Source organism: Monodelphis domestica, chromosome 3 (genome assembly GCF_027887165.1).
Source record: "Monodelphis domestica isolate mMonDom1 chromosome 3, mMonDom1.pri, whole genome shotgun sequence".
Lineage (NCBI taxonomy): Eukaryota > Metazoa > Chordata > Mammalia > Didelphimorphia > Didelphidae > Monodelphis > Monodelphis domestica.
The window spans coordinates 457250655-457322743 of NC_077229.1; the positions used below are offsets into that span (position 1 = coordinate 457250655).

The 72089-nt window shown below is 38.9% G+C and overlaps 1 protein-coding gene across 1 annotated transcript; it reads left to right on the forward strand.

The window, feature by feature from the left end:
* The first annotated feature begins 8451 nt into the window (after positions 1-8451).
* Positions 8452-43362, forward strand: LOC100015251 (V-type proton ATPase subunit S1). The gene is made up of 6 exons (XM_001369334.5): positions 8452-9249; positions 20834-20912; positions 23542-23783; positions 34895-34945; positions 36748-36988; positions 38622-43362. Exons 1-6 carry the CDS (start codon positions 8921-8923, stop codon positions 38925-38927), a joined length of 1248 nt encoding a protein of 415 aa, XP_001369371.4. The 5' UTR covers positions 8452-8920; the 3' UTR covers positions 38928-43362.
* The last annotated feature ends 28727 nt before the right edge of the window (positions 43363-72089 follow it).

Here is a 72089-nt window from a genome sequence, read left to right on the forward strand (position 1 = left end):
AAGGTCTCTTCCAGTTCTATAGTTCCTTTATTTTGATTCTAAATTTGAGAATAAAATTATGTTAAACTGATTAAATTAGTAAGAATCAGAGAGAATGTATTAAAATGGTCTTGTTTTAAAATTTTAATCTTTATATACTTACTCTTAACAATATGTGTGTTTATAAAATCTATATCAGATTGCTCACCATCACAGTGGGGGGAGGGGAGAAAGGGAGGAATAGAAGGGGACAATTTGGTTCAAATTTTAAAAACTCAGAGGTTAAAATTGTTTTTACATGTAATTGAAGGAAAAATAAAAATTTAAAAACATGTTGCTAAATGTTAAATTAAATCTTTTGAATACTTCTATTATTGATTTTTTTAAAAACAGAAAGGCAATAGTAACAAAACTAGAAAATATAGAACTTTAAAGGATGCAAAGCATCATACCTGTATTATCTTATTTGATCCTCTCAATAGCTCTTGCCCTTAATTACAATAGGTAAGTGCTATTTTCTCTATTTTGTATTTGAGGAAACTGAGTCAGACAGGTTAAGTGACTTGCTCAGGGTCGCACAGCTGGTAAGTGGGTCTGAGGTAGATATTGAACTCGGGTCTTCATAACTATGAGCCAAGAACTTTCTTCTCCATACCACTGTGATCTGTCCACTCTTCTATCAGCAAAGATGGATTTTTTTTGTACCTAAATGTAAAACTTGATGGTTTTTCCCTACTGAATTTTACTGTTCACTGTTAGATCCAGCCCAATGTTCTAGCTTGTCAAATCTAGACAGTCTCAACTCTTTTTATCCAATATGTTAACTCATTATCCTAGCTCTTTGACATATTCAAATTTGATAAGCCCTCCACTTAAACCTATATCCAAGTAGTGATGAAAAAAACTGTTCACTAGCACAGATCTCTGAGTTTTACTGGAGACCTGTTGTCACACTGACATTAAGAACTGAACCATTTCTCAATCCATCTAATTACTTTTAATCAAAAGTCTTGCTGAAAACTAGGCAAACTATGTATATAGCATTTCCCCCCATCAATTTATTAAACTTATTAAAAAGTTATCATCAGTTGCTGATAATGCCATGAGGACTTTTTGTTAATAACTATTTCTCTTTCTTGATGTTAACTAACAATCTCTGTAGTGATCAGTCCTAGAAGGTTCCCAGGAATCAAAATAAAATTCATTGGCTTATAGTTTGAAGATTCTGCCCTTATCCCCTTTTGGAAAATAGGACATTTATCCTCTTCCAATCTTGTGGTACCCTCTCTTTTTTTTCTGTGACATTTCAGAAATTATCAACTCAGCAATCATATCTGCCAATCTTTTAGAGGATGACAATTCATCTGGATTGGGTGACTAGAATTCATAACCACATCCTTACTTATCTTGTGTATCAACTCCCTTTTAGTTTTTTCTGCCCTTTCTAATGCAAAGATCATTCTCTTTGGTTGAGAAACCAAACTAAGAATTGAGCAGGACTGATTTTCTATGGTTAGCTCTCTTTGTTCCACAGTCCTTCTTTGTTCCTGCTTTTCCAATCAATATTTTATTGCCCTTAGCTTCCCTTACCAGCCCCAGCTTATTCTAAAATTTAGCATTCTTGAGATCATTTTTACAAGACAAGACTGTGCCATACTCTTATATTTATCCTCTATCCCACTTCAGCTATTAAATTCTTTTTTTTTAAACCCTTACTTTCCATCATAGAACCATGTATTGGTTCTAAGGCAGAAGAGAGGTAAGGGCCAGGCAATGCGGGGTGGGTTAAGTGATTTGCCCAGGGTCATACAGCTCAGAAGTGTCTGAGGCCAGATTTGAACCTAGAACCTCTTGTCTCTGGGCCTGGCTCTAATCCACTGAGCCACTGTAAAAATTAAATTCTATCTCTAATAATAAAAATACTGTATTTTATGAGCCTTATTAAGGATCATTAGAAAATCAAGGAATAAAGAAGATACAAAATAAAAACCATGTGCTCATGGCTGATTAGCCCATTTAAAATCCCCACACTTAGCTTACCATTATACTTGCTACATCATTGCAAAGGAAGAGAGCGTGGGAGGCATTACTGCCAGTTAAATACCAATTGTGATCTCGCCATCATGGAGACTTGGGAGAGATTATAGGGAATTCTGGGAAACACCAAGGACTTCTGGAGATTGAAGCCTAGGGTTCAAAATCTCCATTTATACACCACCCAGCTGTCCCTTAGCTATTACATTCTTGATACTGCTATCACCACCAATATTACACTTTCATTTTTATGAATTCTGAAATTCCCTTCTCTGGTTACAATTATTGTTATTGCATTTTTCCATCTGCCTTGCAACTCCCTATTCCCTTTCTTTATTCTCACTGTGATCTCTAATCCCTACCTATATCAATTCTTTTCAAGGCTTTCACCCCTATACTGGTTACACTCTCTTCTGTTTCCTATCTTGACCCCTTGGCAAATCAGTTCAACTCAATACCATCCTCTCCTCTAAATCCTTTTTTCCTCTGACTTACTACAGATCCTGCTCTTCCAAGGTCCAACCCGTTTTACTCTCACCAATCACTGAATTTGCTCCAATTTATACATGGTTGAAGGAAGCTGGAGAAAATCATGAAACCATGCTAACTGTATCCACTATAAATTTTTACATAATCTCAACTGGACCTTAACTTTAGCAAGGCAATCCCTTTAAAGCTCTAATAATATTCCACAAACCACAGTAACTTTACTAAACATTTTTATCCCTCCTCCAACTTCCCAGGGCTCTTCCTACTCTTATCCCTCAGCTGAAAACTTGACTCATATTTCATTTTTTAAAAATGAGGCCTTTTGTCAAGAAATCTTTTTTCTCCCTTCCTCAACTCGTATCACTCAAGGGCCATCCCTAACTTTCCTTATGTTCACTTCTGACTCAAGTGCAAAGCTGACCCTTCTCCCTGCCAGGGTAACCTCCTCCACATGTATAAGTGATCCCATTTAATAAGATTACCCCTTTTATTATCCCTACTCTCTCATTAGTCTTCAATATCTCGGTCTACTTGTTGTTTCCCTACTGCCAACAACTATGCCCCAAGTATCTCCATTCTCAAAAAAATAATAACTCTTATTTTATCCTATCATCATTAACTAGCTATTGTCCTATATCTTTCCTCCTCTTCTTGGCTGGTCTTTTAAAAGATTGTCATCAAGGGGGCAGCTGGGTAGCTCAGTGGATTGAGAGCCAGGCTTAGAGACAAGAGCTCCTAGGTTCAAATCTGGCCTCAGATACTTCCTAACTAGGTGACCCCCATTGCCAAGCGCTTCTGCTTTGGAACCAATACACAGTATTGATTCTTCAAGTGGAAGGTTGAAATAGAATAAGTAAGCTGAAAGGAAATTATTGCTTCTTGAAATAGAGAATGTAAACTGAGGGAAACTGTTTCTTGTTGCAATGACTACTCTACTCTCTGACTGTGACTATAGAGAGAGCTGCTACAGGAACCTGACTGCTACTTATTTGTAATGGAGATAGAAATGAGAAATGTTGAGGGATGCTACCACACAGGGATTCTGCCACACAGAGATGCTGGTACACAAGAGAACTCTGGGGTTGACTCTGGGGTTTTGCCTATTGATCCCTACTGATGGCTGATGGATCAATCTATTTCCTAACCTCCTTCTTCCCTTACTCCCTCCCTTAACCAACCCTCTTTGCCCAGTTCTTCTTGAAACCTTTGGCTCCTTCCCTCCTCACTTGAGTAAACTATAAAGATTATCTTTTCTTTTCCTTTTTCAAGTCAAGGGGTTTATTGGGATAACAGGATGGGAAACTGAAGTAAGAGGGATGAGGATTTCCCTAATCTACAATGATAATTTAGGGGGGTTTGAGGAAGTATTCCAGTCACAAACTGTGACTCTAAGACAGGGAGATGGAGGACAACTGTCTGAATCTTCTTTCTTCTTCACCAAGAAAAGTCTCTTCTTTAGCCTGGCTTGTCTCTTTTCTCAGCTTCAACCCCAGAGAAAAACAAAGTTCAAAGTCTCTAAGTTTCTCCTGGCCAGCTCAATTCTCAAATAGACCACCAACTCAAAAGCCAAGTTTCTTCTTCTTATCAGCTTCAACTACCCAGTGTCAGAGAGACAGAGACAAAGTCAAAAAGCCAAGTTTCTCTTCTCAGTGTGGCCAGCAAAACCCCCAACTGCCACTCCTGGGAACATTCTATTGGAATCTTCTCTTGATTGACAGCTAGAACTAGGTCTCCAGCCTTGCATCTTCAGCCCCGGTTCCTGCATCTTGGCTTATAAGTTCTCTCTGTTCCCATGCCTCTATTACAAGGTAAGGGTTTTAAAAAATCATCATCAATTGATGCCTCCATTTCCTTTCCTCTCTTCTCCTTTTTAACTCTATGCAGTCTAGCTTCCAGCTTTATCATTCAATTGAAACTTTTTCTCTCCAAAGGTACCAATGATTTCTTACTTTCAAAATCTAACAGCCTTTTCTCAACATCTTTCTTGAACTCTCTGTAGCCTTTAACACAGTTGATCACCATCTTCCCTTCATACTCTCTTTGTCCTAGCTTTTTTTGAGTGACAATGTCCTCTCCTGGTTCTCCTCCTACTTAATTGCTTCTTCTTAGTCTACTTTGATGGATTTTTATTCAAGTAATGCCTACTAACTATGGGTATCCCCTGGAGGCTATATCCTAAATCCTCTTCTACTATTCTCTTTTGCTTGGTGATCCCATATACTCTCATGGATTCAATGACCATTTTTGCAGATGGTTCTCAGATCTATTTATCCCTCCTAAATTCTCTCCTGATCTCCAGTCCTATAGAACATCTCAAACAGGACCTCTTAAACTCAATTTGTCAAAAACTAAGCTCATCTTTTCCTGTAAACCCTTGGGTCTTCCTAATTTCCCTACAACTGTTAAGGATGCCATTATCCTTCCAGATACCAATCCTAGGTGCCATCCTCAACTCTGTAAAATTAAATTAGTTTCTAGTAATAAAAGTATTATATTTTATGAGGTTTATTAAGATTATTAGAAATCAAGGATACAAAATAATAAACCACGTTCCTAGGGCTGATTAGCCCATTCACATTTTTACTCACTACATCTTGCAATCGCTGAGTAGAGGAAGAGAGAGACCAAAGTAGGCGTTACAGCCAGCTTAAATACAAATTGTGATCTCACCCAGGTGGGGACTCAGGTGAGATTATAGGGAATTCTGGGAAGTACCAAGGACTTCTGGGGACTGAAGTCTGGGGTTCAAATCTCCATTTTACAACTCCTCACTTTCTTCCCCTCTTCTTCCTATATCCATTCTGTTGCCAAGTCCTGTTGAATCTACCTTTATATTTCTTGTATATGCCCATTTCTCTTCTTTGGCATCACCACCACCATCTTCTAGGTCCTCACCTCACATATGGACTATTGTAGTAGCCTTCTAGTTGTTCTCTCTACCTCATCTCTCCCCATTCCAGTTCATTCTCCACTTAGCTGTAAAAGTGATCTTGTTAAAGCACAAGTGTAGCAGTCCACACCTATCTATGGTCAAGGGAAATAGTTAAAATGTAAAGATTGTCTTAGGAGAGAGGCACATAATCCTTTGACCCTTGATCCCAGTCTGCCAGGTTTAGGCAGGAAATTAGGTTTCTTTGTGCTCACCTGGCTGAGACAAACCACACCTATACCTTGTGTAATTTACAATTGACCAATGGCAATACACTATGTATTCATCCATATGTATTGTGTACATTTGCATCTCAATAATAATAAATAGGAGTGTCCACAGAGAGCCAGCTCTCTTTACCTTATCACCCCTAACCTATCTCTGTCTTTCCTGGAGCTTGGCTTCTGGCCAAGCTCAACTTTAACTTCCTCTCTCTCTCTCTCTATCTCTTCCTGAAAGACCTTATTTCCTTAATCTCCTATCCTCAAAAGGTCTGTGCTTAGAGTACCAGCTCTAAGGGACTGGTGATTTCTTTCTTGATCTCCTCTCCTCAAGCCGGACTGATCTGTACCTGCAGCCCAGGCTGTAAGGGATCGTGGCTTTTCTTTCAGCTAATCTCCATGTTCACTGCTTACTCCCGTATGTTGATTCGAAGCTACTTAACTGGTTCAGGTCCTAGTGAAAGTTAAGTAGCTGAGCTTATTCTGTGGAGCTTGATTATTATAAATATTGCGTGTGTGTCTGCCTTCCTCACCCATCTCCTTGGCTCCAATCCTTCCTCCAAGGTCAACCTTCTATCTTTCCTTTTGTGGGAGGGCTGTGGGCCAGCCCCCCACTACAACAAGTCTGGTCATATCCATCCCCTAGTCAATGAATTCTAGTATGGGAAATCTAATATAGGATCTCCAAGCAAAAGAGAATAGTAGAAGAGGTTCCCTGTTACCTCCAAATATAATATCCTCTGTTTAGCTTTCAAAGTCCCTCATAAGTTGGCCCCTTTCTATCTTTCCAGTCTTCTTACACCTTACTCTTCTTGACATACTTTATGACTTAGTAACACTAGTCTTACTGTTCCTCACAAAAGATTCTCCCCTCTCTTGACTTGATCCCTTTTCAATGACTGTCTCTCATGCTTGCAGTTCTATCCTGCCTCCTGGCTTCCCTAAAGTCCTAGCTAAAAATTTACCTTCTACAAGAAGTCTTTCTTGATCCCTCTAAATTCTAGGACCTTCCCTCTGGTGATTATCTCCAATTTACCTCTTAATGATAGCTGTCTTGAAGGATATAGACAGGCAGCCCTCTCCTTTTTTTGATTAGACTTGCAGGACATGAGGCAAATATAGTCAGTTTTCCACTTCATTTGTAAATTTATCTCTGGGGAGAAACCCATTATCCTGGAATTTGAAGCTTTTTTATAGAAATACATATCCCATTCAGAGACACCACCTCCTTATTAGCTAGTCATTCATTTCCCAAATCAATTCTACTGTTGTAGATCCCTTACCTGCAGCATGTGACAGGGAAGAAGACAACTTGTATGCCTGTGGTCTTCATTTTCTTGCCCAAGACTTCTTGATATATAAGAAGATATTATCCTCCCTTATTATCACTGGGGTAGTCATTCTCACCCTTCCAGTACTTTCTTATATTTCTAGAACCTTGAGAAAGAGAATCCCTCTCTTTAACTGACCGATTTTCTGTCTTCCTCATTCCTCTTTGGCAATTGGAAAGGATTATTTAAGTTGCTAGAGGCTGCTTCATGTAAACTCTAGGAGAAGAAGAGAGGGCAAGTCATATTCTCTCCCTGGTTTTACTTTATACATAGGAGAGGAAGATTGGTGATCTCCAATATTTATTTATTGAAGTACCTAAACTACAATAATCTTCCTGGTGGGCAGTTTATTTTCACTGTGAATACTGAAAGGTCAAATGAATGATTAACTAAACTGAAATTTACAGAGAAAAAATCACTGGGTTCAGAATCAGAAGACCCAGGCTTATTAGTGGAAGTAACTTCACAGTTCTGTCTCACTTTCCTCATTGGTAAAAAGAAGAGGTTTGACTGTACAGAGGTTCTCAGAAGAATGATCTAGGGACCCCAGGGGTTTTACAGGGAATCCATAAGGTCAAAACTATTTTCAAAATAATACTAATAAGTTTTATTTTCTAATAGGGTAAATATGAAAAGATATATTCAGTGATCTACTAGTAAATGTTTAACACCTGACTTTCCAAAGATAACATGTACATAAAATACACTTTAAAGCTTAATCTGTAGTATTAACTTTTTCTCCTCCACTTCCTTAAGTCTATAGACAGTTAACAAAACAATCATAATTCCTGAATCGTAGATGTTCATGCTGAAAATGTAACAATCTAGCTTTCCAGGGCCCTTTTCAGCAGACCACTGAATATAATCTATATAAACAAAGACTCTTTAGGGCATCTTCAATAATTTTTAAAGGGTAAAAGTGCCTTGAGATAAAAAATTTGGAGAACTATAAGATTAGGTGATTTCTAAAGTCTCAACTCAAAAATCCTCTATTTTATAAATTATAGGATTTTAGTTTGAGATTTAAACATTTATGGTGTTGGAAGCGAGGTTCTTTGTTAAGGGGAGCCAGTCATGTGAAAATATTGATGAGGAGGAGCCAACGAGGTAGAAAAGTGTAATAAATATTGGTGTACATATATTTTTGTTGCTTTAAGCACTTAAATCACCTTTCTGTATATTGACCTTTTCAATTTCTCCTTTAAAATTTCTTTAAAAGTATTCTCTCTACATTCTTAAGTAATTTGGAAACAAGCCCTTTATATTTATTTCCCTTTGGTTATATTTGTAGCCTTTGACTTTTTTAAAGTAAAAATTAAAATCCCATGATCAATTTTATTATGTCTTACAAATCTGTAAAAACTGTTGCAGTCTGTCCTTGCTCCTTGCATTAATATACAGCAAAGATCTCCTCAAGCTTTTTCTGTCAGTTAGCAAATCCTCACAGGGAATTCATTTTCCCCTAACCCATATCTACCTCAAGTACTTTAGCACTTGAGTTAATTAAAGATCAAGGCTTGCCAGTTTCACAGCTGTTGACTTAACATCTTTTCTTTTTTTGAACGTAAAGTTATCCAGGCATTTCCATCCTAAACATTATGTAATGCAGCTCTTGGAGGCTTCTGGGCTCCGAGACGCTTCCCCCAGTCTTTGTTTAGGAAGGAAATAGAGTGTAATGAATTAAGCAAAGAACTGAGAGCCAGGATGCTAGTGTGACCTTGGGCTAGCCACAGTCTATTGCTTATTTAGTTACCATAAAGTGCACCCAGGAACATGGAGGGTAGTTTGTAGGTCGGCCACTATTTCCAGACTGTGAAAATGAATAGTTTCCGCCAAAGCACTTTGAGATCTTTATTTGAAAGCCATTAAGCAATGTCAAAACAGGGATTTTTCCCAAAAGCAGTTCCGGTCACGTTCCTCTCCCACGTCCTCAGGTAATGCATTTCCCAGTCCTTTTTCATTTGACTGAAGCATTTGAAAGAGAACTGGTTGGTCTCCCCTGGGTGCCTGGTCTTCCCTGTTTGCACGGTGCATTCCAGCTCAGAGGCTGCTTGTCATTGGTGGAATGGGCTCTCAATCACATGGCACTAGGGAGCGCTCCCAGGTTCTCCTCTGTTTGTTTTCACGGATTAACAGATGTGTTTGGGTTGAAGAAACGGATTCATTTCTTGATGGAAAGAAAAACCTCTTTCCGCCTTTCACTCATTTTTTTATCTGTAGGATTTTCCCTGACGGCAGATCAAATGTTTGCAAGCATGAACATCAGGTAAGTGCCTTTCCATCTCTTCATGTCCTGCCCACCCGGTCTGAGGGGGACTGCCTGTGTGAAATTAGAGTTCTGCAATTACTTTGTATCTCTGCACAGCATAGATTCCATTTTAATTACAGTTCAAAACAGTCATCCTAAGAAGTGTTGAACTCGGGACATTTCTGAATCTTGAGACAAAGTCTAACCCTAACCATGCCTGGAGTAAGATCTTGTTCTGCGATTAGAAATATTCCTGCAACACAAAATGTGTGTGCGTTTGTTTATATGTTTTTTAAAAATGACAACACCTAAGTCCACACATATTCTCTATATTTCTTTTATACATAAATTCTTTTTAAACTGCTCCCCTTAGAGTATATTAGAAGAGACAGATGAAAATGCTATCTTATATTTTCATTGTCTTTTTGGGAGTTTTCTTTTTCTTTTGTATCATATGGGAAAATGGAGACAGAAACCATGGAATGGACCCATAAAGAGAGATTCACTGTTAGAGCACCGGTTCCCAAAAACTAAATAGCAAAATTAGGTTACTTAATTTATGTCTCCCAATTGCCAATAACATTTCAGCTTTCCAGAATTTATATCATCTGAGCATTCCAGGCAATAAGAGGCATATGGCAAGCTGTCTAAACTTGTATCAAAAGAACTCTGAATCAATAAATGACAGGAAGAAAAAAACTACAACAGATTTTAATTCAGGTTTTTTTAGTACTGCATTATGTCCAAATCAACTAGTACTCTGCTTCAGGTTAATATCAGGCACTCCTTGAAGGTGCAGTTATATGTTATTGACTGTGAATTGTGCTAAAAAAATTAAGACTAAGCAACTAACCAAATCCTAAATCTATTTTTTAAAAGATAGATTCATAGAAGTTTGCAGCCAAAAGAAATCTAAACAGTCATAGCATTCTAGAGCATGAAAGATCTTAGAGATTGGTTATTCCAATCCCCTTCTTTTACAGATCAAGGAATTAAGACCTAGAAAATGATGAATGCTTATATGTGAATTTATACAGCTAAGTGAAATTTATGTGGATTTAGTTTGAATAAAAGTAGTTAATACTGGGTTTGTCTATCTGTGTGCATATATGTGTAGGTATGTATATGTATACTCTCTGTATTTATCTTAAAGATCTTGACCAAATATGTGTACAGCATACTTGATCTCTTTATATATTTGTTCTGTATGGGTCTAGACCCATGACATACACAAGTCTGCACAATAGAAATACATCCATGCCATCATTGTATGTATTTGTGAATGTATCTGGTCCAGATTTATGATTTAAACCTTAGGAAGAGTTCCCAGATGTGGAAACTCCCTCTATAGATGCAGTTGGCAGCTCATTTTTATCTTCTAGTTTTAGAGACTTTCTTGGAGCCTTAAGAGGTTAGGCGACTTTCACATGGCTACCATTTGTCAGAGGAGAGAGTTGATCTGAAAGTCTTCCTGATTCTAACTTTGCCCTTCTGTTTGTAGCACCAGGCTGCTTCGCATTATGTAAATATTCTATAAAAATTTGTGTCTGAAAGCAAAGATATTTTTCAGTTCTATTTGTGTGATGATTGCCATTTTAATTCCTTAGAGAAGGATGATAGGGTTGAAAGAAAGTTGAAGGCAGATTAAAGTTTTGAGATTTAAAAGGCTCAGATCTTCTTTATAAATCAGGAAGAGTGCTAAATTATTAGAGGACATTTTTCAAATTCAAAATGTTTATTTATTTGTTGGTTTAAAAACCATTACCTTGCATCTTGGAATCAATACTGTGTATTGGTTCTAAAGCAGAAGAGTGGTAAGGGCTAGGAAATGGAGGTTAAGTGACTTACCCAGGATCAGTCACTAGGAAGTGTCTGAAGCTGGATTTGAACCTGGGATCTCCCTTCTTGAGGGCTGGTTCTCAATCCACAGAGCCACCTAGCTGCCCCCTCAGAGAGCTAATTTAGATGTTTTTAGGGCCTACAGAGTGAATAGCAATGAACCAAATAAAAATCAATTTGGCCTTTGCACATGGATTTTATGATCTACCTGTTTCAAACTGATTATTTAGATGCTGGTCACAGCTGTACTCTAATCATCTTTCTGAGGAAATTCTGGAAACCTGGCCCTAGATTCTTGGTCTGGATAATGCCCAGGAATGCATACTCCCCAAGTAAAGTGACCTTGGTAGCTAAGAACTCTGTGGTCCCTTAGAAGCGATGGAGTCTGATCCTAACATAATTTCTACGCATTTCTGGTTCAGGTTTAGTCATCCTACCTTAGGTTTCTCCTCCCAGTTCTGTAACTGGTTACCTTTCCGTAAGCTGAGTGCTCTCTTAACCTGAAATCAATGAGCTCTTTTAAAAAAAATATTGAAAAATACAAGAAGCGAGACAGATACAGTATGTTTAAACACTCTAATAACTTACCCTGCCACTTACTACCAAAGTCCAATCATCACCTAATTTAATTTAAGGATTTTCCTACTTTGATTTTTTTGTTGCCATTTCATTAAGAAACATAAATGGCTATTACATTTAATTCAAATTGTGAATTTTTAGAAAATGTAGCAGTCCACACCTAGCTATGGACAAGGGAGACAGTTAGAATGCACAGAATGGCTTAGAAGAGAGCATGCTCAGTCTTGCACATGGCTAGTAAAGCCTCTGACCCTTGATCCCAGCTTCCCCCAGGTTAGGCACAAAATCAGGTTTCTTTGTGTTCACCTGGCTAAGATAAACCACACCTATATCTTGTCGTAATTTATAATTACCCAATGGCAATACACTATGTAATTCATCAATATGTATTGGGTACATTTGCATGTCAAAGACATTAAAAGCAGCCACAGCAGTCACCTCTCTCTCTTGGATCCTACCTCTCACCTATGTCTGTCTTTGCTGGAGCTTGGCCTCTGGCCAAGCTCCATCTTTAATTCCTTTCCTTCTCTATCTCTTTCACCTGGGACCTGGCCTTTGGCCAGGCGCCTTTCTTTTCCAATGCTAATACCTAGCTCTTTCTAATTCATTCCATTACTTGCACCCTATTCTCTCAGCCGTAAGGTTGCACACTGCTAGATGTTTGGCAACTGGCTTAAAGAACCTAGGCTAATTCTCTCAGCTAAGTTCTCTGTCATGTCTCCGACCTGTATGGTATTAATTTTGGATAACTGGATGGTTCATGCCTTTGTGTGGTCCAGAGATCAGAGTTCTGCTGTGGCTCCATTGTAATCAATACGGCCTGGTTTCTGACTCATTTCTGCCATCTCCTACCTGGCTCCGTCATGCCCCCCACAGAATCCAATCTACTATCCTTTCTTTCTCTCTCTCTCTCCTTGAGGCATTCGGAGAGACTGCCTCAGAAAAGAATTTATAAACCTTCAGGCTTTTTTGCAATTAAAATAATACACTTGAAACTGATTTTGAGAAGCAAAACCTAGATTAAGGCACTAAGTTGATGGAACATGATCTGGAGTTAGGAAACCAAGTCATTTTGGCCATGAGTCCTTGCAGGGATTGTAGAGATAGTGCTGGGCTATGGCTGGGATCTCTCTTGTCCTTCTTTGTCCCTATCCTGATCTATTCTAGATATTCCTTTGAATGGGCCTGAGATGTTATAAATAGATAATTTAGATTGTCTACAGAATGTTAGTTCCAGCTGTACAACATCCCTATAGAATGGAGGACTTTCTAGTATTGGGGAGAGTATCCACCATTGTTAGTTATCAGAGAATAACATTATTGGGGATAAATATCTGACTGTTAATATTTTTTATTAAATATAATGATTATGATAATCAATTTTTCTTAAAATTTTTATTTATTTGGGTTTATATTGTTATGGCTTTATTTTGTAGGTTTTAGATTACACTTTGCATTTATAGTTTTAAAAGTCTGTCTTTTTTTTTTCATCCCTTACCTTCTGCCTTAGAACCAATATTGGTTCTAAGGCAGAAGAGCAGTAAGGACTAAGCAATGGGGGTTAAGTGACTTGCCCAGGGTCACACAGTGTGGAAGTGTCTGAGGTCAAATTTGAACCCAGGACCTCCTGTCTCTGAACCTGGCTCTCAATCCACTGAACCACATGACTGCCCCACAAAAATCTGTCGTTTTAAAATTAAGAGTATAATATTTTATATTTCATAATTAAGATAAAATGTAACTATTATCTTGTAAATAGAATCACAGAATACTCCTTTTTAAAAAAAGGATAACATTTGAAAAGGGTTTTCATATGATTCTGTAGTATGTTTAAATATGCATGCATTTTTCATTCATTCATTCATACATGTATTCATCTCTACAAACAACTAGGAAAAATTCCCAGAGCCTTTGTGTTGAGTGGGCCTAAAATTGTCTTAACTTGCCTCCGGTTGGAAATCATAAGTTTCCCTAAGCCAGGAGAGAATTCTTTTGCTCCCCTTTTAAAACCTCTCTATGGGGGAAAACCATCCTTGGCTCAAAAATAGGAAAGCAGCCCTGACGGCCTTCAAAGGTAACCCATAACCTTCAGAGCCACTTTAGAAACCTGTCAGAATGGAAATTATTGTGCGTGGGAGAAGCCCCAGGTAGGCCAGCCTGCGCTCGGAGTGATGGCTTGTCCAGCAATATCTTATTCTAGTCCAGGAGAGGGAGATAATCTTCCTTGAGCATATCTTCTTGAAAAGCTCTCTTTTATATGAAGAACTCCTGGTTTTTATGACTACTTTCTAACTAGAGAGTCAGACTGAGGAAATGGCAAAGCAATTTTTTTTTTTGCATACTATACTCCATTTTTGCTTTTTCTGGCTTACTCAAATTCTTCTCTCTCAAATTTAGATGTCATTGTCTCGCACAAACCTATGACTTGTGCCATCTATTATCAGATGGACATATTTAATAGATATCTCTGACAATTTTTTCTAGCTGTTAACAATATTTTTGTGATCAAAATAACCTCAAAATGACAAACTGACAAAATAAAAATTACAATTGTATTAATTTAATCCCAAATTGGCCTCTGCTATGAACGTGTATGTTTAAATGTTGACAGTTGTTCTCCATATTAATAAGGATTATTCTGGGTGAACACATTGCCCCGTATTAAATTCAATCAACCAAGCATTCATTTAAGGGCCTACTACGTTCTTTGCACACTGCTAGATGTTGCAGAAAAAAAGGACAAAAGATGAAAACATTCCCTGGCCACTAAGAGCTTTCAATCTCCTGGGGGGGGGGGGGGAGGGGAGGCAGAAAAATGTGCACATGAATGAATAAGTAAATTAATACAAAATAAATACAAGGTAATTTTTGTTGGGGAGAGGGGAATGAGGTGACACTACACCTGGTGAGGATCCAGCCCAATAACCAATCCACTTGCTGAAAGGAAAAACCTTTGAGCTTTAGTCTGGATTATTGAGTCAAAACTCAGGAATAGAAAATTGAAAGGAGTTTTTTATTTTAAATGCCAAGATTGAAAATATCTTAACAGGAGCCAGAAAGATTTAAAAAAGGGGTGGGCTCTAAGATTCTAGAAAGTAAGGGAAAGGAATATATTTCTGTAGCATCTACCATGTGCCAGGAATTGTGCTAAGTGCTTTATAAATATTATTTCAGTTGATCTTCACAAAGCCCTTCCAGATCTTATTCCCATTTCACAGTTGAGGAAGATGAGAGAGGCAGAAGTTAAGTGACTTGCACAGGGTTATGCAGCTAGTATGTATCTGAGGTTGGATTTGAAATTGGGTCTTCCTGAATCTAAACCCAGAGCTCTCTCTAATCACAGTGCCACCTTGCTGCCAAGGGGAGAGGAAGCTGATGGGCTGAGATGGCCAGGAACAAGGCTGTCACATCAAAGAAAAAGGAAACGATAGTACTTTTGTTCTCTGCTGTGATCAGAATAAATCTGGAGTTTGGTGTTTCATTTCAGGCACCAAGTGAATAAAGCTGGAGAACATCCAAAGGAGAAATTGAATGGCGAAGGGCCTCCCGTCCAGAATCCTTAAGGATGGTTAGTTTGGAGAAGAGGTGACTCAGGAGAGAGTCTTATCTTGTGGAAGACGTAAGCCATCCAGCTTTAAGAGCAATGGTTAAAAGTTGCAAAGAAGCAAGTTTAGGCTCCATCAGGAAAAATTTTCTAACACTGAAGATTATCCAAAAGTGGAGTGACCAGCTGTGGGAGGTCATGGGTGTCTTTTCCCCAGAGACCTATGAGCAGGTAGAAGGGATTCTTATTTCAGGAATGGGTTGAACTAGATGGCCACCAAGTTCCCTTCCAACTCTGGAATTCTGTGAGTTTGTGATTTCATCATGAGTTAAATCAGTCAACAAGTACTCTTTAATCACTTTGTATTTCAAGTCAAGATTCTCTTCCTTCCTTCCTTCCTTCCTTCCTTCCTTCCTTCCTTCCTTCCTTCCTTCCTTCCTTCCTTCCTTCCTTCCTTCCTTCCTTCCTTCCTTCCTTCCTTCCTTCCTTCCTTCCTTCCTTCCTTCCTTCCTTCCTTCCTTCCTTCCTTCCTTCCTTCCTTCCTTCCTTCCTTCCTTCCTTCCTCCCTCCCTCCCTCCCTCCCTCCCTCCCTCCCTCCCTCCCTCCCTCCCTCCCTTCCTTCCTTCCTTCCTTCCTTCCTTCCTTCCTTCCTTCCTTCCTTCCTTCCTTCCTTCCTTCCTTCCTGACTTCCTTCCTTCCTTCCTTCTTTCTCTCCCTCCCTTCCTATTTTCTTTCTTGATCATCTACTTCATGGCTAATAATTTTGGAGCAACTTTTGTGCTCATTCTCTTTGGTTATTTTCTAAGGTCTACTCATATCTACCATACATCTTATTGTCTCCCTTTGAGTCACTCCTAATTTTGAGTCTTCAGAGATCCTGGTGTTTCTTGAAGTCATAAGGATGGTATTGATATCTAAAAGACATCACTGAAAGCCTTGCACAGTTTCCTCAGTGCAATCCAACCCACTCTCTTCTCATTCAAGGCTGGGCTCAGTTTAGCATTTTAACTTTTATTTGTTTATTTTTTTAAGATGGGATCTTCCTGTCCTGCACAATCTGGAAGTATGGAGATCACCCATGGGTCCGATACCAGTACCTATCAGTTCAGAAGCTTTAACATGCACTGTTTTTCTTTTCTGAGTTGCTTTGTCCCTCCTCGTGGCGACCGGATCACCCTCTGCTCTTGGGGTTTACCATATTGATGCCAAACTTTTGCATATACCTCATTGGCTTTAGCCCTACTGCAGCTCAGAATTCCCCAATTTAAGTGATTTATCAGTATAGCCCAGTACCAGGTACAGCAGGTGTATGCCACCATGCCTGGCTCTGCTTTAGTTATCTATATACCATTTCTGGCTAAGCTCTTGAGTATATTCATTCAACTGCCTAGAATAGTCTGAAAAATAGACATTCTTCATCCCTTTGGTTTTCCCTATGGTTTAATATACTAATAAAAAATCATATGTATTTACTAAAGTAGGACTTATACTAAATAACCCATGCTTTGCCTAGTTACAGCTGGGCATCATAGGAGAGAATGCTGGGCCTGGAGTTAGGAAGACTCATCTTCAGTTCATATATGGCCTCAGATACTTATTGGCTTCATGACCCTGGGCAAGTCACTTATCCCTATTTGCCTCAGCTTCCTCATCTGTAGAATGAACTGGAGAAGGAAATGACAGGCCACTCCAGTTCCTTTGCCAAGAAAACCCCAAGATAGAGTCATAAAGAGTTGGACATGACTGAACAACAACAATTACATATATTCAAATATAATATTCCTTTGAAATATTAAAACAAATATTTTAATTAAAATAAAGTATGTGCAAGAGAAACAGTATGGCATGGTGGATAAAGTAGGTAGAAGTCAGAAAGATTTGCATTCAAATGTTATATCTAATTTATGATAGCTGTTATCCTCATAACCAAAAAATATTTATTTATCAGTATTAGCTACTCAGATTGCTAATGGGAAATTGTCAGTGGTTTTACTGATACAAAGCTACTCCTTCACATTCATCATTTATACTAATATTTTTCATTAGATGTACACTTGGAACCTTGGAGAGAGCCTCAAGTACACAGACATTCCTTATGTGGTGTTGCTTTAGAAATCACTTACTTAGCAGTCTGTCTTTATTTTTTTAACTACTGATGATGCTTAAAGTTTCACTCAGCCTCTATTCCAATTGTTGCAGATCCTGAATTAAATATAAAATAATGGAGTTTTTTTTTTAAGGTACGTATATGTGTGATGATGGAGGAGGAAATCTTTTCCCTGAGAGCACTCTTTCTTGTCTTCAATTTTCTTCCCCTTCCCTTCTCTTAGATACTTACTCCTTATTCTTTTATCTCTCTCATTCAAATGTCTGTTTCTCCCTCTCTTTTCCTGCCTATTTCCTGCCTTTTCTTCCTTCTCTGATTCCCCTATCTTCCCCCCCCCCTTTCTCAGTAAAGTTCTATCTTCATCAGAAGGGAAAGAGGCAATGAGGCAATGATAGTTAGAGTGAGAAAAGCAATGGACTTGGAATCTAAAGATATAGGTTCAAGCTCCAGCTATGCCATTTACTTGTCATGGGAACTTGGTTAAATCTTTTTTTTTGTCTCTTTGGACCTCAGTATATTTAGCTATAAAATGAGGGTGAGGGGAGGACAAATTGGATTACATAATATTTTTGTTTCAAGAGAATTTTAAGAGAAAAAAATGTTTTTATTTGAAAACTTTAACAATTTAAAAAGTTTTTAGAGAAAAAGATGAGGATAGAAATGAGCAGAACCAATTAATTCATTGAAAAATATCTTTTGACATATTCAGTATTCCATGCTCATGGACAGCCTCATTTCCTGGCCTCTGCAAATGAATAAGGGGAGTTATCTTCTCCCATTTATTCATTGAGGACCTGCTTGTTCTTTGTAATTTTGTAAAATGGCCATACTTGATGTACATCTCCACCAATAATGCAGGAGTGTGCCTATCTTTGCATAACCCTTCCAATATTGACCATTTCCATCTATTGTCATCTTGACCAGTTTGGTAAAGCTTTAGGGTTGATTTAACTTAATTTAGCTTATTATTAGTGACTTGCAATATTCTCTTATATGGTTGGTAATAGTTTGTGATTTTTAAAAATTTAAACATTTGGTCATACATTTTGACCAATTATCTAATGAGGAGGGTAAGTTGGTTAATTTTACTGGGCTTCAGTTTTCCTCATCTATAGAATGAAGAATTTGGATTAAATGACCCATGAGATCAGAGCTCTAAACCTATATGTGTGGTCTGGGTGGTAGAAAACCTCTTATTTTAATATTTGAAGGTTCCAGTGCACCCCTTCAATTGTATGCCTTTTGTCTCCATTTTTCTGATGTCCATGAGTAGAATTCAAATAATGAAGTTTTAAAATTATATTTTATTTTCCTGAATTACATGTAAATACAATTTTTAAACATTCATTAAAAAAAATTTGAGTTCCAAATTCTCTCCCTCTTTCCCACTCACCTTTCCTCCTTTTCCACCCCTTTCCCCTCCTTGAGAAGGTAAGCAACTGATATAGATCTTACATGTGCAGTCATATCAGACTTCTTAATAGGTTAATGTAATTTAGTACATTATGTTAGTAAATTATGTTAAAGTTCTTTATAAAGCACCTCCTTGTGCCAAAGATTTAGTTAAGAATTAAGTCAAATGGTGAATATATATGATATAGTAAGTACCTGTCTCTCATTACCATAACATAGACCAGTTAATGTAAGTTTTGTTTTTTTATTCCCCGGAAATTTTACCACAGGCATAATATAAACTTTGGGCTTAACTGAGGGGAACTTTCTGTAGGACTATAATTAATACAAGAATCTGACTTCTTGCCACCTAAAGATTTAAAAGCAGAAAAATCTGGCTTTCAAATTTTCCGAAGAACTGAGGTAGAGAAATTTCTTTAGCATCAAAAAAAATGTTAATTCCTGAGTACTTTTGGTCTGGTTTTAAACAGTGTTAAGAATGGGGATTGTGCTCATAAATTATTATTCTTTTTGAAACCCTTGCTTTTCATCTAGAATCAATACTGTGTTTTGGTTCCAGGGCAGAAAAGTGGTAAGGGCTAGGCAATGGGGGTTAAGTGACTTGTTCAGGGCCTCACAGTTAAGAGTATCTGAGGTCAGATTTGAACCCAGGTTCTCCCAGCTCTAGGCCTGGCTCTCAATCCACTGAGCCACCTAGCAGCCCCCAGTTAATGAATTGTGGATCTATGATTCAGAATAGACAATTCACAATAGAAGGAACATATATAAACAAAGGAATGGGACATAAATTCCTCAAGCATATAGAATGAACCAAACAGCTTCTTTTTGTTGTTGATGTCTCTGGATTTCAGCTTTTGTAAAAAACTAAATTCAGATCTGCCTTTGAAACTGTAATATTGTTTACAAAGGAACTAGAGCTATTCAAAGAGGACCTTATGATGAAACCTCTCTTACTTGCAGTTAATAAGATGGATTTCCCAAATGTAAAAGACAAATTCAGTGAACTTGTGGACCAACTACAGAATCCTAAAGATTTTTACCTTCTCTTTGAAAGAGATGAAATTTGGGGGCAGCTGGGTAGCTCAGTGGAGTGAGAGCCAGGCCTAGAGATGGGAGGTTCAAATCTGGCCTCAGATACTTCCCAGCTGTGTGACCCTGGGCAAGTCACTTAACCTTAGCCTAGCCCTTTACCACTCTTCTGCCTTGGATCCAATACACAGTATTGATTCCAAGATGGAAAGTAAGGGTTAAAAAAAAAAACAGAAAAAGATGAACTTCCAGGGAAAAACATGGAGTTTCAACATATCATCCCAATATCTGCACAAACAGGAGAAGGAACTGAAAAACTAAAGAACTGTCTAAGAATCTTTCTAGATGAACAATCCAATCAGGAAAAGGAAAAGTTCTCTGAAAAACAATTGCTTAATTTATGGAATTCAAATTTGTCATATAGTGATCTGTCATTGAAATATATGAAAGTGGAAATAACTGAATGTCATTAAAATATTATACTCAATTAATTTAGATTAAATGGAAGATTTCTTCCCACTCAAAAAAAAATCTATGATTCTCTGTGATAGACATCAATGGAATAGAAATGTTGAGATTATTTAAAATTAATACTAAGTGATGAATATATCTTTGTTAATATTAGGAACCTCTTAATAATTGGGCTTCTGTTCAGATATGAAAGGCATCCTGGTGTATTAAAGATACAGAGTCCAGAAGACTCTGGTCCAAATCCTGCCTTGAACATTCATCCACTTGCTTTTTGACCCCGAGTAAATCATTTAATGTCTCAGTGCCCTAGAAAACTCTCTAACGTCATGAATTTCTGAGAAGATAATGACTTTTGTTGGCAAACGGATTTTCCTCCTCTGAGAGTTTCACATTAAAGAAATCACAGAGCAGTTTTTATCCCTCTAGTGTTCAGATATGGTGAGAACTAGACGATATTTGAGATTCTATAAGTTTGGGTATCCTAAATTCTCAGCCAATAGTCAAAAAGGAAGCATATATATATATATATAATTCTGGTCTAGTGTACTGTTAAGAGTCAATAATATCATCTTTGTGTGGCAAAGTAATACAATGATGGCATTTGTCTTTTGTCCTCATAGCGCTGTTTCTTTGGCAGATCGGTGGCGTGATGGAGATGCGAAGTCAGCCCCCAGTTTTAAATTAAAGCCAACTCCACAGGTATGGATGTGTCAGGAAATGATGCCTTTTCTTGAGTGAAACGTGATAAATTTCAGTTTTATTGTTAAAAGCAACTAATTACTCAGTTTTAGTGATTGTTGAGTTCTCAGTGTGAAATTCAGCGTGACTTTTCTCCCACTGCAGACCATTGGCAAAATAGATTAAAGCCAGACAAAGGGGCAGACCCTAGAAATCAGCAAATCCTACCTTTTTATATTATTGATGAGATCACTGAGCTCAAAGAATTTAAGTGTCAGAGGTAGGATTTGAACCTGTGCTCAATCTACTATGCCGTATTGTCTGGCACCAGAGTAAAAAATGTACTACTTAACACAGTTCCCAAGTATAGGGAATGGGGCTCATACCTTCCTTTGTGATCTCCTTGAACTATTGTAATCCACTCTGCTTAGAACTACCCAGGAAACCAGTAGAAGGTTTTAAGTGACCCAAAGTATGGCTGTCAGCTTTCTGGTACTTATTGAGCATGTTCTAAGCTTTACTTTCCATCTGCTGGCTTTGGAATTCAGGCTGGTGTTTCTTGGATTTTTTGTTACTTTCTGAATAACTTTTATTTTTTCAAGACCAATGTTCCTAACTTATACCAGTGTGATGGAGCTCAATCTATTGACTTTCAGGGAGTAATTAAGTGCTCCATTTAAAAGTTGACGTACTAAGGAACTAGGTTGGCTCCATTTATTTTGCAGAAGAATTTTCCAGCCACTGAATTCTGTAATCACCTATATTTTATGCCATCATGTTAGTGGTGCTTTCAGGAATACTCTTTCCTTCTATTTGGTTTCAATGGTTAAATCACCAAATATTAGTAACTATTTGTCCTTCTTGACTCTAAAATTATCTTTATTTTTCTATACTTTGTTATTGTATCTCTCAGACACCCTAAAACTGTCCTGCAAGATTGAATAGCTAATCATTTTAGATCTGATTTGTGAAACTTAATAGCCACAAACATTTTTGTTCTTAAAGCCCTTATATTTTCATTTGTGGGAGCTGTCTATTTAAGAGAGGAAGGTCTTCTTTTAGACATGGAAAGCACTGTTTATGAGATGAGACATTTTAAAAGGGAAAAAACCAAAATGAAACATTTTATCCCAAGGCCCTTGGGCAATGAAAGGTAACTAATTTTTTGCTATGGTTGTGATTTTTTTTTAAATTTTTCATATAAAATAATTTTGATTTTGGAATTTGAGCTTTAAGTTGCAAAAATAATAATAGCTAAAGTTCCTCTAGTACTTACTTTTTGCCTGGCATTATGCAAAGCACTTTGCAATTAGAGTCTCATTTTTATCCTTATAACAATCCTCAGAGATAGATGCTATCATCAACTGCATTTTAATGAGAGGAAACTGAGGCAAACAGAGGTTCAGTGACTTATTTAGGGTCAGTCACATAGCTAGTGAGTATCTAAAGCTGAACACAGATTTTTCTGACTCCTGCAGATTCTCTGCACTATGACTTCATCTAGTCCCTTCTGGTAATTTAGTTTTCTTTGTAAATCAAGGAACTAGACTGACTATTAGATCCTTATGGCCTCTTCTATCTCTGATTTCAAACACTCAATTAACAAGAGTTTATTAAATGCCTACTATGTGCTAGGCACTGAACTTAGTGCTGGGGATACAAGCATAAAAAATGAAACAATATCCCAAAAGAGTCTATGTTCTAATGGGGGAGACAAAGATATATACAGCATTAATATAAAGTTAATAGATACAATATATACCCACGAGGTAAATACAAAGTAGTGTGGGATGAGGAAATATTGGGACTAGAAAAGCCTTCATGTAAAATATCATGCTTGAATTACATCTTTTTTTTTTAACTCTTACCTTCCATCTTAGAATCATTAGTATGTATTGGTTCTAAGGCAGGAGAATAAGGGCTAGGAATTGGGGGTAAAGTGACTTACCCAGGGTCACCCAGCTAGGAAGTGTCTGAGGGCAGATTTGAACCTAGGACCTTCTGTCTCTCAGCTTGGTTCTTAACCCACTGAGCCACCTACCTGCTCCCTAGAATTATATCTTAAAAGAGAAGGATTCTGTGAGGCAATGTAAGGAGTATATGCAAGGTTTGACATGTTGAATGAATTTTTTGGGGGAGAGGATGAGTTTGACTCCAAGCTCTCTTTTAGTCTCCTTCCTAAAAGCATGTATCTCTTCTATAGATAGACATTTCCTGACTCTGGTCTCCCAGAATTCAGTCTTTTTAGATGCCTTATGTTAAAATGAGACACTTGATCTTAGTACCTAGATATCAAGAATAATGAATTTAAATTGGAGACTCCCAAATGGCCTGATTCCTCTGGGGTGAATGGGTTGGCAGCTGACCCACAAAAGGCTTTATGATATTCTGGAGGCTTTTGGTTCAGGTGCTGTATCTCTAAAATGTATACCCCCTTCCCCAATTCTCCAAATGAGGTTACCTTTGGTTTGCAACACTTATTCTGGGTGTAAAAATCCTCCAAAATCCTTGTTATGGCTCTTTGGTTATCTAGGTCATCTAACATCCTTACAAGTGCTCTCTGAACTTTTTTATTTCTAAAGAACCTTTTTTTGTCATGGAGAATTAAGCTTGAGTTTTGGTTGTCTCTTTAAAAATTTTGCCTAATTAGGGCATCAACTACAATCTCATCAAAAAAGGAAATGGAGAGAGAGAACCTTGGAAGACCTTCAGCCCTAGCCATCTCATTCCCATTAATGTCTCAGTCAATGGAACTCCTTGCATTCTCTTCTGGGCTAAGAGAATAATAATTAAATTTAAAAATCAGCTTCTGTTGGATCTCACAGATAAAACATTTGGAAAAGAAGCAAGAGTAGATGTTGGCAATTCAAACTGCAGTGATGAAAATGCCATGTAAGTATGAAATCTCCCCATTAGGGGCATCAGCGTTTAGGAATTTTATTTATTCTCTTTTTCATAATATTTCCCCCCAATTAACATCCAAAAATAATTTTGAAGTCACTTTTTAAAGTTTTGAGTTCTGAATTCTTTCTCTTCTTCCATCTTCCCTTCCTCCCCTTCATTCTTCCTTCCTTGAGGTGGTAAGCAATCTGATATAGATTTTACATGTGCAATCATGTATGTCATGTAAAACAGTTTTCCATATTAATGGAAATTTTGTGGAAGAGATCTCAAACAAAAGAGGTAGAAAGAAAGTGTTCACAGTTCAGCATTGTGTACAATGTTCTTCTGGTTTTGTTCACTTCACTTTGCATCAGTTTATGTAAGTCTTTCCAGATTTTTCTGAAATCCTCCTGCTCATCACTTCTTACAGCCCAGTAGTATCCCCCATAATCATATACCACAACTTGTTCAGCCATTTCTCAATTGATGCATATTCCCTTAATTTCCAATTATTTGCCACCACAAAAAAAGAACTGCTATAAATGTTTTTATACAAATAGGTTCTTTTTCCATTATTTTTATCTTTTAGAAATGCAGACCTGATGGATCAAAGGATATTTTAGATCCTTTGATCATAGTGCCAAATTGCTCTAGGATTGTATTGTTGCTGCCATCTCTCCTAACCCATCATTAGCTAGTACGACAATGCTGAGAACTTTTGTAGTATTTGGTCAGTAATTTTAGAAAGGAGAAATAGGTTCCTTTGGGGATGGCCCTGAAATTTTTCCTCCAGGAACATAAGGTCTTAGTTTTAGAGCTGAAAAGATGATCTGATATCTAGTCTAGACCCATTCATTTTATTGAACACTAGTGAGATCAGTTCAGCCATTTTTCACTCGTTTTTGACTCTTTGTGATCCCATTTTGGGGCTTCCTTGGCAGAGATCCTGGAGCAGATTGCCATTTCCTTCTCCAGCTCATTTTATACATGAGAAAACTGAGTCAAACAGGGTTAAGTGATTTCCCTCCCTGGAGTCACCCAGCTAGTAAATTTGAATTCATAAAGGTGAGTCTTCCAGCCTTCAAGCCTCTATCTGCTGTACCACCTCATTGCCCTTATTTATAATTTACTTATATTCTATATTTTTTTCTTCTAAGTTAATTGTGTAGAAATTGAAATGCATTTTTCTCATAGGAACAATAACAATATTATAGTTGCTAGGTTCCTAGGAAAGACCCCCCCCCCCCAAGACATTTGATAAGTATTTGCTGAATTTGCATAATAATCCACAGGCAGGAAGGAGAACTGTGATTTTACTGGTATGAGGAATTCAACTGAAGAAACTTATTCCAACAATGAAGGTCAGCCCTTTCTCCACAACTTCTGGTCTTAGAGGCTAAGTGATTTGCCCAGGGTCACACAGTCAGTGTCAGAAGCAGGACTTGAACTCGGGTTTTTCTGGCTTCAAGTCCACCCTTTTATGCACTAAACGATGCTGCTTTTCAAATAGATAAAATGGGGAAAACTAAAGACTATTCATATTTTCTATCTGAAATCTTTGACTAAGCACCAACTTGAGACACTGGGAGCACCTTTTGCCCTTCAATCCCCAGTGCAGTCTTAGCAGAAGAAATAGCAATTCTTGATCATGGGCACTACATAAGATCCTTGAGGCAGTAGGGGGGGTTCCTGTGGCTTTGGTGACTGTAGGGAGTAGGTGAGAAAGGTCAAGCTATTTTGAAGAACAATACAGAGAAGTTAGGGTTTCCTTTTGTCCCCCCCAAGTGGTGGACATTCGTAGGTCAGGGATGGACCACATATATATACACATTACATCTAATAACACTAGCTCACGTTTCTTCAACATGCAACAATTTGCAAAGTTCTTTCCTCACAAAACCCTAGGAAGCTGGAGCAACTGAAGTGGCTCAGGGAATAGAGAGCCAGACTTGGAGTTGGGAGGACCTGGGTTCAAATTTGGCCTCACCTACTTTTCAGTTGTGTGATCCTGGGCAAGTCACAACTCTTATTCGTATTGATTCTTAGACAGAAAAGGAAGTTTAAAACAAATATAAAAAGCCCTGGGAAAATAATAAGGCCAAGTATCTTTATAATCCCCATTTAGTGACTTGACCAAGTTCATACACTTAGGAAGGTTGGGACTTGAACGTAAGTCTTCTGAATCAAAGTTCAGCCTTTTTTCTTCAACATCATACTATTTTTCCTTACATGGGCCCTGCCTATTTTTAGACAAGAATTCCTCTTTCAAATAGTCAGACTTCAGAAAGTCATTTAGAGTCATTCATAAAGCTGAGGATGATTAATTTTAACTTAAACGGAGTAAAATAAACAAACTGGGAATCAGTTCTCCAAGCTGCAGTTGGGAAACCTTTTCCAGAAAATCACTGTGAATGAACTCCTCTACCTTTCTTGGATTTTCAAAGACTGCCACATAAAAGATGTCTTACAAATGCCTTCTAATGGCTTCAGTGGTTTATTTTGCTTAGCTCATGTCATAGGCAATTTAACATTTACATCACTAAGGACCACCTTTTCAATGACTGTGATATGATGGTTTTGAATAGCCTTAAGTGGTGCTCAGAGATTGTGCTCAGCCACTGGTAAATGGGTGGTTCCTATAAATGGGTAATTGCAGGGAATATATACTTATGTTTATATAAATATCTGAAATACCTTTTCCTGCTTGAACTTCATCCTTCATTTTGATACATTCTTTGTTTTCATGAAAGGTAAAATAGATTATTGGGTTGATAGGCATTTCCAACTCAAAATTGTTTTTTTTTTTACACTTTTCTTAATGGCTACCAATAGTCACTTTTAATTAATTTTAAGTTAGAGTTTAGATTCCACCAGGATAGACATTTTAAACTATTTTTGCAGGTGTGATGTATAGGTATGACCTCAATGATAGCTGATAGCCTTAGTTTCAGACTGTAACCCTCAAGTCTGTTTATCTGAGGCTTTATACCAAGGAGGATGCTTGTCTATCATTTTTTTTTTGTAGCCTAGCAAGCACACTGACCTTTCCCTTGCCACGGCTGGGAATAGAGAGGCAAAGCAATTATTCTCCTGCCCCACTGGAATATTTTGAAAGGAATTAGGCCTCTGGTGGTCTTCAAGAAACTACTGAAACCTTCAAATCAAAAGAGCTCTTGTTTAGGTATCAGAAGTTCTGCCTTTGAGTTTTGACTCTGCAATCAGTGGTATGATCTTTAGGCATAATACTTTACCTTGTAAGTCTCAGTTTACTTAGCTGCCAACGGGGAATAACACAACAACACCCTGCCTATCTTATAGAACCCTACTGTAGAAATCAGATGAAATAATGCAAGGGAAATGGCTCATTAAACAGTTAAGTGTTTTACATATTAATTTGTTTCATACTTCAAGGAGTCATGGTTTCATCAGTGTTAATATTCCCTTCACCAAGGCAAGATAATAATCCCACAATCATTTGGTAGATTTTTTTTTAAGTTTTGTAAAATATTTTATATAAATCAGCTCATTTTATCTTCATAACAACCATTCATCTCCTTTGCTTCATTTTCAAGCTGATTAATTTTGGCTTTCAAGACACTGTTTTCTGTTTCCAGATAACTTATCTTCCTTATAAGTTCTTTCCCCAGTTGTCTTCAGCCTCTTTTAATTGTGTTTTGAATTGTATTTTGAGTTCTTCCAAAGCCTGTATCCAATTCGCTGGTGTTTCTATTTTTTTGCTTGGTGTTCCTTCATCCTTTTTGTTCCTTTTGCTCTTTGTTCATTGCCTGTATAGAAGTTGTTGATTGTAATTTCTTTTTTTCATTTTTCTGTTGTTTGCTCATATTTGCCCCTTCTTTACTCCCTGCAGTTGCCTGTGCTCTTTGTTGTTGTTGTTGTTGTTGGATCTGTGGGCTTTTCTTTCCACCTTCACCCTTGGAACTTAATCAGCAAATCTCTCAGAACAGTCTGTGGGGGAGGGGTGTTGAAGCTTGAGCTTCCCTTCCCTCTGAAAGCTTTGATGGGATTAATTCCAGCTTGGTTGAGCTGGATGTGCCCTGAGGCCAAAACCTGGGGGGGGGGGGTTGGAATGGAGTGTCTCTGCTGCTGCAACTAGGCTGCCAGCTCTGTGCTCTGCGCTTCTTCTCCAACTGTTTCCCCACTGCCTGTGTTCGACTCTCTGAGCCTGGCACAGCTTTGCCCGCAAGGTACTCCCTCCAGACCAACACCCTTGCCTGCCCAGAGGTTCCAGCTGCCACTGGAAGCTTAGAGCTCTAGGTGGAGGAGGAGTCCTCGGACCTTCCTTCTTCCTTTCCCTTAAACCCAACTATTCTCAAATTTAGGCTTTTGGGGGGTGTACCTTTTAAGTTGAGTCCAGCAGAAGGGTTCCTTGACTGTCTTGCTATTAGGTTTCATTTTCAGTCCCCTAGGAGCATTTAGTTTGTAATTGGTAAGGAAGGGTTTTCAGAGGTCTGAACTTTTGCTGCCTCTATGCTGCCGTCTTGACTCCACCTCTCTGGTAGATCTTCTTTGAGCGTTATGATGGTTGAAAAAATTTGTCACCCAGTTGCCAACCTGGTAATGAGATTTTCTGAATTCAATTAACTTGGACCAAGGTGACAGACACATAGCCCTATGTTGGAAGGCTTTCTACTTCATAGGGCTTGTCAGAGTTGGTGCTCTTCTGACATTAACCTAAGAAAATGCAGGGTTGCTGTCCCACAATGAAGGATTGGTGCCATAACACTAAAGAACACATAATACGCTGTTTAATGTTGTAGTGTTATTATTGTTCTTCCTCATGTTAAGAATATGTGTAGGTGTTAAACTCTCATAAATTTTCTATATAAGTTTAACCAATATAATGCAGTTGCCACAATGAAGAGGTGTAAAGAACTCCAAATCATATAACCAGTAAATGCATGAGTTCTTGCCACATAAGTCAAGAGCAATACCATTAGAATTATAGAATTAGAGATTTGGAAGGGACCTTAGCAGCTATCTAGTACAACATATAGATAAAGAGAATCCCCTCTCTAACCTTTTCAACAAGGAGTCATCCAACTTCTGACTGAAGACATGCAAGGAATGGGGAACTTAACCCTTCCTACTAAGTAGGAAGTTTTCCCTAGAATCAAGCCTAAACCAACCTATTTGTAACTTTGTCACATTGGTCCTGGCTCTGTGCTTTGGGACCAAGCAGATCAAATCTAGTCTTTCTTCCACATGACAGCCTTTCAAGCATTTGAACACTGCTATCATGTACCATCTAATATTTCTTTTCTCCTGGCTAAACAAGCCCAGTTAGGCATCCTCATATAGGGATCATATTCTTTCACTGTCTTTACATGCTTTCCTTCTTAATGATGTTCTTAAACCATGGCACCCAGAATTGAACATAAAGGTCTGACATTTTCAAAATTTTGTGAAGGATGATGGCGAATGATTGTCAGTGATAACACCTCGCAAAAGAGGGAAGCGTAGTGGAGGAGAAGATGAATATATAGAAAACTTGGTATGAAACCCAACTAAATCAAATCAAGTAGGTGCAGTAGAGAGAGTGGTGGACCTGAAGTTAGGAAGACCTAGGTTCAGATCTAGCCTGAGTCATTTTCTAGCTACCTGACCCAAAGCACAAGCCATATAATCTCTGTCAGCTTCAGTTTTCATATCTGTTAAATGGTGATAATAATAAGCAGGGCTGTTGTTAAGTATCAGGTGAGATAATATTATGTGCTTTGCAAACCTTAGAGAGCTATAGAAATGCCCCACTGTTATTCCTAGAGTTTTGTAGATGTAGCAACAAGGTGAAAGGAAAAAAATGATTACAATGCCAGAAGACAGCTGATCAATTGGAATATCCAATCTCAGCCCAGGAGAACTGATAATAAAATAGGTGTTTCATTCTCTCTTCACACTAGAAAGGTAGGGGAACTAAAGATATAAAATGTAGTGTGTGATTCAATACTGCCACTGTATTGGTTGGTTTTGCTTAATTTCTCTCTTTTTTCCTTTGTTGTAAAAGGAGAGATTAGTGGGAGTAGGTTTAAAGGGAAGTGACTTTTGTAAAAATCTTAAGCATTGATGAAACTATTAAAAAAATGTAACCCATCTGTGAGCATTTTTTTTACAAGCAACTATTGTTGTCATCAATGACAGAAAAACCACTACCTTTCAACTTTGATGTCTCAATCACCAATGTGGTATGTGAAGAAGTCGATATGGCTCTAAATCACAGAAAGCAAAGATAGGAAGCAAAGCTGGTTTAGTCCAAGTATGAACAGAAAAAAATCCATATAGGAAATGACAGAATTCTGAAAGCACCAAATGAGCAGTTTTCCACATATCCAAGAGAGGAGAATACTCAAGGTTTAGGAAAAAAAGAATTAAAAGAATTATTTCCCAAAAATGGCAACCAAAGTAACTTCAATGATTATTGGCCTATATACTTATTTTTCCTTTGTATAAAACCTTTATTAGAGTAATCTGCCCTTAAAAGAGTGATAATAACCTTGATGAAAATATGAGAAGGGGACAGGCTTTTGCAAAAAATAAATCTTCACAGTCACACAATTTACAGAAATATATAGAAAATTCAAGATCTTGTTATGTTTTTTGTTTATTGACTGTTAAGACTTATTTGATTTTGCTAAAATTCACCCTTAAAGGCTCTCCTAAAAAAAAACCAAACAAACAAACAACTCCCACAAAGACAAAGATCCATCATACCAGATTTCCTGAAAGATTTGACAAATAGAGATTGTTTCAGTGTTTCTTAGATCATCTTTTAAGTGAGAGAGACATGTACAGCAAAGTTGTTTGCCATTGTCATGGAAGATGTCCTTGGTAGGGTCCAAACAGAAGAGGTACTCCTGATTGATGCTAAGATAACCTGGATGCAATTATTTGTAGATGACATTTTGCTGATTTCATTAAACCCAAGAATATTAGAGGGACTACCAAATGAGATTCCTCAGTTACTCAGAAGAGGGTAGTCTAACAGGCTACACAGGAAAAACTAAATGAAAGAAAAATGCCTTTTGTCCACAATATGTAGATGAAAAATCAGTCTGTTGAGTTAGTCCACCATTAGAGAGACAAGTAATGCCCATAGAAAATGAGAATGTGATCTTAATTGGGAAGGAGGAGTAGTGTGGGCTGAATCGAATTTGAGAAATTGTGCTTTACTTTCAATGATCCCAAACTTCTCTCTGACCCACAAAATTCATTGTTTGGATACCTTTCTTCTCCCAGAGATACAGTTTGACCGCATGTCAGAGAACAATTCAATCTGTGAAGAATTAAAATTGTAGGTGAGCCAAAGGGTACCACAGAGACACACTGTAGAATTAAGTAAGCTGCAACATTTAGCTAATTTAGACTTATGTGCAAGAAGTGATGGATGTAATCCAAGATGTATATATTTATGTGTAAGTGTGTTGATCATGAGTGGACAACTTCCTTTGTACCCACAAAATGTGAAAAGAATTAGAGGAGGGTCTGCTAGAACATTTAGTAGATTCTTTTTGGAGGATTAAGTTGTTTTTACTTTGTCCAAATACAGTCTTGGAAAGAAAATCAACTTATAAAAATCTGATTAGTTCTATACCCTCTAACTTAATACTGAGAGGAACTGAAGGAATGCTATGGAAGACCATGAATAAGAATCACCCTGCATGAGAAGGCATGGATGAAATGTTATCTGTGCTACTGGAGGGAGAAATAATCACCATTACCTTGTATTTTAAGGTTTGCAAAACTCTTTCCTCATAACAATCCCATGAGATAGGCACTACAAATATGCAAATGATAAAAATGAGTCTCTGACAGGTCAAAGGAAAAGGGAATCAAGTATTTCTGGAGAGCCTACTGTGTGCCAGACACTGTGCTAAACACTTTATGAATATGATCTCATTTGATCCTCCTGAAAACCCTGAGAGGTAGGTACTATTATTATCCCTGTTTTATAGTTGAGGAACTTTTTGCTCAGAGTCATAAAGCTAGGAAGTTGACCTGAAGCTGAATTAAATTTGGGCACACCAACTGCTCTATCCACCATTCCATTGGACTGCCTCTGGTTAAGTTACTTGCTCATGATCACACAGCTAAAAGTATCTGGACTGGGATTTCAAGTTAGGTTTGAAATCCTGGACTCAAACCATTGATAATCTCCCAGATCCACTGAAGTCCTTGTAGGTGTAAGCTAACGTCTGATTTTTGTTATTCCTGTAGATGATTCTTAACTACCTGTTGGACAAATTTTAGCACGTGTCATTTATTCTAGTTGCTTGGGTGCCATTCCATTTCCTGTCTTCCATGGAACCATTTTGGAATTCTAACTTTTCCCCAGCACTGTAAGTGTAGGTAGAAACTTCATTGAGAAGTAGTAGAAGAAGGGACTTCTGGAGGAGTCAAGACCTCAAGAACTCCCGGGAAGGCTTGAATCTAATACACTTGGTTCTCCAGCTTATTTGTAGTGACACACTGGCTGCTACCATTGTGGGAAAGAAAATGACTCAGAATCTCATTTCCTCAGACGTCAGAATGGTGAAGGAACTAATCCAAGCAAACATATAACCATGTAAGGTAAAAAAAATAGGACTTAAAAAAAGACTACATTTTGCTCTTGGTAACAAAATGTTCGGGGAGAGGTTTATTGCTGGCAGAAGGAGTCACCCAGGGAATCTTCTTTTAAAAAGTAAGGGCAGCATACCAAACACAGCATAGGACAGGCATCTGAGTAAATTTCATGCTTAGGCAGCAAGATCCTAGAAAAGACATAATCTGGCTCTAAGGGTGACTTGGCAGAGGGGACAGACATGCTTTAGAAAGCAGGGGGGCTAAAGTTTTCTAATTATTCTGGTCCGCTGCTTCTGGATTGAAAATTCTTAAAGCAGGCCATATGTTTATTAGCACGAAGCAGACTTGCTAGCTTGAATCCAAGCATACTGCAATGGAAAGAATGCTGTCTTTAGTCATGATATATAGTCCTGGATTTGAATCCCTACTCTGATACTTGATGCCTCTGTGACATTGGACATGGCATTCAACCTCTTGGGAACTCAGTTTCCTCCTTTGTAAGATGAGGGTTTGCCTAAATGACTTTTAGGTTCCTTTCATCTTGAAATGTAGAATCCTATAATCATAAATGCTCTTTGACTCTCAGAAACATGACATCTAAAATCAAGTGTCCTTGGAAATACATGAGTACAAGAAGCCTGAAAATATCCAGAGTGAGTGGGGCTTGGGTTTTCCTCAGTGTTAGCAGATCACAAAATTGGGTACTTTTAAAAATGACTGAAATGTGAGCTGCCTCTCTGGAGTTTTGGGGTACATGTGCCCCATAAATATTACCGGAGTTCCAGTAGGGGACAGTTTTTTTGCATTAAGGTCCTGGTAAAGCTACAAGAAATTGGGAGAATGAGGAGGAGGCAATTTGAATAAATGAAGTATTTGTATTATGAAATTTTGAAAATGAATTTTGGTTAAATTACAACTGCCTTTTATCCAAAATTTGTATTCTCTATAGTGATACTCTGCTTATAGTAAGTACTTTATTAAGTGAATTGCTATCAGTTTTTCATGTTAATTGACAACGAACAAAATGCTTCAAATAGCAGTCCCTTTATAGGCTTAACTTTTTATAAATAGGTAAGAATTATAACAATCCAAGACTGCCAAATTTGGGGGGGATTTATGGGGGAAATTAGCTACTAAATCACTACCTGAACTTCCTATCAATTCATCCTCTATTACTAGGCCAAGCCAGACAGATAAACCTGTTAGCAAATTAAGCTTAATTAATTACACAATGAAACAATATAAACACCTAGGAAAGGAATAAAATATACCATGTTTTCTTTACCTATATAAAAAGGGAAAGAATCTCTTACAAATTAGAACCTAAATGCCATTTAGGTCAATCATTTAACTTCTGCCTACTTCAGTTTTCACAACTGTAAAACTGGGATAATAAAATTGTGGATTCTTGTGAGGATCAAATGAGATAATATTTACTTATTGCTTTAGGGCTTATTTCCTTCCCCTACCCCTTCTCATTTCTGCTTTTCTACTTCCTTTCTTGTTCATGTCTTTCTTTTCTTGTTCATCCACTTCTGCATTGCCAACACCCAGCCCATCTATTGAAATCTTCCATCTCATAGGATAATTTTTACTCTTCAGTATCCATGCCTTTGCCATTCTGGGGACTCACACACATCCTTCTGAGAAATGGAGTATAGATAATTTCTCTAGAGATCATTGTTGAAATGAAATCTTAAGACCAGTCACTCCACTAGAATGCTTAAGCATCTCTGTAGCTCATATTTTATCTTTGTAAAGCTCTTGAAAACCATTTGATCTCTTAAGAAGGTTCAATATCACCTTAATAATCTTGGTGACTAATTAATTTGCTTACCATCCTCTCCCCCTCCCCCCAAGGTAAGTGGGCAAAGTAAATTTCAGATCAGTCTCAATTTCAAATTAATGTTGTTGTTCTATTATGTCAGACTCTTCATGACCCATGGACCGTAGCATGTCCTTCTATCTTCCACTATCTCCCTAAGCCCATCCAAGCTTATACTTGTTACTTCCATGGCACCATCTATCCTTCTCAATCTCTGCCATACCCTTCACCTTTTGCCTTCAGTCTTTCCCCCCATTTGGGTCTTTTCTAATGAGCCCTGTAGCTGACGTCTTTATGTAGGAGTCTAATGAGTCATTATTTAGCTGAAGTTTTTAAGCTTTAGCTTCAGTATTTGACCTTCCAATTTATACTCTGAATTAATTTCTTGAAGTATTGACTGATTTGATCTCTTTGCTATCCAGAGTACTCTCAAAATCTTCTCCAGCACCCCAACTAATGGGCTTAAACTAATCAGGTTTTCCTATAAGCTAATTTTTTTTTCATTGAGACTAACTAGATAAGTTGAAGTCCACTTAATTTTCTGTCATTTCTTTTTACTAAATATGCCAAGCAGCATTTAACCACTGTAATAATCCAGAGGAACCTTGCTTTGTTTAAAACATAATTGAACTTTATACTTTAGAAGCCTTACCTTTCCCATTTCAATTTCTTTTCTCATTTCAATTTGATGTTTAGTATGTTCTACCCTTTTCTCTAGGCTTTCCCTGAAATTTGGTGATATTGACAGTCTAAAAGGCCTTGACATCAGGTATGTTTTAGGTTAGAACATATGTAATTTTTTAGAACCTTTTTATGCATTAGTAGTACTTTAATGGGGATATAGAAAAGTTATGCATGCTTCATTTCAGGGAAGACTGTAATTGTGCCTCATGGGATCCTCCAGGAATGTTTTCTTCAGTTCCTTCCTGGTACATCCATTCATACCTTTTATCATGGTGACCCTGGCCCTCCAATGATAATCTTTAACCTCAGGTGCCAGCTGCTAGAGGGCAGATGCTGTGGCAATGTGAATTGTTCCACATAGCAGTGAGCACTGGGCCATACAAATCATATTTGATGATGATATGATTTGAAAGGTGACTAACATCTGAAAGGCCATTGGTGAGCTGGCCAGTATCTAACGGTAAATTCCACATGTTTATGGGAGAAGTATGACAGTGTGGATGGAGCTGACTCAATACAGAAGTGCACTTATAGAAGATGATTAATTAAGATGAATCATTGAGGATACAAAGGACCTCAGTGTGGCTGCTGTTGCTGCTTTATATTGGCAAATAGTGGCTGTTGATATTTAAAAGAACTAATTTGGAGAATTAGAGTAATTCTGAGAATAAATAAATTACAAAAGAGTAGAAAACAGGGCTAGCTGATCCTTAAGGTCTTTTCCAGATATATTGCCCCTTTAGTTAGAAAAGGACTTAATTATTCTACCCTTTTAAAATACTGACCTGTCACCATGTGGGTCTCTGGTAATCCTGGCCTAGCAGATTCTGATACTAGGGCAAATACATTTATTAGATGAGAAAGTAGCCATTTGTAAGGCTGAGTTCAGCACTTTTATCTTTAAAAGAGCTAAGGAAAGTAGTCATTAGATATGCAGATGGGCTAAATTGTCAGCAGATTTTCAAAGCTGTGCTTCTTGCAAAGAAGGCCCCTACCTCCAATGTGTAAAAATTAAATTAGTATCTAGTAATAAAAATATTATATTTTATGAGGTTTATTAAGGATTATTAGAAATCAAGGATACAAAATAAAAACCATGTGCCCATGGCTGATTAGCCCATTCAAAATCCCCAAGCTTAGCTTACTTGCTACATCATTGCAATGAAATGGAAGAGAGAGAGGGAGATGTTACTGCCAGCTAAATACCAATTGTAATCTCGCCAACCTGGGGACTCAGGTGAGATTATAGGGAATTCTGGGAAACACCAAGGACTTCTGGGGATTGAAGTCTGGGGTTCAAACTCTCCATTTATACAAATATCCAAATAAAACATGTCTATGCAAAAGATGGGTTTCTCATCTACATGAGGTCTTGGTTTTTAAACACACTGCCAGCATTTTTCAGTTTTCTTGAGTTCTTTTATGCTCCCTCAACTCTCTTGCTTTCTCTCTCCTTCTCCTTTATCATTTCCCCTTTTCCCCCTTCCTTTCTGTCCCCCTTTCTCTATCTCCTCCCTTCCTCTCTTCTTTTCCTTCTCTCCTTCTTTAACCCTCCTCTCCCCTTCTCTTCTGCTTTTTCTTCTCTCTCCTCCTTTCTTTCCTCATCCTTTTCCCTCCATCTTTCTCTTCTCTCTCTTTTTCTTTGTTCCTTTCTCTTCTTCTTCTCCTCCCCCCTCTTCCCCTCCTCCCTCCTTTCCTCTCCCCACCTTTCCCAAGGAGGGTCAAAAGATCATTTTGGAATTGCTTCAGAGCCCAGGACTGATTTACCCAGAGCCATTTCTTACATACGACAAGAGAGGGCACTGTTGATCCATCTCTAGAAGACTACTAGATTGAATTTAAGCATCATGTTCCTTTGTTGATTCTTGGTTTTGAAATTCTTTTCAGATTCATCTTGATCAACTATAACAGACTGTCTGTTCAGAGCTGGTTCAGTTTACACAGAATTCAGATTCTTTATAATAATTCAATCCAAGCGACTTTTAAGGCAACTCGAATCCATGCTCCGTCCAAGTATTCTTATCACTGTCAGCATGTCAGCAGCCTGCAGAGATATGATGCACTTCTGGTACCTAGCTCCACTAATGACATCTCAAGGCTATGGGAAGTCACTTTTATTGATTTCCAGGTAATAATTGGGCTCAAAATGGCAGTCTTCCCATTGATAAAGCACAGCATGCTGAGATCCATTAAGCCCTTTGAAATCTAATGCTTTGGATCAGGGATGGGGGATGATCTGGTCTACAGCTTAGAAAACAGTTTCTATTTTGTCCTTATTATCTAATAGAATGAGAGGATTGACATTCTCTCTTGCCCTTCCCTCATACTTATCTCCCCCTTGCCTCCCTCCTTTCCCCCATTCCATTTTTAAAGGTCACTCCTTAAAGAAACCAGTTTTCCATTCAGGCACTACATAGTTATCAGTCAGGAATGTCAATCAGCCAGAGAAGAGACAAAATGGGCTGTGATCCGAAGTCCTGTGACTGTCACATCCTGGAGCGAAGGGGCCCATTCCAGGGAGAACACTTGTTGGACAAGCATTTCCTTCCCTTCTGGGGAGTGGGGGCCCCCCTGTGCATGGAGAAGGGAAGATAAGAAGCCTTTCTATGGCCTGAGTAATTCAGTGGCTATTTGGTGTGAGCATGGATCTGACAGCCTGCAAGGTGCTGAGAATGAGGGCCAAAAATACCCCGAGAGGCTCTCAGCAGCATTTGGGCAAAGGCGAGGAAGTTTCCTTTCACCAGCACCATCTGAGAGCCGGAGATATTCTGCTAGATCTCTTAGTCCTTTATTTAGGGAAGGGGCTCAGTCTGTTTACCCAACTTGTCATCTTACTTACTGTGCCTCTGTCTTTCCTGAAGGCAGCTTCAGGTCTTCCCCTCCCACTCCTCCTCCTTCTCTTTTATATATTTTAATTTGAAGGGAGAAGGGGGAAGTTGACAGGTTTTGTCAACTGTGGATAGAGTCTGGAGCCTAGTGTCAGCAAGATCTAAGTTCAAATCCAACCTCAGACACTTAATGGCTGTGTGACCCTGCACAAGTCACTCAAAACTGTTTCCTCATTTGTAAAATGGAGTTGTTGTGAAGATCACATGAGATAGTAATTGTCTGGTGCATAGTAAGCTCAATAGAAAATTTTATTTTATTATTATAGCAATTAAATATTATTATTATTATTAGTAGTAGTAGTAGTAGTGGTGGTGGTGGTGGTGGTGGTGGTGGTAGGAGTAGTATTACTGAACCTGGCAATAAAATTTGGAGCAAGTTTGGATTTACATGGCCACCTTTTCCATCTAAAAGTGTTTATAATTTCAGAAATGATTATAGCAGATGTCAAATGCAACTGAATGGCCCTGACAATGTGGAAAGATGGGTTATCTTGAAGCCTGATGGAAAAGCTTTAGTTTAGCCGGTGCTTTACGTGCCTTGTTTTAGCTGATTCTCACAACAACCATGGGAGGTGGGTGCTATTATCATCCCCATTTTTACAGATGAGGGAACTTAAGTGACTTGGCCAGGGTTGCCCATTTGGTAAAGGGGCAAGTGACAGGGTTTGAACCCTGGTCTTTATGGCTTCAAGTCCAACACACTCTCCGCCATTCAACATTGCCTCTCCCAATAGAATGGATTTTATGAGTTAGCCCCAACCTAACGTTTTCCAGCTCAGAATCTTCCCTAAAGCACGAACTCATCATTGGGAAATTAAGTCTTACGAAAGAAACAGAGGGTTTCCATTGAGCTTTTTTTTTTCCTCCTGACAGATTCAGGGTTTTAACATCGAGGAAGGCCAGTTTGCTCATGCCAGAGACTGTGCCTCATTCTTTTCCCCTGCCATCCTGATGGGCCTGGCCATGTCCCTGATCCTGCTGCTGGTGCTGGCTTATGCCCTACACATGCTGATCCACCTGAAGTCTCTTGACAGGCACTATGACTGCAAAGCCTCCCCTCCCTACTTTGTGCCAATGAAAGACCTTGAGGTAGCTGCTGAAGAGAAGGAGCCACTAAGGAACCACGGGCATGACTGCCATGAATTGAGAAGCCCGTACATCTGCAACATTTATGTTTAGTAGCTCTTTTCCTTAGACTCTACAGGTCAGAGGTTTTGTTTCTGCTGCTTTGGGTTATTTTACCTGCAAATAAGTTAAAGGTTTTCACTGGATGACTTGATTTAAAAGGAAAATAAATGAAAAGAAAAAGAAGAAGAGAAGCAAGAAGGAAAAGAGAAAGGAAAAGACAAGAAAAAAGAAAAGAAAAAGAAATTCCTTGGTTGTGCTGCTTAGTCATCTAGGGGTCTTCGGAGTGCCCTCTGAGCCTTGAAGTAAGCTTCTCCTGAAAAAGGGACTGTATGGTCCAAAGCTTGCTTTAAAGCCATAGAAAGCAAGCACAACATTCCCATTCTAGAGTTACAAAAGCCCTTGGTGAGCATCTAGTCCATCCTCTTCATTTTATAGATGAGAAAACTGAGGTAGAGAGATTTGTCCAAGGTTGGATAGCTATTAAAGAATGCAGCTGGAATTTGAACACAGGCTCTCTGCCTCTAAATATTTCTATTGTATTTCAAGAACCTGAAAAAAGGGAACATATACCAAAAAAGAAGGAAACCATGTAAATGGGGACCATTTTTGTATTCTCAAAATCTACTTAGAAAAAGCTTTGGATTCTCCCTTGACATATTTAGAGAAGATAACTCTAGAATCCTCCAGAAAGTTTTACTGCTGGAGTCTTTCTTTACTTCTTGACATTGGATCTGCTAATCAGTCCTATAGCAAAATTATAAAATGGGGACATTTGTCTGATACCTCTGTTATCTTCTATAAAGCTGTTTTCCCTCTCTTCTCTCCTCTCCTGCCTCTGCCTATGTCCTAAATGCAAATTTGTTCCATTTCCCAATTTGGATAATCCTTTTTATTATTTGTTATTCAGTCATTTTAGTCTCCTCTGACTCTCCATGACTTCATTTGGCAAAGATACTGGAGTGGTTTGTCATTTCCTCTTCAGTTCACTTTATAAATGAGGAAACTGAGGCAAACAGAATTAAGCAACTGGTCTAGACAGCCAGTGTCTGAGACCAGATATGATCTCAGAAAGATGAGTCTTCTGGATTCTAGAACTGCAACTCCATCCACTACACCACATAGCTGCCCTTGATAATCCTACTAATCCTTAATAAATGATTTGCTTGGAGAAAGTCCCTTTCTAAGATTTTTTCAATTTACTAAGAGATTCTTAAGGAAACCCCAAAGCTGTCAAATCTCAAAGACCATCTGAATTGAGCTTTGATGGTGGGATGACAGGTGGTCTGGTTGATATTGTTGAATGGTAGAGGAGGGCACTTTACCTTTTATCTCCTCAAACAAATCTACTTAAAAGGCTAGCTATTTATCTTGGCTGAGGTATTCTGGGTTCTTTCTTGATATATCACTGTAAATTGTTTTTTCTTTTCCTTGTCCTTCGCATCTTTCAGATGCATTCATTTGATGAGGGATGAGGGAAGTTAACTAATCAGTGATTATGTAGAAATGTGGGTTTGAACATTCCTATATTTTGCTGTGCAATTGGTAGGCTTTCTGCTTTGACTGAGTGAGCTAAGGGGGCTTAGAATGCCCCAGTAAGCTTGATTTATAGCTCCCAGGTGAGTGGAAGTCAGCTGACTTGGGTTTCCTGTAGAAAGGGGGGGCAAGAAGCTATAATTTTCTCTGTGGTGCCATGAGGGAATGAAATGTTTTGGTGTGCACTCCTGGACTGCAGAGAATCATGAAAAACTTTTATTAAAGGATGACATCAGAAAGTGAATGTATACTTTAGTCTCTCTGGCTAGCTGTATTTTTAAAATATTCACCTTAAGTATTTTAATCATTCCATAGTTTAAAAAAATATAATAAATATAGTCAAGACAAACAAACTTCAGTGTCATTGAGGTCCACAAAATGTGTATCTCGTTCTGCACATTCATCACCACTCTGTCGGAAGTCAGAAAGCGTGCTTTGTCATGAGTCCTCTGAAATTATGGCTGATCATTTCATCCATCAGAGTTCTTAAGTCTTTCAAAATTGTCCATTTTTTACAATGTTGATGTCATGATTTAGATTGTTCTTGTGATTTTGCTCATTTCATTCTTTATCAGTTCCTACAAGTCTTTGCATACTTCTCTGAAATGATGCCTTTTGTCATTTTGAGTAGTATTCCTTTATATCCACGTACCATCATTTTCCCAGTCATTCCATACTTGATGGGCACCCTTAGTTTCCAGTTCTTTGCCACTATAAGAAGAGTTGCTATAGATATTTTTTGTATGCATAACACTTTTTTATATGTATAGTACCTCTTTGACCTCTTAGGACTTCATAAGCATTTTTAATTACCTGCTTCTTATGTCTTTTTCCTGAACGTGTTATACTCTTCTTACAAATAAATTCTAGAAATATAGTATTCTGATCTGGAATATGTGACCAACAGTGGGTATGAGAAGACTGTTGGCAGAGAATTGGGTATCCAGTTATGGGTCAAAGTGGACAAAAGGTCTTGAGGAAATGGATGTAATCAATTTTAGAACCAAATAAGCTCAAGGAAGTCTAGAAACATCAAGTACCACAAGCTGAGGTTTAGCAGTCAGAGAGGTTTAGAAAGTAGTGGAAGGGGAAAAGCCTTCAGTCCAAGGGATCATTGTGATTAAGAGCCTAAGGAAAACCTAGCTAAATTCAGAAAGGTTTAATCACCACAAGATTAGTGGCAAATAATTTTCAAATATAGAAGACAATCTTCTAAGACATCAAGGAATTGTATCTGAATTGGGGAGCAGGGGGAAACAAAAAATAATAATAGATAATTTTATTAAGTACCTATTATGTGCCAGATATGGTGCAGTTTACAAGTATTATCTCATTTGATCCCTGGAGTTTGGTTCTGTTATTGTCCCTATTTTATAGATGAAAAAAATGAGGAAAATAGACATTGTGTCATGCCCAAGGTCATCTAGCTAGTAAGTATCTGAGGCCAGATGTAACAACTTTACACTGTTCTCTCTCTCTATCTGTGTGTGTGTGTGTGTGTGTGTGTGTGTGTTACATATCATCTGTCTCTGTATGCTTGTACTATAGGCAATTAATTAATCAACAAGAATTTATTGAGTGTTTACTATGTGTTATCTAGGCACTGTGCTAAGCATTGGTAATGCAGAGATAAAAATGAAACAGTTCTTGCCCTCAAAGGACTTACATTTTATTATTTTTTAAATTCAAAGATATTTTATTTTCCCAATTACATGTAATAACAATTTTCAACATATGTTTTCTGAAATTCTAAGATCCCAATGGTCTCCATCCCTCCTTTCTCTCTCCCCCTTCTCAGAGATGGTAAGCAATTTGATTACCATGCAAAACATACTTCCACATTAATTGGGACTTACATTTTAAAGGAAGGACAACATATACATGTACATAATGTGGCGAAGTGTTTAATTAATAAAGCATAATAAAGTCTCCTTAGTCTCATAAAACTTTTAAACTTGCTTTCTCAAATGTCACCCATGATAGTTGAGCCATTGTATATTTTATTTTATATAATGTATATACAAATAGATAGATAATCTAGGCGTGGAATAGTGGAGATATTTGTTTACTCTAACATTATCATTAGGATTATGGACAAGAAAACATGCCAAAATAGGTCATTGCGACCAAAATAGGTCCTTCATCCTTTGACTATTCAAGTAGACCAAATCAAGGGCCCTAGAATGAGGATGATGCTGATGTATGGGAATAGCATAGAAATCTGAAAGAAAAGATGTTTTCCTGAACTTAATATATTTTTGGATGAAGATTATATGGTATCATGATTTCTTAGGAGCAAGATGAAATTTGTATCCAAAACCATAGCCTTAAAATCTCTCCAAGAAGGTTTATTTTCATCTAAGAGCCCTCAAACTTCACTGTATCGACTTGTGTAAAATCCATCCTTTGGACCACAAACCCTTTTGAAGTATTTTTAGAGCGGTGATAGAGTTAAAGCACTTTAAATGACTTCAGACACTTCTCACTCTTCAGCCAAACAAAATTTTTGCTCTTTCCGCCACCCTCATGAAGAGCTCCAATGTGAGAGTTGTTATCTCAATGCTTGCCATTAATTTTCCTGGAGAATATGTTCTGGGAGAAAGATGCATCAAAGGTCGTGAATACTAACAGCATAACTAGTCCCCAACTCTGAGAAAGAACACCATCCACATCCAGAGAAAGAACTGTGGGAGTAGAAACGCAGAAGAAAAATAACTGCTTGATCACATGGGTCAATAGGTAAATGTTTGGGGATTTTGGTTTTAAATGGTCACTCTACTGCAAATAATAATAATATGGAAATAGGTTTTGAATAATGATACATGTAGAACCCAGTGGAATTGCTCATCAGCTCAGGGAGGGGGGCTATAGAAGGGGAAGGAAAGAAGACCATGAATCATATAACCATGGCAAAATATTCTAAATAAATAAATAAAAATGAAAAAAAAAACAGTCCCCACATTCCTCTTGTCGCTTCTTCCTTCCTAAATTCCTCCTGTCGCTTCTTCCCTCCTAGTTCTTTTCAAAGATCCTTCCATTCTGAGATGGAGTCCAATTTCTAGGATGGCCTTTTTTACAAGACTATTTCCTTTAATACGAAGTGAAACAGAAAATGTCTTGGCTGAATTCACTTTATATTTAAGCGCCCCCTGGGAGGTCCTCACAACCTGCCGACTTTCTCAAATTGTTTCCACTTTGCATCTATTTTAGTCTCCAGCTGGGTAATAGCTGCCAGATTTGTTTTCAAGGAAATCAACTCCGAACTGACCTCAGGAGAGGAAGGATCCCTGTAATAAGGAGTGTGGAGTGAGAAGAGGGGAGGTCGTTGCCATGGCAGTCCCATTCTTGGGTGCTCTCCTCAGGCTGCCAGGGAAGGAGCAGTTTTTATGGCTTCTGGGGGTATAAGGAGACTTGTAGCTCTTATATAAGGGGGAAGGAGAAGAGGTAAGGGGTCTTACTAAACCAAACCACTCTCCAAAGGGGAGGAATCCACAACAAACACCAATAATACCTCAATCCTGAATGGTGACAACTCAGAAAAGTAATCTTTGCCATATATTATTGTTTTGTTGTTGTTGATCTGTGTCCTACTCTTCATCACCTCATTTGGGGTTTTCTTGGTAAGGATACTGGAGGGGTTTGCCATTCCCTTCTCTCACTCATTATACAGATGAGGAAACTGAGTGAAACAGGGTTTAGTGACTTGCCTGGAGCACACAGCTAATAAGTATCTGAGGACACTTTTGAACTGGGGTCTTCCTGACTCTAGTTTCCCCTTGACATACATACACTCCTTGGTGAACTGGTAGGAAGACTAAAGTTGCTGGGGAGGATTGAAATCTCTGTCAGCTGGTGCCTAAAAGCTTGAGGAGCATGTCTGTGGCTCTAAGTTTTGCAGGAAAGATAATGAAGTTTAGTTCAAAATGGCTCCTAGGTATTTTAGTGATTTGGAAATGGAGCTAGGGGAGACTAGGACTATACTTACATCCACTTTATATATAATTGGAATCATCAAATTGAAACCAAAGGATAATATAATTGAATAACCACCATAATAATTGAAATAGAATTATAATAATTGAAACCATAGGAACTTATCAAATGAGACAGTATTGAGTAAAAAGAGAAGAGGGTCAAGGACAGGACCAGGAAGGAACCCACAAGTTGTGGGTATAATATGGATGATGATCCAACAAATGATTTGAAGAATGGTCAGAGAGATTAGAGGAAACCAAGAGAGATTAGTGTGGAAACCCAGAGAAAAGCAAATATCCAGGAGGAGAGAGTGGTCAAACAGTGATAAAAAATTCCAAGAGGTCAAGAAGGCTGAGGACTGTTTTGATAGGATAAATCTGATTAGACCTGATCTACCTCAGTTTCCTAGATGCAACTTCCTCTCCCCACTTCTTCTGTCCTCTCTAGCCAACATGTACTAGTCCTAGGACAAAATTGCCCATGGAACTTTTTTCTTTAAACCCTTACCTTTCATCTTGGAATCAATACTAAGTATTGGTTCCAAGGTAGAAGAGTGGTAAAGGTTGGGCAACTGGGGTTAAGTGACTTGCATAGAGTCACACAGCTAGAAAGTATCTGAGGCCACATTTGAACCTAGGACCCCTTGTCTCCAGACCTGGCTCTCTATCCACTGAGTCACCTAGCTGTCCCAACCCATGGAATGTGATTGACCTTGAATACCCTGATGCAGCTTCAGGACAAGAACTAGGGAATTGTGCTGTCTTGAAATGAGACTAGTGGAGCTAAGAGGCAGAGGTGAAGAAATATTCTAGAAATAGGGGACAGCAAGGGCAGAACAGGAATATGGGAGATGGACAGCAGTAGGTCAATGTAGCTGAGGGTAAGCTGTTAATAGCTTTCAGTGACAAACAGGAGACTTTATACTTGGTCCTGAAGGGAATAGGGGAGGCAGTGGAGTTTATTGAGTGGGGGTGGGGGAATATAACATGGTCAGATGTGAGCTTTAAAAAAATCACTCTGGCAGTTTGGTAAAAGATGACTGGGAGAGAGGATTGATGAGGCAAGAAGACCACCCAGAAGGCTATTGCAGTAGTCCAGGTAAGAGATGATGAGGTCCCAAGGTAGTCTTGTGTCTCTGATGAACTAGAGTGGAAGGAGAACATTTAATTTCTCTGTGCCTCAGTTTCTTCTTCTATAAAGTGAGGGTGCTGGACTAGATGACATCTAAAGTCCCTTCTAGTTCTAAATCTATGATCCTGTGCTTAGTTAATAAAAGAATCGTGAAAAGGAGAATAACAATATGCTGCTGTAGGGATTTTATCTAATTTGATTCTCACAATGACCCTATGAGTATAAGAATTATTATCTGCCCTCAAGCGAGGAAGCCAGAATTCTAAACCAGGCCTTCTGCTGCCAAGGATAGTACTGTATTCTTCCTTCTTTTTCAGGATGCTGGGCAATTGGGGTAGAGGTGGGGGCAGAGCTGGGAGTGAGGGAGAGAAAATGAATGCTTATTAACTGAAAAAAAAACCCCTAAAGTAGAAGTTCCATTTTAAAAAATCTATAAGTTATGTACAGCACATGAGCTAGACACAAGAGCGCCCTTCATCCTCTTTCCCAACAAATTGGTCTTTTCCTCTCTTTCCTCTAAATGATCTTCAGGGACCAAATCAAGAAGAAATGTCAATGTTCCCTTTGAGTTCTCCTCCCTCCCTTCTCCTGCCTGCTGTCCATTCTCCTGTTCCTTCCCCCTGGGGATGCAGTGGGGCAGAGAAAGGAAAGAGGCAATGATTCTGGCAAAAAAAAAAAGGTTGGGTGAGGACATAGTCTGACCAACTGTCTAAAATAAGGTTTTAGAATTTTGTTAGTTCTTGTTTTGCCTATGCCCCATTTCCACAGATAGGAAGAGCTGACTGTAATCATGCTTCTAGTTAATTCTCTGCGAGGACATAAGCATCTTGCTCTGGTGCCAAGAGACACATATTGTAGTTTTATAGTACAAAGTGCCCCCCCCAATATATTTGCAGGCCAAAAAGGGAAAAAAGAGGCAAACTGAGCTATTTAGCTGTGATAGAGCTATTTCTTCACTGAGAGTTAATAAAATCCCAGAAATCGGAACAAGAGAAATGCCAAGATCTCATAAATCCATACCCCAAAAAATGCCTAGGTCCATTTGTAAAAGCCTTCAGGTTGAGGTTTGAATTAGGAGAGAGATGCAATTTGTTTATTATTTTCACATGTACAGTAAACTAGAAAAATAGGGCCTCTTTGCAGAACCAGATGGCAGAAACTTTTCTTTTCATCTGTCATAGTTTTGCCGGGAGCGAAGAAATTTGCAGTAACTAGAGCCAGTTGGTGGTACAGCCTCTGCTTGCAAAGAAAATGGAGATACCTTGAGTGAAGGAGGAATGGGGGTTAAGGATCTTGCTTGAGAAAGAAGGAGAAAAATCAAGGAAGAAACAGAACAAAAAGAGAAGCCTATGTAGCCCAGGGTTACCCTCTATGGTAGGAGTGGCATCTAATCTAAGGAGCCATGACAACCGTTCCCACTGAACAGTAGGAAATTTGCCACCCTAAGCTTCCTCAAAAGATAGTGAAATGAGGGCCAGCTAGGTGACTCAGTGGAGCCAGGCCCAGAGATAGATAGGAGGTCCTGGGTTCAGGTTTGACTTCAGCTACTTCCTAGCTGTGAGCCTTTGGACAAGTCACCCAATTGCTTAGCCTTTATCACTCTTCTGCCTTGGAATGAGTGCTTAGTATTGATTCTAAGACTGAATTAAAAAAAGGCAATGAAGCCATCTGATGGTTTGTTTGGTCCAGAAGGCTGAGGCTTGAGCTATTCATGACTTCTCTATTGCCTTAGACCCACTGTAGCAATAGTCAGGACTTCAGGTTTGACAGATTTATCATTGCTACGGGACTCCATCCTAAAGGATTGGAGGAGGGAGGGAAGAGCTGTATCCTGATGAACCAATGGTATGTCTTCATTGTATATCCTTTTCAAGCCATTGCCAGTAAACTTACTTTATTAGAAGTTATATGGTTTATAAGTACCTTGTTTTATTCCAGTTCCAAACCTGGCCCCCTCTATTAGCCTAGGACTGTCTTTCACATGGGCCACTCCATCTCCCATCTCCCTGTGCTGTCCCCCTGTGCCTTCTCTGGGTCCTAGTTGAAGAATATTTTGCTTCTTCACTTCCCCCTCTAAATCCCCTAATTTCATCTCAAGACTCAGCTCAGTTCCCACTTTCTGGGTCCCACCAACAGCTAGTGCTTTCAGAGACCCTCCTTCATCTGTTCTGTACGTATCTTGTATGTATGTAGCAATTTTATGTTTGTTTTCTCTTCTACTAGAACAAAAGCTCTTTGTTCTGCCTTTTTTTTATCCCCAGCACTTAGCATAGTACTTGGCATTTTTGTTGTTGTTGTTCAGTCATTTCAGTCATGTCTAACTTTTGTTTAAACTGTTACCCTCTTTTTAGCATCAATTCTGAGGCAGAAGAGTGGGAAGGACTAGGCAATCATGATTAAGGGATTACTGACTGTGATGCAGAGCTGCCCCAATGGCCGACTCCTCATGACACCATTTGGGGGTTTCTTGGCAAAGACTTGCCATTTCCTTCTCCGGTTCATTTTACAAATGAGGAAACTGAGACAGAGGTAAGAGACGTGCCCAGGTTCAACCAGTGAGTAAGTGTCTGGGTCTGCAGTGAAAATCAGGTGAGTCTTCCTGATCCCAGACTCTATCCACTTCACCACCTCCCTGCCCTACTTGCCACATATTAAGAGCTTAATCAATGAGTGGACTCATTGACTTTCTCTATAGTTAAAGGATATGATCATCCACCCAGACATCTGTCACCTCATTCTACATCCCGATCTAGTCAGCAATCAGCTGAGGGGCAAAATAACCAAGAAAGTGTTCTGAAATTTGATTACATAAAATCTCTTTCCCTCCCCACTCCTTTCAAGACAGCCAGGCAAGAGAGAAGTGAAACAAGGTCAGATATAGAAAATATATTCTTGTATACTTAATTTAGCGAAACATTTATTAAGCCATCACTATGTCCAAGGCACTGTGGTAGGTGGTAGAGAGACTACTATGCAATAAGACACAGTCTACTTAACTCTCCATGAGGAGAAGGAATTAAGCAAGCATTTATTAAGTCCCTATGTGCCAGGCACTGTGCTAAATGCTGTTCAAATCTCATTGTATCCTCACAACCATCTTGGGAAGTAAGTACCATTATTATCCCTATTTTACAGATGAGGAAACTGAGTCAGATAGAAGTTAAATGACTTGTCTAGGGTCACAGAGCTAATATCTGAAGCTGTATTTGAACTCAGGAAGAAGAGTCTTCTTGCCTCCACATCTGGCGCTCTATATACAGCTTCACATTTATCTTAGCTGTCCAGTGAGTGTTTAATTAGATGACCTTTAAGGTCTCATCCAGATAGTATGATTCTACTTGGTACTATCAAAGAAGCTAATCTATAAAGGAGGATTTGTATATATAAATGTATACAATAACTGTAATACAAGACTCTCCTTGTTGATGTTACTTCCCTATCTCTCCCTTCCATTCCCTTCTCTGCATTCACAGTAGCCTCTTTCCTTGTTCTGGCCCTTATCCTTGCCCATCCTTTTGGTTGATCTTCCTGACCTGCTTTAGTCCATTCTTCACTCAGAAGTCAAAGGGATATTATTAAAATACAGGTCTGACCATATCATTTCCCTCCACAAAGAAATCCAGTGAGTCCCCATTGCCTCTCGTATAAGATACAAACTTTTTGTTTTCAGAGCCCTGTATAATTTAGCTCTTGGCTTCATGGAGTTCTAGCACTTGCTATTTCTGATATATAGCATTTTATCTTCTGTTGCCATGCTTTTTTATCTTTCTACCTGGAATATGCTCCCTTTTCATCTCTGTCTCTTAAAATCCCTATCTCTCTTTAAAGCATCCTTTCTCCATTTCCTCTTTGTTGGTTCCTGCTCCTTCCTCACTGTTGTCCCCCCATCAGCTACTAGTGCCTCCTCTGGAAACCAATTCATATTTGCTTTGAATTTACTTCTATTTGCCTTTGTTTATCCAGCACAGAGGTAGCCATGTCATAGTGATAGAGGTCTGATCTTGGAATCAGACAAGATTCAGTCCTTTTTCAGATGATGGTTTGAGTAGGTCACCACCTGTCAATCAGTGATATGCTGGCAAATATTTAGCAACTGGCTTTCTTGGGGGGAAAAGTACCCAGGATACATTTTAAAATTTAATCTGCACTATTAACATTATGCCTATCACTTTCTTAAGTCTAGGCAATCAATAAAACAATTAGTCTAACACTGATTTGTAGTATGTATTTGCTCACACTGATAACAATTAGCTCTGGGCAGCAGGGAAGAGCTGGTTCCAGCACACTCCTACATCTCAGTGCCTCAAGCCACTTTCCAGGACTTCATTGGAGAGCAAGTGCTAGTCTTCATCACTGGAAAGACTTTTCTCATTTGGATTTTTCTATTTAGATGTAATCACAAATCTGATTTTAAAGTATCCATAGTGTGTGGCCCACGGGAGGTACTTAATAAATACCTTTTGATTGATAAATGCAAAGGAAGGTGTTCAGACAAAATGGTTAAGGAATTTGAGGAGAGTGATCAGTCCTAGCTAGGGGACCTGAGTTAGGAATTGAAAAGAAGAGAAGGATATCAAGAGAAGGGTGGCTGTCCCAAGACATGGAGATTAGCTTGCAACAATGCAAGATGAGATAGGTTAGGACAAGCTGAGGGAAGAGCAAGATGTACAGTTTGGCTGTGATCTAGTATTCATGTTGAGGCAGAATTGTATAATTATATGCCTAGAATAGATGGTTTAAGTCCCATTGAGGAAGGCCTCAAATGCTTAGGAAAAGACATCTGTAGTTAGAAGTTTTTAGGGGTACAAGATGATTATGTTAAATGACCAATGGGGAGACTAGTCTCCCAATGATCATCAGGGGGGATTGTGAAGATTGGATTTGGCTCTCCCCTGATTGTAACTATGAAGGTACTTAGCTCTTCCTTGATTGTGAAGATTTAATTGTATTCTCCTATCTATTTTTAGATTTTAATCTCCAAAGTATAAAGCACAGTACTTAGAGTATGGAGATCTATCCATTTTGGATTTTAACTATAAAAAAGGTCATTGGGGTTCTACCCATTTTGAATTTTAACCACAAAAAAGGTCATTGGGAGTCTCTTCAGGGGACTTATAGGATTAAAACTAGGTATCACAAAGATTATCTTGTCAGTAGGGTGAAAGATGTATGGGAAAGGGGAGACCATTGAGAAAGCTATTGTAACAGTCCAGGTCAGAGATTATGAGAGTTTGACTTAAGTTGGTAAAATGGGAATTGGAAGGAAGGAATGGATGTGAAAGATATTTTGGAGTTGGATTCAATAGACTTTGGTAAATAATTGGATTAGAAAGGTGAGGGAGAGAAAAGAATCAAAGGTGATGTTGAAGTCATGAGCCTGGGTTCTGGGAGGAGAGGAGAGCTCCCATGGAGCCATCTTTCTTCAGTTAGTGATCTTCTTAAGGAAGATAATTTACTTTATTAGTTTAAATACTTGACTCCTCTTGGGGCTCCTTGTGATCTCTTGGTCCACAATGAATTTCAGCAGTCAGAGATGGCATGGGTCCCTGATATTTACTATAGACCTGCAAAGTCTCTTGAATAACACCCACAATAAAATCTGTGTCCATTCAAAGAAAATAATTCATTTACACTGTCCAGATGTGATGCTACTGTCATGGAAATCACTAATCTTCCCTAGGACCTATTAATGTTATCTGTTGAATGCTCAGGAAATATTGTGTAGTGAAAACACTTTGACTCCCTCTACCAAACAGAAAAGTTTCATGATACTTAACTTTACAAATTTCCTAGTTTTAGAAGTTTATGTGTGTGTGTATATTTTTTTGTGTGTGATGGTTCTGAGAGTCCAAGTATAGTAATATAAGGCCCAGTTGGTCTTTTTATGACCAGTACATTTCCCAGAAAAGTCATATGTCCTCTTCTGGACATAAGAATATAAAAATAATTAGGTGCTTTTGCCTCTTCTTTATACCACTGAGTATTTGGGGTTTTCCTCTGCAAACCTCCAGAGAAGCCCAAAAAGCCAAAAAAGATTGGGCTTTTTATGAGAAGCTCCTCATGAAATAATCAGGAGTCTCATGGAAACTGGCAAGGAACATGCTGGACTTGAGATTTCTCTTTCCTTCCTGATTTTCTGCAATTGCCTGTCATAATGGAAAACATCTTGTTTTCCTATGGTTCATTTGTTCAAGCCGTTTGCTGCCCGTGGGAACCGATGGCTGAGTGGCCTCCATGGGGCATCACAGTTTGCTAGGGGGAAGAATGATTATGTGCCTGACTAGGGGGCATGACTTTGTGTGCAGGATCAGAGACTTACATCTCTAAGCAAATTCTGTAAGCCACCCCAAACTGGGAGATTCTAAACAAAAGAAAACACAGGGTTGATGGTTAAAGAGGGTGTAGCTCTTCCATTTTTCCAAGGCGACATCACATGTTCCTTGATATCACTAGCGGAAAACGTGTCTGGAAAAATAAATTTGGTTCCCATTTTTGTCACAGCAACTAGTCCTGTCCACCAAATTAGCTAATTAGTTTCAGGCCTACAGAATGAATGCTTCAGTCTGCAGCGAAGGAAATTCAGGCACACCCAGTCTTCTGTAGCTGGCTCAAAAAATCTGCTTTTGTTTATTTTTAGGAATAGAGATATGCTTTTCAACCGTTAAAATGTTTCAGTCTTAAAGAAGAATGATGAACCTTTCTCTAATCATCAAATAGTCAGTGGCCTCCCTATCCACACTAAACTAACTAGCCCAAGGTAGGTTCTTTTCCTGGGGTGGGTTTGCCCTTTAAAGTAGGACAGAGAGAAGATGGAGATTGTCTTATTTCCTATGATACAATGAAGATAGAATTCTGAAAAGTTTATTAATGAGAATAAAAGACCTTGAATGTGTCAAGGGCAAGTGCTCTTTATGTCATTCAGACTTAGTTTGTCCATGGGTTTAACAAAATTATTTTGGGTTGGGTCCATATATGCAATTATCTATTATGATTTAAATTCTTACTTTTCTTGGAATTTTTTATATTAAAAAATTTCATGGTATTTTAGCTTTACTTTTCCCACCAAAACATAATCATTTCCTAATATACACATACTCCCAACCATGGAATCTTTCCTTGTAATGAAGAAAAGATAAGCAAAAAACAACTAATAAAGTTATTATGTCTAATGACATGCAACAAGTTCTCTCTCCTTTTTTTTTGTAAAAGGAAGTTCAGTTTATCCTCTGTATTCTGTGACCAAATTTGGAAACTGCAATTAATCTGAGTTCAGTAGCATATTGGAGATATTTTATTTATACAACTGTATTTTTTATTTTTCTACTTTCTTTATTCTTTATCAGTTCACACAAGTTTACACATAGTTTCTCTGTATTCTTCAGATGTATTATTTCTCCTGGTGTAATAATACTTCATTCATTCATATACTACAATTCATTCTGCCCCTCCCCAAATGACAGACATTGGCTTGTACAAAGAAGGCTGCTCTAAATGTCAAATCCTCACTATTTTTGTGAAATGCCTGTAGGATCAGTCAGTCAACAAGTATTTCTTATTCAGTCAATGAATAAATATTTATTGAGTACCTACTATGTGCCCCCTCTGTGCTTAGCACACAGTCCCTGCTCCAGAGGAGTTCATAGCCTAATGGGGGAGAAGATATTCAAACAACTTTGTACAAACAAGCTAAGTGCAGGGTAGAGTGGAGATGATGGAGAGAGGGAAGGCATTAGAATTAAAAGGGATAGAGAAAAGCTTCCTGTAGAAAGTGCTATTTTAGCTGAGAGTTGAAGAAAACCAAGGAATCCAGGAGGCAGAGATGAGAAGGAAAAGCATCCCAGGTGTGGGGGACAGCCAGTGAAAATGAATGAGAGATGGGTATTTTGTTTGAGGAACAGCAAGGATTTTAGAGAGTGACTGAATCCATGGAAGCTGATGAAATCACCAAATGAAACAGTATAAAGGCAGAAGAGATGAAGATCCAGGACAGAGCCCTGTGGGACATCTACAAGAAGTTTGAAGGTTGGGATGAAGATCTAAAAAAGGAAAATGAGAAACAGTGATCGGATAGGAGGAGAACTAGGAAGAAGAAGTGTCCCAAAAACCTAGAAAGAAGAGAATATTAAGGAGAAGAGGGTTATTCATAGTGTCAAAGGCTGAAGAGAGGTGGGGATTAGAAAAAGACCTTTGGGCATAACAATTAAGAGGTCACTGGTAACTTTGCAGAGAAGTTTCAGTTGAATGATGAGGCTGGAAGCCAGACTGTAGACAGTCAAGAAGAGTAAGAATAAAAGAAAGTGGAGACACTGAATGTCGACAGCTTTCTCAAGGAGGTTAGGGCAGTGTCATGAAAACCTAGAGAAGAGTGTTGCACCAGGAATTTAGCTAAGCACTGGGGATAAAAGGACAGGCAAAAAAGTGATCTCTTCTTAAGGAACTCATACTCTAATGGTGGAGGCAACAGGAAAAACTATGTATTTGTCAGATGTTTGTTTTTCAGTCATTTTCTGTCTTGTTTCTAAATCTTTGTGATCCCGTTTGAGGTTTTCTCGGCAGAGATACTGGAGTGATTTGCCATCTCTTTCTCTAGCTCATTTTACAAATGAGAAAATTGAGGCAAAAAGGGTTAAGTGATTTACCTAGAGTCACACAGCTAGAAGTGTCAGGGGCCAGATTTGAATTCAAGAAGATGAGTCTTCCAGATGCAGACCAGGAACTCTATCCATTTCCCACCTTGCTGGCCCTTTCAAAACGTAGAGGGCTGTAAATATGTCAATTCCCATTACAGTGAAGAGGATTGTTATAGCGAGGGAAAGAGATGAGAGAATTTAGAGATTTTAAAGGAAACATCCTTAAAAAAGATACCTGTTAAAATGGCAAAGTGTTTAAAACTTCACTACTTGATTGAAAATAATTAAGACAGTGATGGAGAAAATATTAATAATGCAGATTAAACCTAAATTAAGTTTGTGGCAAAAAGACCAACTTGTAACTTGTAGGCTATTGTAATAGTTGTAATAGTAATTGTATTATATTGTAATAAATAATATTGTAATAGTATTTGTATTTTATTATAATAAATCATTGGTATAGTATGTGTGTTATATTGTAATAAAATAATATTATAATAGTAATTCACTATGCTTATTTCTTTAGTCTCTTTGGGATATGTTATTCATAATTGTATTGCTGAGTGCAAGGGTATATACACAGAACTTAGTAATTTTTGGAGTATAGTTCCAAAATGTCTTGTAGATGGCTGCACCACTGCTCCACTGACAGGGCATCATATTGCTGCCTTCTTCTGTATCTTCCAACAACTGTTCTCTTTATTTTTTTTTGTCCTCTTTGCCAAATGGATGAATGTGAGAATGATATTTGTGGAGCCCCTAAAATAGTTTCAAGACTGTGGAAGACATTATGGGAAAATAAAAAGACTTGGGGTCTGCCTTTGAGGAGCTTCAAAAATGTTGAAAACAATAATAGTTTGCCTGTATCCACTTCTTATATCATATCTCATTTCTAAAACTCTTTCCCTAGAATAATCTTACAAGAATGATGTTACTAATAATTCATTAAAATGTTTATATATTTTTTCAATGGAAAAGCATTGATTTTCTCTCCTCATCCCCTTCCTCTCCCCAAACTGACATTGAGGAGTAGGGGTGGCAGCACCTAAACTCTTGAAACAAATATGCATCATTAAGAAAACAAATTCACACATTGGTCGCGTGCAAAAATTTGTGTTTCATTCTGCATCTTGAGGCTGTCAGGAGACAAGTATTTACTTCATCACCAGTGCTCTGGAATCGTGATCATTGCATTGTTAGAGTTCTTATGTCTTTCAGAGTTTGTCTATACCATGTTTTTAAGAGTAATCTTTCAAAATAAAAAGACCTAACAGGGGAGGTTAAGATTGTATGACTCAGGACGAGGTGAATATCATTATGGTTGTTCTGTGTGCCTCTGGGGTTGTATCAAGAATGTTTCCAGGTTTCCTATAGAACAAGGTGGTAAATATTTTTATTTCACAGATCTCTTTGACAATCTAGAGAAGAGAGGTACTATTGGGATTTGTTGCCTTTATGCCTAATTGAAGTGACAAATTTTGGTGAGAGGCTAACAAAAATAAAGATGTGATATTTTCTTGTCCAAGTTGATGGATCCCCAAAATCTATCCTTAGATCCCTAGAGGGTCTGCAGTTCTCAGATTAAGAACTCCTTCAAAGGAAGATAAGCGTGCCTCATAATACTTTTTCAACTTCAAAAATTACTTTTACCTTCAAAATAGTTTATACAACATTAAACACAAAAGAATAATAACAACTTGTCCCACTATTATTTCTATCTGAACACTGTCAAAAAAAACACAAGACCAATATGAGAGTGATAATGAAAACAAAAAAGGATAACTGGCATTTGAAGGATACTTTGAAATCTGCAAAAGTGCTCTGCTTTTATTTACATATGTTATCTCATTTGAGTTATATATCTAGCAAAATGTTCTAAGAAAATCTGAGCCGGAAGAGATATTTTTACTTGAGGGGATAAGAAAGGACCTATTTGTATAAAAATATTTATAGCAGCTCTTTTTGTGGTGTCAAAGAATTGGAAATTGAAGGGATATCCATCAATGGGGAAAGACTGAGCAAGCTGTGGTATATGATTGTGATGAAATATTATTGTGCTATGAGAAATGATGAGCAGGATGTTTTCAGAAAACCTTGGAAAGAATTAAGTGAATTAATGTAAAGTGAGCAGAACCAGGAGAATATTGTAGACAGTAACAGCAATATTATACAATGATCAACTGTGAATGGCTTATCTGTGATGAGCCAAAACAAGTCTGAAGGACTCATGATGAGAAATGCTGTCCACTTTCAGAGAAAGAACTAATGGAGTCTGAATGTAGATTGAAGCACACTATTTTTCACTATTTTTTCATTTTTTTCTGGGGGGGAGGTCTGTGTTTTTAATTTTTTTTTTAAATTTAGAATATTTTCCCATGGTTACCTGATTCCTGACATCCCCCCCCCTCCCCTTCTCTCTCCCTTCATGGAGCTGACAAACAGTTCCAATGGGTCATACAGGTATCATTGTTCAAAATCTATTTCCATTTTATTCATCTTTGCTGTAGAGTGATCTTTTAACATCAAACCCCTAATCATATCCATAGCAAACTATGTGATCAAGCAAATGTTTTTCTTTTGCATTTCTGCTCCCATAATTCTTTCTCTGGATATGGATAGTGTTCTTTTTCATAAGTTCCTCTGGATTGTCCTGGGTCATTGCATTGCTGCTAATAGAGAAGTCTACTACATTCAGATTGTACCACAGTGTATTAGTCTCTGTGTACAATGTTCTCCTGGTTCTGCTCCTCTCACTCTGCATCACTTCCTGGAGGTTGTTCCAGTCTCCGTGGAATTCCTCCACTTTGTTATTCCTTTGAGCACAATAGTATTCACTCACCAACATATACCACAATTTGTTCAGCCATTCCCCAATTGATGGGCATCCCTCATTTTCCAATTTTTGTCACCACAAAGAGCATAGCTATGAATATTCTTGTACAAGTCTTTTTCCTTATTATCTCTTTGGGGTACAAACCCAGCAGTGCTATGGCTGGATCAAAGGGCAGACGGTCTTTTAGCGCCCTTTGGGCATAGTTCCACATTACCCTCCTGAATGGTTGGACCAATTCACAACTCCACCAGCAGTGTATTAGTGTCCCAGTTTTGCTACATCCCCTCCAATATTTATCACTTTGCTGCCATATTGGTCAGTCTGCTAGGTATAAGGTGGTAAAGTCTGTGTTTTTTCACAACATGACTAATATAGAATATGTTTTGCATGATTGCATATATATAACCTATATCAAATTGCTTGCCATCTCAGGGAGGAGGAGGAAATAGAGGGAAGGATAGAAAATAGGTCTCAAAATTTTGGAAAATATGATAAAATGTTATTATGTGTAATTGGAAATAATAAAATGGTATATTAAAAATTAAGATAAAGGAGTTAGAAAAGGGGGAGAACAGGAATTTAGAGCTCAAAATTTGAAAGTTTAAAATTATTTTTTACATGTAATTCAGAAAAATAAAATATTATTTTAAATAAAGAAGGCTTCATGGAGGTGTTGGTTCTGATCTGAGGCAGCTAAGTGGTGAAGTGAATAGATTACTGGGCTTAGAATCAGGAAAACCCAAGTTAAAATCTGACATTGGGCTAACTGTGTGACCCTGGGCAAGTCACTTAACCTTTGTTTTGTTCACCTCCTCATCTGTAAAGTAAGGATAATAATAGCACCTACCTATCAAATGAGTAAAAGTGCTTAGCACAATGCCTGGCACATAGTGAGCATTCATTCTATAAATGTTAGAGCTCTTATAATCTCAGCCTGAGGAAAGCCGAAGGAATAATGAACCCAATCAGATAAAATGTGGGTCAAGATTTGACCTGAGAAGTCTCTTTTATACTTTAGTCAATCAGCTACTAAGCTTTAGAAGCCAACTGAACCCAGAGAACTAGCTGCAGAAAAGGTGATTTGAGATGCCAAGTCAGTGGTTCTAGTCCATAGTCTCCCTTTATTGCCTTCTGTGCCAATAAAGATATCCATCCATCCAGTTGAGGTTCCAATGTGACCTGTCCCAAATTGGGGTCATTCCTAGAATAGCCAATGGCCATTGCCAAGTATTTAGCAAATAAGCCCAGCTAAGAAGAGTGGCTGTTTCTTGAGCTCTGATACAAGAAACTTGCCACCCACTTTGAGTTCAGATAAGCTGAGCTTTTCTAAGAGTCACGTTTGTGTGAGACAGGTCTTTCTAGGACATAAGGCCATCTCAGGCTGGGAGCTCTCCCAATAGGACTCCTTCAGCCCCCAGAAAAGCAACGAGAGCAGTGTTGTATTAGCTGAAAATGCTTCTACCGTATCATCAGTGCCTTGGGTCCTGGGAGATTCTCTTATTGACCTGCTTACTCGATTCTTTTACATTTGATTTAATCCTTCCTAAAATTGATACTCTTCCCCTGGGCATATTTATTGGAAAAGCAGGGCTCCCTCTTGCCTTTAATTTCCAATACATCTTGGGGCAGGCATGTCTTTTTTTCTTATTAGCTGGTCCCAAGAATGCTAGGAAGGTAAATCATAATGCCATATAGTATGTAATGAGAAGCATGACATAGAGGCCAGAGAACCAGCCCAGGAGCTGGGGAGACCTGGGTTCAAATCCTTCCTCACATTCAGACTAGCTGTGTAATCCCAGACAAATGATGAACTTGTCAGCTGTGGGCACTCTGGGAGACTTTCAACTGCAGAGCAGGTGCCCATCTACGGGGGCAGGGGACGTTTCCTTAGGACAAGGAAATCCTAGATCCAATCCCTGCTCTACCCCCTCCTCCAAAGCTTGTACAGCACTTAATCGTTGGGGGAGAGCTTTCCCATACTTGAGGCAAGTGCCTCCATTTGCCCTGGGCTAGGGTAGCTCCAAGCAGCTGTTTTCAACCCCCCAGGATTGATGTGACCCTCTTCAGCCCCCAGAACTTCACCGCAGAGCCTGCTCCTCCTTCTTCCCAATGCATTCTTTGCTTTTAACACGAACCAAACTGCTTCCCAGGGCTTCATCTGTTCAACATAAATAGTTAAGAATGTCTTGTACTTTCCTCCCTGCTCTATCCTAAACTATTCCTTCCAAATTAGGGTTCCTTTTTTTTTTCTACATTGGCTTTCATTAAAAATCATTGGCAAGCAGAAACGAACATAGCCATGCTCCATGGCCTTCTGGAATGCCAAACATAAGAGACGGTGCCCAAAATGGAGCTTGCTTTTAGGCTTGACAGTCCTCAGAAAGAAATCTTCCCATGTGTCTTCACTGAATGATTAAATTAATTTTTATTAATTAAATTAATTTTTTTATTAAATTAAATGTATTAAATTTAAATTAAATTAATTAAAAATCAAATTAAATCAAATTAAATGATTAAAACGGAAGTCACAAAAATGCACCTTTCTACGGCACTACCGAGTTTACAAAGCCTTGCTCCCAACAATGCTGCACAATTCAGAGAGGGAGTGAGCTGCCCGCCGTCACCCGGGGCGATGAGGTCGCGTGGAGAAAGTGGCTCTAACACGGACTCCATTTTACCAGGAGATACAGTCTGAAGAGCCCCTATTCTGAGCTGCTGGTGAAAGGCGCCCTTTTCAAACCCGACTTCTCTGTTCACTGCTTCCCTCCCTTTCCCCTTTTTTCTTTCTTGGCTTCAGGTTACTTGAGTTCAGAAAGAGTCTAATTCCGTCCAGAATCCGCAGCTGAGGAGCCTGGCCAGTCCAAAGCCCAGATAGACTCGGATGATTTGCAAGCTCTTGTTGGAGTTGTTTCTGCATGTGGTAACCATTTGCTTCTTCCTTTGTGGAACTGATTAAACCCACAAGAATGATGAGACATGAAATCACAGAGTTGGGGAATAGAGCAGGCAGGATATATACAAATGAGACGAAATGAATTCAGTGTGAAAACCGTAGAACAGAGTATTAAAGACGCTCCGAGCTGAAAAGAAGCTACGAGCTTGTGGAGTCCGGCTTGTGCTGGGCAGGTGCGTCCCTTCTTGTTAGAGCGATCATCTGGGCTCCCTCTCTGTTAAGGCCTCTCTTGAGAGACGACATTCCAGCTAATATTTTTCCTACACGGATTAAGCTTTATAAAACAAGATCAGGGCGACTAATACACAAAGTGCCCACACCTAACTTGTGTGTGTGTGTGTGTGTGTGTGTGTGTGTGTGTGTGTGTGTGTGTGTGTGTGTGTGTGTGAGAGAGAGAGAGAGAGAGAGAGAGAGAGAGAGATAGAACTTCAGTTGCTTTGGATTTAAGGAAGCGTCCTTAAAGGGGAAAAATATGGGCCTTTCAGAAACAATCTCTTGGCAAAATGAAGTACTTGTGTGCGTGGGGGGAATCGAATCCAAACGGAGAGACCCATGAGGCATAGTGAGGCTGATCCACAGATGGGGGAGGCAGAGCCCACCTTCGCTGAAGTAACTGGAGGCCGGAAGCCCTCACTAGAGATTAGCTACTTAGTTTAACTATTTTTCTGAAAAATTGTTTCAGTGAATGTGCTTTTGTCTTCTCTCTCTGCTGCCCTAACTCCACCCGAAAAACAACAACAACTCCATCTTGGTAACAAATATGTATTTAACTAATTATTCTTGTTACAAGGGGCGAAGTTCAAATTCTTGTATCTTGAAAAAGTATCCTCTAAATTTCAGTGTCCTGGAGCAAACCCCTGATTGGCTAGTTTTAAGTAGACTTCAAAAAACTTCTAAGTAAACTGAAGGGCTGGGGAACTTATTACTGCAGAGAGCATCCATCCTGTTCTGGCATAGGACTCAGCTGATGGGGAAGTTTTCCTTAAATGAAACTGGAATCCACTTCTCTCCTGCTTCCACTCCTGGTTCCTAGATCCATCTTTCAGGGCCAAGTAAAAGAAATCTTCTTCCTCTCTTTTGCCAATTCCCTCCCTTTCCTTTTTTCTCATACCCCCCCCAAAAGCTATCACAATCCCCCCCAAACATCATCCTTCATTTTACCTGACATTTCCAATGAGTGCTGCCTTTTTTCATCCTTCCCTTTCTACATAGACACAGTCAAAGTCCATAAGATCATAGATTTAGGGCTGGAAAGGACTTCAGAGACCATCAAGTCTAATTCTCTCACTTCCTATTATGCAAGAGAGAAAACTGAGGCCCAAAGAGATTACATTTTTATTATTAAATTATTTCCCCCCTGCAATGGGTTAAATGTTTGAGAAAAGATTCTAAGTTTAGGGAACCTGGAGGGTACCAGACCATTAGGAGTGGAAGAAGGAAAGAGGTCTGGATCCCTGGCAGGGTCTTTGTGGTGCTGGAGGAGGGGATCCTACAGCCAGGATAGGAAAATAAGAAAGGGGCATGAATAAACTGATGGTTCTGGTCAGCCTGGAGGCAGAGTTGGAGGGATGGAGAGGGCCTTTGGTTCTACTCTGTGATAGCTCCTGCTAGGGTCCTCAGGCACACCAGATGGGGTCCTTATGACTAAAGATTTAATCACCTGAATTTTAGGAAGATCATGCTGTTCTATAGTGTGCATGAATGTGATTTCATTTGGTGTTTAATAAGTTCAAAAGAAAAAAATAAGTGCTTGTTTTTTTGAAAGCAAACTGGATGTGAACCTCATTCTTCAGACCCCCATTCCTTATCTTTCCCATGTTTAACTGCCCCACGTTGTCTTCTTTAAGGTCCTCTCCATCTCTACCATTTTAGGATTCTATGACCATAGCATAACACTTTAATCCTAGGATGATTTTAATCCATTAGAATTTAGGAATATACTTGTATCTCCCTATAATTAGGTGGTCCAGTAAACTGAGTGTTGGATGTGGAGCTGAGAAGACTTGAATTCGAATCCTGCCTCAGACTTTTACTATGGGGCCCTGAGCAAATGACTTCACCTTTCCCATCCTCACTTTTCCTTATCTATTTAATGAGGATAGTAAGAGCACCCACTGTACAGACAGCCATGTGCTAGTAAGTTTAAAAAAGTGGTTCTCCAGAAAAAAAATATGCAGGGCACTCTCTTAGGTTTAAATATGCATCATTAACATTTTCTGCGCCACTTTCTTAAATCGAGACAATCAACAAATAGAGAAATCAAGCCCTGATTTGTGGCATAGGTAGGTTTCTAGATATAAATGTTCACACTGAAAATTTAATAGTTGACTCTCCCTCAAGCTGACTCCAGTTTACCCTTGCAGGGCTGTTGTGAGAATTAATGAGATATCACTGTTCAATAAGATTGATAAGCATCTCACAAATCATAAAGTGCCATATCAATGCTAGTTGTAATTTTTCTTATTCTTTTAACTCTGTTGGTCCAACTCAGGAATTTTGCAGTTATCAGGCTGGACTTTCTAATTTTTAAAATGTTTAGTTCTTCTTTACTCAGGAGCCAGTGGGACCCCCTCTCCCCCCCAAAAAAACCCAAAACACAAAATCTGTGGCTTGGCATCATTTCCTGTTTCCCTTGCTGTTCCTCTAGTTATGTACCTTTCACAGGGATACAGGTAACCTTTTCCCCTCTTTCACAACAAAGCAGACACTAAGCTTTCTGAGAAACTTAACAAAAAATAATCCTGAGGTTTTTTTCCCATAGTGTTTTTGTGGGCCCCACCCATCCATGTGCATTAGTGCCATTGTTGTGCATCCACTGTGGTATAAAGAAGTCCAAAAATAGTTCTGTGGGTCAGAGGTTTTGTTTCCATGAAGGTCTCTGTGTTCCTTCCACATGACTTCTTGAAGACCCCAACTCATTTCTCTAAGGACTGGCCACAGGGGCCCAGTGAAACTTGCGTGCCTGAATGTGACATCCCAGACAGTCTCCTCCTTTGATGTTGTCAGTACTGCAGCTAGAGCCAGGAAGTCTTGTAAAGCTTCTGCACTCAAAATATTTTCAGAGAATCCCCATGTTGGGAGGTGGGTTACTGCCAAGTGCCTGCTTCTGCTCACTTCTTCCCACCAGTTGCAGAAGCGAGGAAGTGAGTGGCCTGTGGATTTCCAAGCAGCTGTCACCATTTTAATCCAGAAGAGGAGAGTGACCAAATCCATCTGAAAAATTGACTGGAAGCACTTGTATTTCCAGTCAGATCTGGCCAGCTTCTGGGGAGGATCATGGATTATATAGCGTCACCAAATGTGCACTTTGGGAATATCACCGTGAATTCCACTCACAACTGACAGGTTTCAGAAAGACAGATGGAATGGCAGCTAACCCTTTCCTGTCTTTCCTGATCTCTGCTGCTTTCAGAAAACCAGACTGGCCACTATTGTATGGAGCGAATCATTCACAGAACTTGTGCTCATTCAGAGGTGACATTTAATTTCTTTGAGCCTTAGGTTTCTCATTTGTAAGATGAGGGAAATAATAATCATACTTGACTAAAATTCTTCTCCAATAGCTTGGCATGGCATGATCTGGAATTCTTTTTTTAATTTTTTTTGGGAAAATTTTATTTAATTAATTAATTTAGAATATTTTTCCCGTAGTTAAAGATGCATACTCTTTCCCTCCCCTTCCCCTAACCCCCTTCTGTAGCTGACATACAATTCCACTGGGTTTTAAGGATCCTGAATTCTTGAAAGCTTTGCCAGCAGGGCCAAAATTCTGCCAGCTGTTACCAAGCTGGCTGGTTTCAAATATAGTCCTGAGAACAGACTATATGTCTGATGCTTGAGGGACAATCTGGCTAAGTACAGAGAAGCTCCTCACCAATGGGGGAGCCAGGAGGTTGCCTTTGGCCAAAATATTCATATTAGCAGTGATTGGTGTTTAGCCATTTTCAGTCATATCTAAGTCTTTGTGACACCATTTTGAGTCTTCTTGGCAAAGATTCTGCAGTGTTTTGCCATTTCCTTTTCCAGCTCATTTTACAGATGAGGAAATGGAGGCAAACAGGGTGAAGTGACTTGCCCAGGGTCACAGAGCTAGGATGTGTCTGAGGCTGGGTTAGAAGTCAAGTCTTTCTGACTCCAAGCACTAAATGGGTGCCCCTGTTCACATCTGTAAGCTTCAACTTAATATTGGGTAAAGTGTCGGCTAAAAAATTTCTACCTGCTTTCCTGAGAGGGTTTTGTTGTGAGGGTCAAATGAGATAAATGTGTTCCCCCTTGCTTTTCAATTAAAATGCCTGCTCTTCTATTTGGCATTTAGAGCCTATACACAGTTGGGCTGTGGCTTCTTTCTCCAAGATGATCCCCCATTAATCCCCCTCATGCCCTCTGAGCTACAGTCAAGCAAGCCTGCTGATTGCTTCTCACCCAGAATGCTTTTCTTCCTCTTGGAACCTCTGCTTTCCTTCAAGGCTTAGCTCAATTCCTATCTCTGTCAAGAGACCTTTCTCGATTTCCACCCTCAGGTTGTTGGTGCTTCAACCATCACTGTGAGTTTATTTTGAATATATTTAATATATTTAATTTTAATATATCTTAACATCTTTTTAATGTAAATATTTGTATTTAAGTAACATAAATGATGTAAATATATTTTGACACCTTCACTTCTAACACATGAACATCTTTTTTTTTTTTAAACCCTTACCTTCCATCTTGGGGTCAATACTGTGTATTGGCTCCAAGGCAGAAGAGTGGAAAGGGCTAGGCAATGGGGGTCAAGTGACTTGCCCAGGGTCACACAGCTGGGAAGTGTGAGGGCAGATTTGAACCCAGGACCTCCCATCTCTAGGCCTGGCTCTCAATCCACTGAGCCACCCAGCTGCCCCCACATGAACATCTTTTAAAATCCCTCCATTAGCACGTAAGCTATTGTCTAATGTCATTGTCTCACCTATGTCCCAATTGATGCCAGAGTTCTTCAGGGAGACCTTGAGAGATGGGGGAGGGAGGGAGGAGACAGGGTGATTGCCTCTGTGACCATCTTCCCACTCTGGCTAACAGCTGATGCCTTCCTTGTTACCATGGACCCTACAGTATGAGGGCAACTACTGCAGTCAAAGCTGGAGAGACCCATTCTTTGGCACTTGCCACATTGAGGGACAACACTTTGGCATGATACGTCAAGTAGGGATGAGTGAATGTGACTGCATATCCATTATTCTCTGCTCACTCAGCAGGGACTTTTCCCTTTGGCTTTTTCGAAATGGGTCCTGGAAAGGAAATTTAATTTGTTTGGGTCTGATTCACTTATCCTTAAATCATTAGAACATGCTTTAGGGTTATTTGATGCCCAACAAGACTTTCATCCTTTTTTATGAAGTTCCAAATGACTTGCCAAGGGAGAGCTTAATGCAGATTCCCAGAGTCATGTTGCTCTCTAGGGTCCTGAGCCCATCCCTGGAAGGGACTTGACAGCTTGGCAGTGGTCTCTCATCCACCCTTGCCACTGAGGGTCTCCGAGGAGCTCTGCAGTAGAGGGGTGGAGTGTGCTAGGTAATCATTTCCACATCTGGCACAAACTAGAGCCTTCCTCCCCCTCCAAGTTGGCAGGAGGGTCAGGATGTGCTTTATTTTCATCCACCTCTGGTTCACTAGAGTTATTGTGGGGTGCCAACTCCAGATCATTGAAAGTTCATCTGGTGAAAGTAAATGTAAGGAAGAGAACCCTTGCCAATCAAAATGTCTCTGGGCCAAAAGATGAAGACTCTTGTGAGATCCAAATGTCTGCTATTTTCAAGAAACATGGCACTTGAGACGTAGCATTGCCGCACCCCAATCTGCACTGAACAATTCTTCAGATCAAGCAGTGACATTGGTGAAAGTGGCCTCCAGGAGCACCCATTTCCCTTTCTTCTTTCCTTTCTTCTTTCCTTTGTTCCCTTTCCCTGGGTCTTTGCCTCCTATCTCCTCAGTTCTTATTTCTTCTTACCACAAAAGAAAGCAATGATGAACAAATTTATGCCAGGTGCTAGTGACTTAATAGGTTGCCCCTTCAGGGGGTAGCTGGGTGGCTCAGTGGACTGCAAGCCAGACCTAGAGACAGTAGATCCTGGGTTCAAATCTGATCTCAGACACTTCCTAGCTGTGTGCCCCTGGGCAGGTCACTTAATCCCCATTGCCTAGTCCTTACCACTCTTTTGCTTTGGAACCAGTACACAGTATTGATTCTAAAGCAGAAGGTAACGGTTTAAAAAAAAATAGGTTGCTCTTCAGTAACTATTCCCACATGATAACTAATCATGGAATTTCAGACATAGGCTTTATAGACTGTAAGATTAAAATTAATATTCAATAACTCCAAGTATTATATTTTATAAGATTTATTAATAATCATTTGCAGTAGGAAAAATATAAGAACAAAAGTAAAAACCTGAGTAAAGACACGCTTTCCCAGCTGTGATCAGGGAAAAAGAGAGAGGAGCCAGGTCACACAAAAACTTTATCTCCAAATGGAAGGCTGTAACATGAGAACAAAAGTGGGATGCTGGGATTTAGAGTCCTGGGGAGCAGATTCTAATTATACAAAGCCATTGAGGACACACACACACACACACACACACACACACACACACACAGATATATATCCACATATGCATGAATCTCCTTTTATAGCAATAATTAGCATTTTTATAGCTCTTTAAGGTTTGTAAAATGATTTACAAATGATTATCTCATTGGGAATCCTCACAATAATGCTAGTAGATAGGCATTATTTTTGTCCCCATTTTCAGGTGAGGAAACTGAGGCAGACAGGTTAAATGGCTTACCTAGGGTCAGTTAGCTGATAACACAAGACTGAGATAAGGTTTGAACTTAGGTCTTCCTTCTTGGGAAATCAGTGCTCTGTCCACTGTGCTAATTAGCTGTCTAGTCATAGATTGGAGGGATGGAAGTGGGCTGAGTTATGGAGTGAGCTCTTATAATGAGTTTCTGGAGAGCATTTTTCAGACTGTTGTCCTAAAAGTAAAAAAAGAGATAGAATGGACTTAATGTGCACTTTAGTTGTCATCTCAACTGAAACCAGAGGGTTTAGGCATCTTTGGTGTGTTGGACCTGAAAGCTATGGAGAATTGGAGAGGGAGTTCCTTCTTTCCACCCTCCTTGCCAGAGAAGCTTACATACCTTTTCCCAAGTTGTCTTAGGGGAGGAAATTCATAGTTTTCTTGGGCATGGCCATCTTGTGTCTCATGGTCCTTGTTGTCAGGAAGTCTCATTTCATTTCTAACTTGAATTCTCTGGCCTGGGGCTTAAACATATTTCCTCTTGAATTAAACTTTGATTCATTAAACTTATGTGCTATAAATAATTCCTGCAAAGCAGTTTGGGTTTCAGGGATCCAAAGTGGAATCCTGGTCTATTTTGGATATTAAAAATTATTATGTGTGTGGGATAAAGGTGAAAGGGAGGAAGGAATTTAAAAAGACACAGGATCATAGGATTTAGAGCGGAAAGCAGGGGTGTCCTGGAAAATCTTTAACAACTGGTTCTCTAAAAATAAATGTATTTAAGACACACTTTTAAGTTTAATCCCCATTATAACTTATTCTCCACCCCTTCATAAGTCTAGACAATGAACAAAACAATAAATCAAGTCCTTATTTGTAGCATTTGCCAATTTCTGGGGTGTAAATTCAAACAACGAAAATTTAATTATCAGTTTTATGGCATCTACTGATGACTGAAAAGCACCCTAGAGAGCCTCTAGCCTCTACTTCCCCATTTAACTTGGTAGTTCATATAAATCAAGAACATAAAGAATTCTAGGGTAAAGGAGCACCTAAGTGGATAAACCACCAGGTCTGCAGTTGGGAGGATTGGAGTTTAAATTTGGCCTCAGACACTTCCTAGCTGTATGACCCTGGGCAAGTCCTTTAATCCTGATTGCTTAGTCCTTGTCCTTATGTCTTAGAATTGATAGTAAGACTGAAGGTAAGGTTTAAAAAGGATTCTAAAGTAAGAGCTTATATTAACAACAATAAAAGTGTGGTATGATGATGTGGTATGATTCCCTCCTCTCCATCTTTCCCTGATTACTATCGATGGCAATAATGGAAGTAACCAAAATGTAGTATGCATTCGACACATGAAATGATGGACATGTTAATTTTGGAAAAACATGAAAAGACCAACATGAAATAAAAAAGAGTCAATAAAGCCAAACCAAGAGAATATTGGATACAGTTACAGAAATACTGTTTGAAGAATGATGTATATGTTTACTTCCAAAGAAAGAATCAATAAATAGAAATAAGTAAGACACAACTTTATATATATATTTTGGTAAAATGATGCCTTCTCTAATGGAGTGAGGACAGGAGGGATGGAGTTAACATTGTAATGTAACAAACAGATAAATAAATTTAAGAAAACATACCTCTTTCTTTGTTATCTTTGGAACCCTAAGAAAAGAAACAAACATTTATTAAGCATCTACGGTGTGTCAGGCAGACTGCTAAATTCTTTCCAAACATGGTCTTATTTGAGCCTCACAACAACCTTGGGAGGTATCTTTCTATTTTACAGCTGAGGAAAGTGAGGCAGAAGTCTTACACTTACTCAGGGTCACACAGCTACTAAATTTCTGAGTCCAGACTTGAACCCAGTCAGGTCTTTCTCACTCCCTCCGTGCCCAGCACTTTATTCATTGTGCCTCCTCTGGGAATACTTCTATTTTATGTATACTCTAGAAATTTCTTCCTACTTAGAGCTGAGTTAAATTCCTCTGGTATATGGCCTCAGTTTCTGATTTTCAGGAAGACTCTCAACAACTGGATCCATTTCAACCCAGTCAGTGACTCTGCATCAGTTCTTCTTTTTCTAATCAATTTATGCCATCCAGCAATCTTCCAAGTCCCAATGGATCAAGCAAGTCTACCATATTATAAATGCTTCTCATGTTTAAAATCAAACTGTTGAGGACAGCAATGGCTCTTGAAAAATGCTGTGGTTGTATCCTTCCATTAAATCTCTTAAAAGTCAGTGTTCTCTTATATTCTCTTTCTTTTGTATTTCTTTGGCTTTGGTCAATAGTACACTTGATGGGCTGGACTCCAATAAACAAACAGAAAATATTGCTCAAGAAAAAGGATGGAGACATTTAGCAAAAATTAAGAAGCACAGGAGTGGCAGCTTGGCAGAGTGGATAGAGGGTGGGACTTGGAATCAAGAAGGCCTGGACTGAATTCCTGCTTGTGATATATTCTGGCTGTCTGACCATCAGCATGCTACTTAACCTTTCATTGTCCTCAGGCAACTTTTTAAGACTAGAGATTGCTAATATATATCAGGAGAGGGGATTTCCACCCTAGAAAACCCCTTAGTGGTGAAATCACAGGGCTGAAGCAAAATCTTCAAAAGGATAACAGTAAATGGGACTCTGGGGCTATTTCTAGCTTGATAAAAACATATGAATGCATATAAAAATAACATCTCTGAATTGAAAACATAATTCTTAGTAATAACCTTAAACATGCAAGACATGTCTTCTAATGGATGGGACCAGATTATTTTTCCTGGAATGTAAGATTCCCATTTTTTCTAATTTAATTTAATTAATCAACAAGAATTTATTGAGTGTTTACTATGTGTTAGCTAGGCGCTGTGCTAAGCATTGGTAATGCAAAGATAAAAATGAAACAGTTCTTGCCCTCAAGGGACTTACATTTTATTATTTTTTAATTCAAGGATATTTTATTTTCCCAATTACATGTAATAACAATTTTTAACATATGTTTTCTGAAATTCTAAGATCCAAATGATCTCCATCCCTCCTCTCTCTCTCTCTCTCTCTTCTCTCTCTCTCTCTCTCTCTCTCTCTCTCTCTCTCTCTCTCTCTCTGGCTCTCTGTCTGTCTGCCTGTATGTCTTTGTCTCTGTCTCTCTCTCCTCCATACTTCCTTCTTTCTTTAGTAGATGGAACTCCTGCATAGCAGGAGAGGTAATCTAATCCCATCCTCTTTAAAGGGATATCTTACATACTTGTGGTTATTATTAAGAATTATCAATTCAAAGATATTATTTTTATGAATTTGTTTACCAAACTAGGAGCCCACTGTTCTGATTGAAGTCATTTGAGGAGACCATAATTACATGAACTTTTATTACAAATATATAGAAGATAAATTCATGTCAATTCTAATTAGACCAAAAGCTGGCCAGATAAGTAGGTTCCCGAAAGAATGGGCATTGAGAAGATTAGCTAATCTCTACGCCCTTGTTGAAGTTGGATTAGCCCAGAAACTTTTAGAACATCCATCAGTGGGTATGGTGGCCAGAGTGGATGTCTAAGTGAATGGAAATAGCGATTGTCAGTTTTTGGTCTTTACCCTCTGCTTGATCCCAGGTGAGGTGATATGGGACATCAAAACTCTACAAAGTCTGGAAGCCTTTCCTCTTCATTTCCTACCTGCTGAATTCCTTTGGGACACCCCATCATGTCGCATGCCTATCTTCTCCTCCACACCCCTTCCATCCTTTTATGCATGTCTTTTCCATTAGAATGCAAACTCTTTGAGGATTGGAACTGTTCCTTTTTGCTTATATTTGTATTCCCAGACCTTAGCCCAGAGTCTACTATAGAGTAAGAGCTTAATAAATGCTTACTGACTGACTGACTGATTGCCCCCTAGTCTGATGCAATTGAGCATGTATTTATTTACCGTGGGATATTTTTTTGGTGGATACATGTGCCAACTGTCTGTTGGCTATGGCACAAGCTTCTGGAGAATAGGATTGAGTCATATGCCTTTTCTGTAGCTTTCATTATGCCACCAGAGATTTGAGAATGGAGTGGATATTCAAGAAAAATCTGTGAAATGACTTTATGTGACATCAAGTGATGAGGGTCATACTGGTAATTGAGTAGAATGAGAATCTGAGCCTAGGTCGTCCTTATGCAAGCTAACACTCCCCAAAGGTGCATGAACCTCCTCCAAAGATCACCTAGGCTTTTTTAGGGAAAACAATCCTTTTAGAAAGGCGTGTTAGAGTAGAAGTAGATATAGTCAAGGTTCCTGGGTTTTGTCCTAGCTTAGCCATTTAGCACCTCTTGTGACCTGGGCAAAGTCATTGGTTCTCTCTTGACCTTGGCTTCCTCTTCTGCAAAAATGAGAAAGTTGGACTCTGTTAGGGTCCCTTTCTGGGTCGTGGAGCCCTTTGACAGCCTGATGAAACTGTGCTTCAAAGTCTGTCCGAGGCCAATTGGTACGGGATTTTCTCCTTCTCAGTGGAAATCCATGCTTGGCACCTCTGTGAGGGATGGGAAGGAGCTGGTGAGAGTGGGGAAGAGGAGAGCTTTTTAGTTTACTTTGAACTGCTGAAGTTATTTCAGACTGCAATCACTGTAGAGGTGGCTCTTCTGGCTTCCAACTTTGAGTGAGAAGATGGACTGTGCCAACTCCACTTCAAGTTGCTAAGACAAAAGACTCTGGGAGGAAGTTGATCTGAGAGGAGCTGTCAGCCTCCATCTTGTTCCTATCCCCACTGTGCTAAAATAGAGATTTGGGGGAACTTCCCTTTGGGTGAGATCTAGCAGCCTATCTTAGAGAAGTAGAATTATCCTGTTCCTCATCGAAGAGCTCCTTTACTCTGCACTGTCTGATATTCGCCCTGGATAGTCTTTCTTTTTTTGTTCTTTTGAATTGGATAGATTGGGGTTTCTTTGCTATTTACCCTATGTGTGTTCATCATGGAATTGATATTGGGCGAGAAAGGGGTCAAACCTTGGATATGAAACTTGCTGTCCTCCTGTTTCCCTATGAATGGAACAAGGATCACAAGGAGCATGAGCCTGAAAATCTCATTCTCCAGAGCAATAACGTTCAAGGGAGCCAAGAGATATGATGCTGGCTTGGTACTAGAGTGGTCAGCTTCTGGCCCCTCCTTTTCTGTCCTGGCAGGAATCAAGGCCTCTCTTGGAGAAAGGTAGAGGAAAAGGAGGCTAGAGATGCCCATTCCGCCTCCTTTTGAGCCACACAATGACATCCCGTGCTACACACGGGAGTTAGCCTTTGCTATGTCAGAATAAAACTTTTTCAAAAAAATCATAATCGAAAGAAATGATTTTTTTCCCATCCAAAATTCAGAGAATCCCTGAAATTTATC

What these genes read in the sequence shown, in the direction of transcription:
- LOC100015251 (XM_001369334.5), top strand. Translation starts at nt 8,921, where the DNA reads ATGCATTTCCCAGTCCTTTTTCATTTGACTGAAGCATTTGAAAGAGAA. An exon ending in AATTAAAGCCAACTCCACAG is followed by an intron (nt 20,913 to 23,541) that starts GTATGGATGTGT and finishes TTGCCTAATTAG; the next exon opens with GGCATCAACTACAATCTCAT. An exon ending in CTAAAAGGCCTTGACATCAG is followed by an intron (nt 34,946 to 36,747) that starts GTATGTTTTAGG and finishes AATTCTTTTCAG; the next exon opens with ATTCATCTTGATCAACTATA.